Genomic DNA, 69,301 nt, shown 5'->3' with positions numbered 1-69,301 from the left:
GGCTTCTGGAAAAGTACCAGTACCAGTACAAGTTGCGCCGCCGATACGAATCGGAGGAGGACGAGTATGAACACCGCACAGGGAGGACGCTGGGGAGACGCCAGGCTATACGCGACCACTGGCACTGCCCGTTCTTCAGATATTGCTAGAATTCTGGCATGAGCCGATTGCCTACTATAGATGATTGCTTGGAGTGCAGGCCTCGAGGACGCCAGCAGGATGAGACATCGGTGTTCCGGCGCTTGGCCCCCGGAACGCGTCAGGATGACCACGAGAGGCGCCCATCCAGGGGTGATTCCGAGCCAGAGGAAGAAGACAGGTACCATCGCCCACGGTGGTGTCCTGATGGGCTCAATCGCTCGCAGAAGCGCAGGGTGGCAGCGCTTGCGCAATCTGGAAGAGGCAGAAGCAAAGTATCTTGACGTGCTGAGGAAAGCGCGTCCGGATCTCGCGGAGCAAGTCAGACGACCGCGAAGGGAGGAAAGGTGCCCTCCGAGAAAAGAGTGGCGCCCCAAGCAGACAAAAGCCGATGAGAAGCCATTGGCTGATGTGAACATGGTGTTCGTGCTCCCGTCGGAGTTTCGAGCACCCCAACCGGAGGAATTGGCCATCGCGCAGCTGGATCTCGGCCCACGGCCAATCATTTTCGAGAAGCCCAAGGAGAAGAGCTACAAGCACCTGAAGGGGTTATATCTCAAGGGCTTCATCAATGGCAAGCCTGTGAACAGGATGTTGGTCGACACTGGTGCCGGAGTCAACCTGATGCCATACTCTGTGCTACGCCGATTGGGTCGTTCTTCTTCCGATCTGATCAAGACCAATGTGATGCTTAATGACTTTAATGGACAGCCATCAGAGGCGATGGGGGCTCTTAATGTGGAACTGACAGTGGGCCGCAAGACTGTACCAACATCGTTCTTCATCGTTAACAGCAAGAGTACATACACAGTGCTGCTTGGAAGGGACTGGATTCATGCCAACTGTTGTATCCCTTCCATAATGCATTAGTACCTCATCCAATGGGATGGCGATGAAGTAGAAGTGGTCTCTGCAGACGATTCCCAGCGAGGTCTCGGTCGCAGATATGAACGCCTGGGATGCGGAAGGACAAGAGCCGATCTCAGGGATCGCCCTGGAAGACTGTGATCGGATCGAGGCGACAAAAAATGGACTGAGGCTGGTCTTATCCACTGGCCTCACAGAATAGATGCATCCTGGCAAGCCACGGGGTGTAATAGAAATAGAGAGGCCGGTCCCAGCGATCGGCAACCAAAAAATAGAAAAATTCTGTTTGTGGTCGGAATTGTTACATCATGTACACATGATGGCCTGCTCTGGCAGTTGGCCACTCATTAACTATTTGGCTCTGAATGATAATAGAAGTATAGAAGCGGCCAGCCCGTGCGGTTGGCCAAATAATTTTTCTTGTCATCTCCCTGTGTTTGCCGCTGATCTTGTGGATAGTGAAGACTCGCTTGCGTTCGCAGCTGATTTTTCAAACGACAGCAAACTCGGATACGGGTTCACATCAGCTGATGATTTGGAAGAGGTTGACAATCGGTCCTGGGATAAGCCACGACCGACATTTATCAGCAAGAAGTTGGATCCGGCTTTGCGAGAGGAGATGATTGCACTGCTAAAAGAATATTGGGATTGCTTTGCATGGGACTACACCGAGATGCCCGGACTGGATAGAAGCATAGTCGAGCATCGGCTCCCGCTCAAGAAAGGGTTTCGGCCGTTCAGCAACGAGCACGTCAGATGAAGGCCGAAGTCCTAGAAGAAGTTAAGAAAGAGGTGGAGAAGATGCTGGATGTTGGGTTCATCAGGCCATGCCGATATGCAGAATGGATCTCTAGCGTGGTACCGGTACAAAAGAAGGATGGCCGATGGCGTGTTTGCGTCGATTTTAGAGATCTCAATAGAGCAACACCAAAGGACGAATACCCGATGCCTGTTGCAGAAACATTGATCAACGCAGTTGCTGGCCACAAAATGATGATTTTATGGATGGCAATGCTGGTTACAACCAGATCTTCATGGCCCCAGAGGACGTGAACAAGACTGCGTTCAGAGTACCAGGTGCAGTTGGCTTGTTCGAGTACTTGGTTATGACCTTCGGGCTGAAAAATGCCGGTGCAACGTACCAACGTGCTATGAATTATATTTTTCATGATCTCATCGGCAAGCTGGTAGAGATTTATATTGATGATGTCGTGGTCAAGTCCAAATCAGCTGCGGGGCATTTAGAAGATCTGCGTCAAGTTTTGGAGCGGACTCGGAGGTTTGGGCTCAAAATGAACCCAAAGAAGTGCGCTTTCGGTGTGTCGGCCGGTCAGTTTCTGGGATTCCTGGTACATGAACGGGGAATCGAGATCGGCCTAAAGAGTCTAGAAGCTGTAAAGACGATGAAGCCATCTACTACAAAGAAGGAGTTGCAGAAACTCATCGGTAAAATTAATTTTGTCAGGCGATTTATTTCTAATATGTCCGGACGCATTGAGCCGTTTATGGGGTTAGTAAAGATCAAATCCGATGATGAGTTTCGCTGGGGGGGCAGAACAGCAACAAGCTTTCGATGAAATCAAGGAATATTTGTCAAAGCCTCCAGTATTGGTTCCTCCTCAGCACGATAGGCCGTTCTATGTGTACATATCCGTGGGTGACACTTCAATTGCTTCGGTGCTAGTCCAGAAGCATGACGACCAAGAGAGGGTGGTTTTTCTACCTCAGCAGACGCATGTTAGACGCCGAGACCAGGTATCCTGAAATCGAGAAGCTTTGTCTTTGCTTATACTTTACATGTACGAAGCTTCGCCATATTTTTCTCTCGGCGGAAATAATTGTCATATGCAAATCGGATTTCATAAAGCATATGCTGTCGGCCCTTGTCCTTAAAGGCCGACTTGGAAAATGGATGTTTGCATTGTCAGAATTCGATATCCGGTACCAGCCTGCAAAGCAGTCAAAGGACAAGCACTGGTGGATCTTGTTGCGGACAGGATCAGCACTGATATTACCCGCATTATTTATTCGTGCTTGGGCTATGTTCTTTGACGGATCGGCTTGTGATGATGGGTGCGGTGTGGGAATTCTATTGGTGTCGCCTCGTGGGGCGACTTACTCCTTCTCCATCAGAATGACTACCCCGTGCACCAATAATCTGGTGGAATATGAAGTCGTTCGCAAAGGGATGGAATTGCTTCTCGAAGCCGGTGCAGAAGCGGTGGAAATTTTTGGAGATTCGAAGCTGGTGATTTCTCAGCTCACGGAGGAATATAGGTGTGAGAGCGAGGCTCTTTTCCCGATATGGATGCAGTGCCGTGAGTTAATGTCACAATTCAGGTACATCAATTTCCACTGGATACGCAGGACTCTGAACAATGAAGCCAATGATTTGGCACAAATGGCTTCTGGCTACAAGGAGACAGCCGATGGAGTCGAGGTGGAGGTTCAGTTTCTAGAACCCGGAGACTGGAGAGCCGATATCTTCAATTACTTGAAGGATTCGGCTCGGGGGGCACCCAGAAGGATAAGTCTCAAGGCCATGAAGTATGTTCTGATAGGGGATGACATGTTCTACAGGACCTTGGAATGGACTACTACTTAAATGTCTGGGACCTTCAGAGTCAAATCGGCTCTTGCATGAGGTTCATGAAGGAGCCTGCGGTACTTACCAATCGGCTCATAAGATGAAGTGGCTGATTAGGCGATCAGGTTATTACTGGCCCAGTATGCTGGAAGATTGTTCAAATATTATAAAGGATGTCAGAAGTTTGGCAAAATTCAGATAGTGCCGGCATTAGTGATGAATCCGATCATCAAACCGTGGCCATTCAGAGGTTGGGGCATGGACATGATCGGACAAATCAACCCGTCGTCCAGCAAGGGTCACCAATGGGTTTTAGCTGCTACAGATTATTTCACAAAGTGGGGTAGAGGCAGTGTCCATGAGGTCGGTAGCATCGAGAGATGTGATCAGCTTTGTCAAAGAGCACATCATTCACAGATTTGGGATCCCTCAGACCTTTACGACCGATGGAGGATCGGTCTTTATATCAGAGGAATTCAGAAAGTTTGCCGATGACAGGGGGATTAAGCTGATCAGATCATCTCCATATTATGCCCAAGCTAATGGACCAGGCTGAAGCGTCCAACCAGAGCCTCATTAAGCTCATAAAAAGAAAGATCGATGAATATCCTAGGCGCTGGCATGAGGTGTTGTCAGAATCTTTGTGGGCTTATCGTATTTCGATAGTAATAATTTTGACCACTAATTACGGTGTCAATAAAATTAATTTATAAAACTAACTTCAGAACGCCCGCGCTAGTGGCTCTAAAGAATCTAATGAGTTCTTTGGCAGTGCGATTAGAGAATGTGTACTGTAGCATTACTGTAGCTAATCATCGCTTTATTACCGTCATTAGATTCGTCGCGAAAGTTACACATATCTTTAAATTTTTTTTACAAATAGATTTTATTTAATACTTCATGTATGTGAGATTCTCTTCTAAAAACATACACGCTACTTTTGTTGCCAACCAAACAACCCCAGTATGAGATTGAAGCCCGCCGGCCGGGCCGGTGGACATCCCAGAACAGAAGGCCCCGGGCCCCCGGCCCGGATCGGTTGCGTGCGTCTGCCTCCGGTGCTCATTTACGCGCCCGCGATCGTGTCAGGGGCATGGAATACAAAATCGCTCGATAATCGCGATTATCGGTGAAATTTACCGTTACCGATGTTGACCGATAAACGTTATCAATTGATTTTTCGATGGATTTCAATCCAAAATTTCAAAAATTCAAAAAAATTTAAACTAGTGTGGAAAAAATTCTATAAAAAGCTAGAGCCTCTCTATAGTCTAGAATGATGTCACATATTAAAAACAACCACCGTTTGCTTAGACAAAAAATGTTTCCAATACTAAAGCCTGATAATTGATGCAAATCCATCGATAATCAATGCAAATCAGTTGATATTCAACAATTTTGGTTGATTTTCTATTTCCTTTCACCAACTTGACCAAATATGCATGGGGTATTTACTATATTGTTGTATATTATGCTACAAATGGATGGTTATACTGATAATTGCAATGTAGACTAGTGTTAATATTAGTGGTGGGAAGAAAGAATTCAATGTTGACTTGTTGTTAAATCGGTTAGGATACAATAGGCTTCAATGTTGACTATAATATGTATGCTTATACTAAAAAAAACTATGTCTAAATGTCTAATTGGTTTACATAATTATTATATAAAAAAGTGTCATTTATGAAAAATGGATGTTTTAAGTGTCTTCTGTATGAATTATGGATGTGGTCATATGAGTCTGTTACCAATTTGCATAAAACTTGTGTCAATTTATGCTAATATGGACAATGTGGTTGTATGGACTATGTACTTTTTTGTATTTATGTGCAATTTCATTTGGTGTATGTCTATTTGTGTGGTTTGCATAATTATACATAACATGGATATATGTAATATGTATATATAGTTTATTCAATTTATATCCAAAATATGTACATGTTTATTTCTAATGCAATTCTATCGTAAGCTACGTATGTATGTATAATTTACCTTATAAAATACCATACATAACAACCAAATAAAATACTATAAAAATTTCTATTTTCCATCTGCTAAATACATTTCTCAGCCGAATTTTCGATAAATCGACCGATTTGCATCGATTATCAATGATAAATCATTGATTATCGATATTTGAATTGATCTTCCTTATCAGTCGATTTTTAGCGATATTTCACCGATTTCAATCGATTATCGATACCGGAGGGCACTGATAAATCATGTATCAGTGATAATGTAAACCTGGTCAGGGGCACCCGATGCGGGGCGACCAGCCACGCTCGTACGTGCCCGCATTATGCAGTCCTGCCGGGCGCCGCGTCGCGTCTCGCTGCCAAGCTAGCCTGCAGCCTCATGGGTGTGTTTGGCTCAGAACTTTTTTCAAAAGTCCCTATCACATCAAAAAGAATCTTACTATTTTATATTAAATAAAATCTGTTTTAAATGTTTTTTGACAGCTGAGTGTTTTTTCGCGAGACGAATCTAATGAGCCTAACTAATTCATAATCCGCTACAGTGATGCTACAGTAACCATTCGCTAATCATAGATTAAGATACCTCGTTAGATTCGTCTCGCAGTTTAGCCCCAGGGTTCTGCAGTTATGTTTTATAATTAATATTTATTTAATACTTCTAAATACTAAAAAGTTCCAGGGACTTAAAAAAAATCTATGAAACCAAACAACCCCAGCTATACAGGACGCTAGACTGCTAGAGTAGCCTGTGCTGTGCATGACCATGGGATGCTCCTCGCTTTTATGCTGCTGCTAATGATCTTGCTACTAGCGGTCACGGGAATCTCTAGTGCACGACATCAACCGGAAACAGGGGCCAGGGCACGGACTGCCAGAGCTATTTGACGACGACGACGACGACGACCATCGTCTTCGGAAATTCCCACATACCGGTTGCGTTGCCGGCTGCCGTACCGTACGTTTTCCTGTTGCTGGTCAGGTCGCTTCGGGGATGCCATGGCTTTGTGAGCGTGAATGGATGATGCGCCATTGACGCGGGGACATGTTAAGGGATCAGGATCAGGAGCCAGGACATGTCGTAGCTGCTGCACGGGCAGAGCTCAGTTGAGTGGAGCAGTGTGTCCTCTCGGTGACTCGGTCCATAGTTGGGTCTCATCGGATGTTGTTTAAGCATGGAAGTTGATGTAATAACCGAATACTTCTTAGACATAGGTTCTGTTTAGTTTCCATCCCGTTTAAAAAAACATCGCATCGAATGTTTTGATACACGCATGGAGTACTAAATGAAGTCTATTTACAAAATTTTTTGCATGAATGGGCTGTAAATCGCGAGACGAATCTAATGAGCATACTTAATTCATGATTTGCAACAGTGATACTTGTTATCGCCATAAATTAACAGGATTAATTTATGGGCCGAAATCAAAATGAGCTTAAAGCAGAAGACTGAAGAAGACTTGTAAATCGGCTCCTGCGTGAGCATCTGGGCCACATGGGCCATGTATCTTTAGATTAGTTCAAGGTTAGAGATAGAGTCCGATCGGACAAGATTAGTTTAGATTGTTTCCCAAGTCTCCGGACTATAAATATGTATCTTTTGTTATTCATGAAGGAGAGCGTCATCACGTCTCGCAAAGAACAACTCTCGGCGCATCGCCACCCTAATCTTAGGATTTCATCCAAGTAAGTGTCATGCTGCCCTGATCGCTCCTTGCGATCAGGGCAGTATTGTTCTTGCTTTTACCTTGGTATTACTCGTACTGAAGCGTTTTTGATGACGAGTAGTACTAGTTATCTTGATGTTCGTAGCATGGCTTCTAGTAGATCTGTTGTGCTTCGTTGCTTATCATCTACGAATATCATGTTGTCTCCGTGCAGTCACGTTTCAATCTCATGCTAGTTCTTGTCGCATAGAATTAGTTGCACAGAGGCAACACCCTGCTTCTTTTATGTCTAGTAGATTTGATCTATTATGGTTTGCTCTTATCTTAAGAGTTGGCGTAATATCTGCTAGGTTAGGCCTTGCAAACGGATTGGATGATCCGGTGGTGTAATAGATGTTTTATCTTAGCCCAGATAGGGATTGTTCCGGGAATCGGCTCTTGCTAGTTCTTAGGCCTCTGTTTGGGTTGTGGTTTAGTTGTCTGTTATGTTCATTAGGCCTAGTCACGTGTAGGATGTTCCGATCTAGCAGTGAAGCTGTTACCATCGGGGATTAGATCAGTTAGATTTAATTGAAGCAGCTTTATATTTATTTGCTTTATTCATCAATATCTGGATGCGACAGATCCAATCTGACACCGGGACTCGATCGGCTCTTTAAAGCCGATGCAAGAGTCGTCCGGGGAGCCGACCACGGCTCGGACTTACATTTACACGTGTCTTTGTATGCAGGAAACTGTTCGGAGCATGTTTACACCTTCCTGATCGGGTATAGGTCAGGTGGCACGCCCGGCTTTCACACATCCTCCAGGCGCGTGACGGAATTGCGGGCCGTCGACGAGGGAGCAGTGCCTGCCAGCGCCCCAGCAACCTCCCAGCTCTTCGTGTTGCCCGTCGCTGCTCGCCGGTGGGTTTCGACTGACAACACATTCTGGCACGCTCGGTGGGACACTCGTCAACAGCAACGCCCACCGTAGAGATGATTGGAGCTCAAGAGCAAGAACCCGTTCCCAAGCCCGTCACATATGAAGAGCTCTCTTTGGAACACAAGAAGAAGTATGATGAGATCAAAGCTCTGCTGGAAGCCGATCTCATCGGCTCTTTTGAGAGGACCCGCAACCATGGCATCAGGTGGAAGGGGTTCTCGCCTGAAGGCGCTCTCGACAACGTGGACTTGTCTGTACCATCAGAGGAGCGCACCAGGGCCCTGCGTTAGGAGATGAACTACATGGTGGCCCATGCACTTCATCGGCACTCTCAGAGCCTGATGAACGAGCTTGAGCACATGGCGCATCGCGTCATCCAGGAGATAATCAAGAACCAGTACTCTCCATCGGGGCCGACCCTGGGAGTCACAGAGGAAGCTACGTTGCATTCTAGACCGGTGCTGCCGTTCTCGTTTGTGGCCCCAAGACCACAAAACTCGCCGATCTACGTCGTCCATAAGATCGGCGGCGATCCTGGAGAAGGCCAATTCCTCACCGAGCCACCCAAGGAGATCTCGCATGGCTACACATGCGCCTACATCCCTAACAGCGTCAGTCCAACACGCTCGGTGCAGATAGTAAACCCAGGAGCTTCTGGAGCAGACGCGCAGAAACAAGCATGGCTGGCAAAGTACGCTACTGGGCCGAGTGCTGAGCCATCGGCCCCAGGAATTCTTAGTGTGGAGCAGGTCAGTGCAATACTGAGGGACCAGTTCGGCATCCTGCCCAAGAGGAAAGCGATCGGCTTTTCCAAGCCGTATCCAAGCGACTATGACTTGATCCCACTGCCACCCAAGTATCGGCTTCCTGAGTTCACCAAGTTCAACGGGTCAGAGGGAGCCAGCTCCATCGAGCATGTGAGCCGATACTTAACGCAGCTTGGGATGATCTCAGTGTCAGATCCGTTGAGGGTCCGGTTCTTCGGCCAATCCCTTACAGGCCCAGCTTTTGGATAATATGCATTACTGGCTCCGGATTCGATTCGGACTTGGAGGCAGCTTGAAGATCAATTCCATACCCAGTACAATTCGGAGGCTGCTGAAGCCGGAATTGCCGACCTCGCCCAGGTCAGGAAAAAGTGAGGGGAGACTGTGTCGGAGTATATACAGCGCTTCAGAGAAGTCAAGAACCGATGCTACTCGTCGCGCATCACAGAGAAGGAGGCAGTCGATCTGGCTGTCCTCGGGCTTGCTAAGCCTATCAAGGATGCGGCTTTTCAGTTGGAGTTCACATCTCTGGCGCATCTAGTGCAGAAGCTTACGGCATACGAGCATTATCATCCTGAGCTGTACCAGGACAAGTTCAAGTGCCATGTAAACATGGCCCAGGCGGATGAATCTGATGACTCTGGTGAAGAGCAAGAACTGGCCGTGGTAGAGTGGACTCGGGGGGGGGGGCAAACCCTGTCCCGTGCAAGTGGGTCAAACAATAGGGGCTTGTGAAGGGCTTCGACTTTGATGTGACCAAGGTAGAGCAGATATTTGATCTGTTCCTAAAAAAATAGCTGAAGCTCCCAGAAAATCACAAGCTACCAACGCCACAAGAGTTGCAGGGAAGACTGTACTGCAAATGGCACCACTCGTTCACTCATTCCACGGGTGAATGCAAGGAGTTACGTCGTCAGATACAATCGGCTATCGAGCAAGGCCGATTAATTTTGGCTCAACATACGATGAAGGTCGACACGAAGCCTTTCCCACAAGCCAATGTGGTAGAGTTGTCGGACTTCACTCCTACAGGGTCAGAATTTTTCATTCCAGATCAACATGGTGGGACCCACGCGCCGCCATGACAAGCAGAGGAGAGAGGCCGCTTCTGGCAAACGGCCCAGGATGAACGTGAGCTGGAACAGCGACATGTAACTGAAGAGCAAGTGTGTCACATCCGCAACCAGCTTCCAGCTTCTAATCGGCTTCTGGAAAAGTACCAGTACCAGTACAAGTTGCGCCGCCGATACGAATCGGAGGAGGACGAGTATGAACACCGCACAGGGACGCTGGGGAGACGCCAGGCTATACGCGACCACTGGCACTGCCCGTTCTTCAGATATTGCTGGAATTCTGGCATGAGCCGATTGCCTACTATAGATGATTGCTTGGAGTGCAGGCCTCGAGGACGCCAGCAGGATGAGACATCGGTGTTCCGGCGCTTGGCCCCCGGAACGCGTCAGGATGACCACGAGAGGCGCCCATCCAGGGGTGATTCCGAGCCAGAGGAAGAAGACAGGTACCATCGCCCACGGTGGTGTCCTGATGGGCTCAATCGCTCGCAGAAGCGCAGGGTGCAGCGCTTGCGCAATCTGGAAGAGGCAGAAGCAAAGTATCTTGACGTGCTGAGGAAAGCGCGTCCGGATCTCGCGGAGCAAGTCAGACGACCGCGAAGGGAGGAAAGGTGCCCTCCGAGAAAAGAGTGGCGCCCCAAGCAGACAAAAGCCGATGAGAAGCCATGGCTGATGTGAACATGGTGTTCGTGCTCCCGTCGGAGTTTCGAGCACCCCAACCGGAGGAATTGGCCATCGCGCAGCTGGATCTCGGCCCACCCAATCATTTTCGAGAAGCCCAAGGAGAAGAGCTACAAGCACCTGAAGGGGTTATATCTCAAGGGCTTCATCAATGGCAAGCCTGTGAATAGGATGTTGGTCGACACTGGTGCCGGAGTCAACCTGATGCCATACTCTGTGCTGCGCCGATTGGGTCGTTCTTCTTCCGATCTGATCAAGACCAATGTGATGCTTAATGACTTTAATGGACAGCCATCAGAGGCGATGGGGGCTCTTAATGTGGAACTGACAGTGGGCCGCAAGACTGTACCAACATCGTTCTTCATCGTTAACAGCAAGAGTACATACACAGTGCTGCTTGGAAGGGACTGGATTCATGCCAACTGTTGTATCCCTTCCATAATGCATTAGTACCTCATCCAATGGGATGGCGATGAAGTAGAAGTGGTCTCTGCAGACGATTCCAGCGAGGTCTCGGTCGCAGATATGAACGCCTGGGATGCGGAAGGACAAGAGCCGATCTCAGGGATCGCCCTGGAAGACTGTGATCGGATCGAGGCGACAAAAAATGGACTGAGGCTGGTCTTATCCACTGGCCTCACAGAATAGATGCATCCTGGCAAGCCACGGGGTGTAATAGAAATAGAGAGGCCGGTCCCAGCGATCGGCACCAAAAAATAGAAAAATTCTGTTTGTGGTCGGAATTGTTACATCATGTACACATGATGGCCTGCCTGGCAGTTGGCCACTCATTAACTATTTGGCTCTGAATGATAATAGAAGTATAGAAGCGGCCAGCCCGTGCGGTTGGCCAAATAATTTTCTTGTCATCTCCCTGTGTTTGCCGCTGATCTTGTGGATAGTGAAGACTCGCTTGCGTTCGCAGCTGATTTTTCAAACGACAGCAAACTCGGATACGGGTTCACATCAGCTGATGATTTGGAAGAGGTTGACATCGGTCCTGGGGATAAGCCACGACCGACATTTATCAGCAAGAAGTTGGATCCGGCTTTGCGAGAGGAGATGATTGCACTGCTAAAAGAATATTGGGATTGCTTTGCATGGGACTACACCGAGATGCCCGGACTGGATAGAAGCATAGTCGAGCATCGGCTCCCGCTCAAGAAAGGGTTTCGGCCGTTTCAGCAACGAGCACGTCAGATGAAGGCCGAAGTCCTAGAAGAAGTTAAGAAAGAGGTGGAGAAGATGCTGGATGTTGGGTTCATCAGGCCATGCCGATATGCAGAATGGATCTCTAGCGTGGTACCGGTACAAAAGAAGGATGGCCGATGGCGTGTTTGCGTCGATTTTAGAGATCTCAATAGAGCAACACCAAAGGACGAATACCCGATGCCTGTTGCAGAAACATTGATCAACGCAGTTGCTGGCCACAAAATGATGAGTTTTATGGATGGCAATGCTGGTTACAACCAGATCTTCATGGCCCCAGAGGACGTGAACAGACTGCGTTCAGAGTACCAGGTGCAGTTGGCTTGTTCGAGTACTTGGTTATGACCTTCGGCTGAAAAATGCCGGTGCAACGTACCAACGTGCTATGAATTATATTTTTCATGATCTCATCGGCAAGCTGGTAGAGATTTATATTGATGATGTCGTGGTCAAGTCCAAATCAGCTGCGGGGCATTTAGAAGATCTGCGTCAAGTTTTGGAGCGGACTCGGAGGTTTGGGCTCAAAATGAACCCAAAGAAGTGCGCTTTCGGTGTGTCGGCCGGTCAGTTTCTGGGATTCCTGGTACATGAACGGGGAATCGAGATCGGCCTAAAGAGTCTAGAAGCTGTAAAGACGATGAAGCCATCTCTACTACAAAGAAGGAGTTGCAGAAACTCATCGGTAAAATTAATTTTGTCAGGCGATTTATTGTCTAATATGTCCGGACGCATGAGCCGTTTATGGGGTTAGTAAAGATCAAATCCGATGATGAGTTTCGCTGGGGGGCAGAACAGCAACAAGCTTTCGATGAAATCAAGGATATTTGTCAAAGCCTCCAGTATTGGTTCTCCTCAGCACGATAGGCCGTTCTATGTGTACATATCCGTGGGTGACACTTCAATTGCTTCGGTGCTAGTCCAGAAGCATGACGACCAAGAGAGGGTGGTTTTCTACCTCAGCAGGACGCATGTTAGACGCCGAGACCAGGTATCCTGAAATCCAGAAGCTTTGTCTTTGCTTATACTTACATGTACGAAGCTTCGCCATATTTTTCTCTCGGCGGAAATAATTGTCATATGCAAATCGGATTTCATAAAGCATATGCTGTCGGCCCTTGTCCTTAAGGCCGACTTGGAAAATGGATGTTTTGCATTGTCCAGAATTCGATATCCGGTACCAGCCTGCAAAAGCAGTCAAAGGACAAGCACTGGTGGATCTTGTTGCGGACAGGATCAGCACTGATATTACCGCATTATTTATTCGTGCTTGGGCTATGTTCTTTGACGGATCGGCTTGTGATGATGGGTGCGGTGTGGGAATTCTATTGGTGTCGCCTCGTGGGGCGACTTACTCCTTCTCCATCAGAATGACTACCCCGTGCACCAATAATCTGGTGGAATATGAAGTCGTTCGCAAAGGGATGGAATTGCTTCTCGAAGCCGGTGCAGAAGCGTTGGAAATTTTTGGAGATTCGAAGCTGGTGATTTCTCAGCTCACGGAGGAATATAGGTGTGAGAGCGAGGCTCTTTTCCCGATATGGATGCAGTGCCGTGAGTTAATGTCACAATTCAGGTACATCAATTTCCACTGGATACGCAGGACTCTGAACAATGAAGCCAATGATTTGGCACAAATGGCTTCTGGCTACAAGGAGACAGCCGATGGAGTCGAGGTGGAGGTTCAGTTTCTAGAACCCGGAGACTGGAGAGCCGATATCTTCAATTACTTGAAGGATTCGGCTCGGGGGGCACCCAGAAGGATAAGTCTCAAGGCCATGAAGTATGTTCTGATAGGGGATGACATGTTCTACAGGACCTTGGAAGGACTACTACTTAAATGTCTGGGACCTTCAGAGTCAAATCGGCTCTTGCATGAGGTTCATGAAGGAGCCTGCGGTACTCACCAATCGGCTCATAAGATGAAGTGGCTGATTAGGCGATCAGGTTATTACTGGCCCAGTATGCTGGAAGATTGTTTCAAATATTATAAAGGATGTCAGAAGTTTGGCAAAATTCAGATAGTGCCGGCATTAGTGATGAATCCGATCATCAAACCGTGGCCATTCAGAGGTTGGGGCATGGACATGATCGGACAAATCAACCCGTCGTCCAGCAAGGGTCACCAATGGGTTTTAGCTGCTACAGATTATTTCACAAAGTGGGTAGAGGCAGGTGTCCATGAGGTCGGTAGCATCGAGAGATGTGATCAGCTTTGTCAAAGAGCACATCATTCACAGATTTGGGATCCCTCAGACCTTTACGACCGATGGAGGATCGGTCTTTATATCAGAGGAATTCAGAAAGTTTGCCGATGACAGGGGGATTAAGCTGATCAGATCATCTCCATATTATGCCCAAGCTAATGGACAGGCTGAAGCGTCCAACCAGAGCCTCATTAAGCTCATAAAAAGAAAGATCGATGAATATCCTAGGCGCTGGCATGAGGTGTTGTCAGAATCTTTGTGGGCTTATCGTATTTCGTGTCATGGGTCCACCAAGACGTCGCCGTACCATCTAGTCTACGGCCAGGATGTTGTGCTACCGTGGGAGATCACGGCCGGATCAAGGCGTGTTGAGTTTCAGAATGGTCTATCTGCTGAACAGTATGCAGCCTTGATGAATGACAACGTGGAGGACCTAACGGAACTAAGACTTTGGTCGTTGGAAAAGATCAAGAAAATAAGGCTAAAGTCGCCCGTGCATACAACAAGAAGGTCAAGCCTAAGGATTTCCAGGTGGGAGACTTGGTTTGAGAGGCAGTATTGCCGTTGGGAACTAAAGATAAAAAGTTCGGTAAATGGTCTCCAACTTGGCATGGGCCGTACAAGGTTGATCAGGTTTTGCCTGGGAATGCGTACATGCTCGAGGAATTGGATGGCGTCAAGTTTCCTGTTGCTGTCAATGGACAACATCTGAAGAAGTATTTCCTGAGCATGTGGAAAAGCGAGTAACGAAAAGCCGATGAGATCCATCTGGCTGCAGTGTAATAGGCCAACACGTTGAGTTGGCCGATAAAAAAAATAATGATGATAGACCAACACGTTGAGTTGGCCGGTAAAAAAAAAGGGGATGATGATGACAGGCCAACACGTTGAGTTGGCCGGTAAAAAAAAAGGGGGATGATGATGACAGGCCAACACGTTGAGTTGGCTGGTAAAAAAAATTGATGATAGGCCAACACATTGAGTTGGCCGGTAAAGAAAAAATGCATATGAGAAGTAAGATAGCCGATGTGTAACCATCGACTTAAGATGTTTTTAAACAAGTACAAGTTTCAGGTTAATAGGCAGTACTGATTGTCTCTTGAGCCTATCTACTGGTTCAGGAATTCTTCTATGGCGTGGATCGCTTCAGTACGGACGGCATCTGCTCGTGCTACAATCGCTTTGTCATCCTTGTCATTGCCTGAAACTATCTGCCGACTCAAGGTGCTAATCTCTGCAAACTCTGCTTGTATCTGCTCAAATCTTTTTTGGGTTTCTTGTTTGGAGTTTGCAATGGAAGTTTCCTCGGCCTGGATAAGTTCCTTGGTAGTGCGGACCTTTTCTTCGAGTTCCGACAGTTCTTTCTTCAGGAGGTCAAGTCGATTCATGTTGGCAGACACATCAGCTTTGATATCTAGAGTTGCTTTTTTCTGGTTAAGGGCCTTGCACTTTTGGGTAATGTCAGCTTTCAGAGAAGCTTGGGAGCAACGTGCTTTCATTCTTTGTGTGCTTTACTCACTTCTATCCGAAAGAATGAAAGGTTGCTGGCTGACTAGAGATTGATTTGCAATGGCTCCGGGAGTTGGGATTCTATTTGCTCGAAGATGTTCTTTGTCTTGCTGGAGTCATTAACTAGAGCAGTGATCGGAGCAGATAGAAGATCCTTGATAAGTTGAAGCTGATGTGCCAAGTTAGCCAATTGTTGCAGAGAAGATGTTTCTGCTCCAGGGGTAGTCAGGCCCATCGATGCAGGGTCAAAGGAAAGCAAACCTGACATATCGAAACTCTATGGGCATATCTGGAGTTAGTGCAAGATGCATTTATGGAGTTATCGGCTGGTTTAGAATTGGTTTTGTAATGTTACCTGTTCTGAAGAAGAAGTGTTGGGCGGTTCAGGAGCAATCGTCCTATCAGAGCTGGTGTTGACGTCAAGAGCATCTACTGCATCGGCTTGTTCCTCGCTTGCATCCGACAGTGCATCAGGAGTTGCAGCCATCTCATGTTGATCCGGGCTTTCTACATTGGGGATGTCTTCAGCTGCATCCTGAACATAGAACTACAGTCAACCGGAGTATACGTATACGAAATAAAAAGGGGTTTTAGAAAGATGAGTTACCTGGTTGGTGTTGGACTCTGATGGACTTGGGGATGCTGGTGCTGGTTTCTTGACCAGTCGCCTTGTGATCATCTTCCTTTTCTTGGTCAAGACTCGGGGGGCAATGCTTGCAGAAGTTTGTCTTCGCTTGGAAGCCGACTAAAGTAAGTCTGGCTGAACAGTCATTATCACTTTCTTCATTGGTGGTGATCCTTTGCAAAAGAGTACATCAGGAGCAGTTGGAAGAAAGTGGAATGGCTCCCCAGTGCTGGTCATAGGTTCTGGACCATCTTGTCGCTGCAAATAGGGTGGGTTAGAATTAGACAGATGCAAAGGATGGAGGACTTAGAAGGATGAATGCATAAATTTAGTACCTCTTCCTCGGGAATTGCATATTCAAGGTCGATTTGCTGCAGTCGAGGACCTAGAGCTTTTCTGAAGACATGAGTTTTCCACATGTTCCACCAGATATCAAAGCCGATTGATGAAGAAGTGAAGGACAGATCGGCTGGTATTGGAATGTGGAGATTGTCAAATATGTTGTAGCAATCTCGAGCTGGTGAGACCATCAGGCAGATCGGCTCTGCTCTCCACCAAGTGGTGAATATGGAAGTGGGGAGGGACCTGTCCTAGGCCAAATTGCCGAAGCGCTATAACTGGTTGGTAAGATTCATAACCTGGCTTGATAATTCTGTTAGAAGTGCTGATGCCAACAGGAAGGAAACCGGGTCGAATCATCAAAGAATATAGATGCCGAGTGCTGTCGTCATTGGCAAAGTTATCTAATCTGAAGGCAGTTGGGTTCTCAAGGATTCAGATTCAGTAAATGGGAAGTAGAGAGGATGGTCTAGTCCTTTGTAGAAGACTCTAAACCAGTTTGCTGCATCTGTTTGAATTCAGTTTACTGCCAGGGAGACTGAACAAAGCTTGGCCGTAACTAGTACATCTGATTGGTTTTCCACTTTCATCGGGGAAAGAGTTCTTGGTCAGGCCTTGGAAGTTGGGAATATGATGTGGAAGTCAGTAATAGTTCTGGGTTTAGTCCCTTCTTGAACATATCCTACTTCTTCTCGTCGTCGTTCACTTCATCTGGCGCATATCGAGACAGCTCCATAAACTGGTGAGTATATTCTTCCACCGACATACTCCCCTGCTGGAGTGCGCGGAATTCATCCGCCTTGCGCTTCATGGTGGCCGAGGGGATGTGATAACGGCGGAACTCCCTCACGAATTCATTCCAGGTGATGGCGGAGGCATCTTTGGCAGCAGCGCAGTAATTTTCCCACCAGGCTAAGGCGGTCCCGGTGAGTTGATGTGCTGCCAGAAGAACTTTATCCCGATCCTGGCACCCAAATGGCTCAAGCTTCCTCTGGATCACGCGGAGCCAGTCGTCTGCATCCAAGGGATTGCTGGATCCGGCAAAAGTGGGTGGCTTGGCCCTCAGAAAAGCTGTCAGTTTGTCATTAAAGGTCTGCTCTCGTGGCTGCATGTTCACTAGAGCGTTGGCCAGTGTCTCCAGTATGAGAGTCTGGTTATGGATTATTTGTGCCAGATCCGTGAAGGGTGGAGGGGGTGGCAGTGGCACTTCATTATTCTCCCCTCTGCCCTGGCTCACTTCTTGTTCTGCAGGCGGAGGGTTCTGCCCATCCGGCTGCACTCCCATGCGGGAGGCTCTCGTGGCGCTCCGGGAAACCATCTACAGAACGAGTGGATTGAGACTAAGATTAGGTGATGTTTAAGTTGTTTAAGTCGTACTTTTGAAAAGGCAGTATCTAGCTACTGCCGGCAAGCACACAATCAACAAGCATCCAACACAAACAACAAGCACAAGCAACTTTATTACAGCAAGGGTGGTACAACACGGGACAAGGCCAAACGCGTACTACACGACCGGGTACACAACTACAAAAGAAAAGGGGCACAGATCTTCTTCGGACCACACGGCTTCATCCCTTGGCGGTAGCCAGCACTTTTAGGCGAACTCATCGGCTTGAGTGGGTTCCTCCCTCGGAAGAGAACTCACGTCCTCTCGAGGAATGAGTGGTCCTTGCCCGCCGTCCGCTAGATCTCTGTTTTCTCGGGGTTGAGCAGTGGCTTCTCTTGCGGCGGCGGCCGTAGACCTTCCAGGGTTCTCGGGTGGGGCCTGTGGGTTTCTAAAGTGCGATCCTATGACGGGCGTTCCGAGCAGAACATGGTCTTCTCCCATTGCTGGAACTGGGGTTCGACTTCTAGTCCATTCCAACATGCGCTGGTCCCGGGCTTGCCTGAGGCTCTCCTGAGCAACTGCTTCGCTGCTGACCGCTGCTGCGGCTCTTGCTTCGGCTTGGACTGCTCGGATCTGCTGTAGTCTTACCGCGAGCTCTGCTTGCTCGGCTCGATGGGTCTGTTCCCTCAGCAGGTTAGCTTGCTCATCAAAGAGCTGATCCAGGGAGGCTAGGTAGGTAGCCACTTGGTACAGGAGGCCTTCTTCATGGCGGCGCCATTCCAGACTCCTCATTCGGGCTTCCCAAACCGGAGTTCTGATGGCTGGTGGAAAGAACCTCATTGGTGTGGGGGCGAGGTGTCTTTCGAAAATCCGGCACAGGTATCGGAGTGCTTTCCTGACGGCTAAGGGATAGGTGTCCTGGTGCCTAAACCCTATAGCGGTCACTCGCCATGACTGGATGTCGGGGTAGCGGTCACTTCTGGCGATGACTAGGATCACCCTGCAGCGGAGAGTGCCATGATGCTCGTACTCTCTGCTGTAGTACCTTGGGCGTTCCGTGACGCCAAGGCTCTCCAGGGCGTTGATCAAGAGGCTGGGGAAGCCAGGTGCAGCTTGGCAGTCGCCCTGGGTCCATCCTTCCTCAGCCATCTGAAAACAAAGATAGGGTGAAAAATTTGCACAAATAATTGAGGTACACAAAGGGGGTAGGTGACATTTATTATTACAACACGATGGAATACAGACTTCACGGTACACGATTATTAGGACACGGTCCAAGCTGGGGTGCTACTCCTATCACGGGGATTCTTCCTCGATCCTAAGGGGGCGCTTCTTCAGTGGGAGATACTGACTTATCAAGTCATCCTCGGTCTGAGTACCAACATCCCAATGGGTTTCTTCTTCTTCGGTCTGAGTACCAACATCCCAATGGGTTTCCATAGGTTCTTCTTCTTCTTCTTCCTCCTCTATCCATCCACCTATTCCCCAGCGAGCCTCGTACCTTTGCATCCGTGCTTGGAGAGCGGCTAGCGAATTCTCGGCGCGTGTGGCTCTTGCCTTTTGCTCTTCCAGTTCTGCCTCTTTTTCATCCATTTGGACTTGGAGGGCGGCTAGGGAATACTCGGCGTGTACGGTTCTCGCATGTTGTTCATCCAGCTCCTAGGTTGCCTTTTCTGCTCTGTGGATTTGTTGCTTCAGTTGTGCTGCTTGCTCGCGGTAGAGCTCATCCAGGCCGGTGAGATAGATAGATAGGTGAGAGACCGTGTCTTCTAGATCTTCTTCTTCTCTTCCGAGTCCTCTCATCCGGGTGATCCAGGTGCGTCCTCTTCCTTCAGTTGGCGGGAAGAATCCCATAGGAGTCCGCTGAAGGTGATGTTTGTAGATCACACGGAGGCGTCGCAGGGCTTTGCGGGCGGCTTTCCGATAGGTGTCCGGGAAACGGAATCCAGTGGTGGAGACGAACCAAGGGTCCACATCAGGGTAGCGGGTGCTTCTTGCTATGAAGATCATCAGGTCACACCGAAGAGTGCCCTTGGAGTCGTACTCTCGATAAAGAAACTCTGGCGGATCCACAACTCCAATGCGTTCCAGGCTGAGTATCAACAACTTAGGAAGGCCGGGCTCTGCGAAACAGATTCCGTCGATCCATCCATTGTCAGCCATCTGGAACAGGGCAAGAACCAAAGGTAAGTGTTTGTGTGAGGAAAGGATTAGGGATAGAAAAGTCCTAAGGTGAAAGGTCCTGAAAATGGGTTTCGCTCCTAGGGTCACGTCCTACGGCCAACCTACGGCTCTGATACCACCTGAAGCGTCCTCTCATAAGAGAAGACTTAAATGTGTTACAAACATCAGTCCCAGGAGGCTGATGACACATTTATTACATCAGATGGTTCATTACCGTACAACTCTACGCGGTAGTGAGCAGAGGAATGCCACTATCGCGAGGATTACAATCCACACACATGCGACGATATTAAAAACAAAGAGAAAATCATCAAGGTCTTGCGCCATGTGGAAACTCCTGCGGGTGACCCAAGTCCACAAGCAAGGCTGGGTGCAGGACGATAACCCTACTCGGCGTCGTCTGGCACAAAGTCGGGATCTTCTTCTGCGAAAAGGGAGAATGGGGTGAGTACAAACATACTCAGCAAGTTCAACCACACCCACGAAGGGGGTTATATCAGAATTATATGCATAGGTAAAATCAAGGATAAGGTTACGGTTTAATTTGGGGGAAAACGATATTTTATGCAGGGGTTCATTTAACAGAAAACCTTTTTAGAAAACAGGTTTTGTAGTAATGTTGAGTTCAAGTTTTAAACTGCTACCGGATTCCCCGTCCGTCGTAGCACACGGCACCGCGGCCGGACACCATTCCCAAACAACTCACACCAGCCCATCCCGATTAAACACTAGTTATGTGACCACACCATAACTCACCCAATACCGTGGGCACGGACTATTCGAATAGATTCTTAACTCTGCAGAGGTGTGCAACTTTACCCACAAGTAGGATACCACAACTCGAACACCGTCGTGTCGGTGTAGATCCCAACATAGCCCTTACCCACCATAGCTAAGCCTGACTAGCCATCACGGGATGCACCAAGGGGTCATTGACCGTTCACTTAGGTATAACCGGGCATAAGTCACTCGGGGCTTATCCCTTTTCCTTAGTCACCCGTTGCTCTCAGCTCTCCTGATGGCTATCACACCAACTAGTGGGATTTATGCTACGCCGTTGCCCATTCAACGGTCGAGTGGTTTGCACGATAGTGGAGTTAGGTGAGATGACACACCAACTCGGTCCTTAGACACGACAAGATGGATATCTCCCTTCTTTGCCCTGCCACACAGGCATAAGCACACCAATCGGCAATTCACACAGAAATGCCGTCCATCCCGTCCATACTCATCTTTCGAAACTCCACATTTTATCCCTTCCCACACACACACATTTTCTTTATCAAATAAATCATATTATGAGTAAAGTCCTAAGTGTTCTAGTGTCGATTAACGTCCAAGCAAAATCAGAAATAATCTAGGTGGTCAAGGAACGGTTATCACAAATCAAGGGGTGGCTATCCAACCATGTTTTCATGCAAGCAAAACATATGCAATTTTATAAAGCAGGCCATTGGGTTGTATTTATAAAAACTAGGACAGAAAACATGCATCAAAGGATGGGATTGAACTTGCCGTCTTCGTAGCCTTCGGGGAGGTCCTGTCCTTCGGGCTCGGGGTCGCGGAACTGGTCCTCGTTCTCCTGCTCACAGTACAGCTCGTTGATGGGTTCTCCTTCGTTCACTCCGTGGTCTACAGCGTACACAAACAAGCACACAATCAACACACAGAAAAATAAAGATTTGTCGTCGAGCTCGAAACGGGGACACATAAAATATAGGGCATGGAGTGATATTTTTGGGTGTGCCTCTAATGGCATGGTCAAAACTAAATTAAGAGAGGCATGGTAAAGTTTTGGGTAGATCCGAGGTTGTTAGGCGCATAAAATGATAGGTCAAGGGAGCGTTTAGGACTTAAATAGGGGTCCAGGGGCCTAATTGTAATTAAGTTTAAGAAGGTAGGGGCTTTGTTTGAATTTTGGAAATTCCTTGGGTCATTCTAAGAAAAAGTCGGGGGTTTATTTGTAATTAGTTTCATATAGTTGCAGGGTCTTTCTTTAAATAGGGGGATCATGGGGCTTCTTTTGCAAAAGAGTGAAAGGGTCCTAAGGTAAAAGAAGAAAAGGCCAGGGGCCTTTGGGCAAAACTGCCCTGTCCTCCCCTTCCTCCCGACCGAAACAGGGGAGGGGGAACAGGGGCGGCGGCGGCGTCTGGCCGGCGGCCCTGGGCCGCGGTGGCGCATGGGAGGAGGGAAGAGAGGGCCAGGCGGCGCTAGGGGTCGATTCCCCTTTCCAATTTTAGAGGAGGGGCCCTGCATAGGGGGTTCTGGCGGCCATGGCCGTGGCGGCAGGCGGCGGCCGCGGGCAACGCCGGTGGGGGCAGCTCGGAGGGAGAGCTTATGGGGGAGAAGGGAGAGGGAGGAGCGAGGACTCCTTTCCCCCGCTCACCTTGGGCGGATGCGGCTCGAGGAGGTGGCGCGGCTAGGACCAGTGAGGGGGCGGCGGCGGCGAGCGTGGAGGCGGCGGCGCTGGAAGGGCAAGGATGCGGCGGGCGGTGGCTCGGGATATGAAGCTCGAGGGCGACGCGAGGGTCCCCTTTATAGGGAAAGTGAGGCGGTGGAGGTGGGGGCAGGGCAGCAGCGACGTCAACGGCGGCGCTGTGCTAGGGTCGCCGGCGTCGTTCGTGCACAGGGTGACGGCGCGCGCGGTGAGGCGGGATGTGACGCGTCGAGGAGGCGGCGACCGGCGCAGGCGGCGCTGTTCGGGCGTCAACGGCGGGCAGCAGCGGCGTGGGGCACGGGGGTAAAGGGCGTGGCGTGGCCGGTACGCGCGAGCACGGCCAGACGGCCGTGGCGTGTGCGCGTGGTCGGGCCGATGCGCGCGCACAGGGGCTGGGCGGCGTGGTTCGGCGCGCCGCGTGCGCGCGTGCGCGTGTGCGCGCGGAGAGGAGCGCGGAGTGCGGGGCAGGGAGCAAGGCGGTGGCGGGCGGCGCGGCGGAGCGGGCGTGTGCGCCAAGCGAGCTGCGGCCGAGCGTGGGCGTGCGCGCGAGGGGGAGCGGGGCAGGGCAGGCCGGGGTGCGCGTCGCGGCGGGCGCGTGTTCGCGGCACCGCGGCGGGGCGCGGTCGGCGTGCGCAGGCGGGGCACGGCCGGGGCGCGCGCTCGGGAGCGGGCCAGCGCAGAGGGGGGCCGAGCGGGACCGGGCGGCGCTGGAGTGGTCGGGCGAGAGAGAGGAAGGGAGGGGGGCCGAGCGCGCGGGGTAGGAGGAAGGAGAGAGAGGGAGAAAGAAAGAAAAGAAAATGGGAAAAAGAAAAGGAAAAGAAAAAAAAGAAAAAGGAGGGGAGAGGGAAATGGAGAGAGAGGAAGGGCGGGATTCGCGCCGACGCGATGCGGCCCCGGCCGGCCACGCGCGACGGTCGCGTGCATCGAGTGCAGGCGGGATTCGCGGCGTGGTGTACGGCTGGTCGGCCACGCGCGCGTCGCGCGCAGAGGAGGATGGGACAACGGGTGTTCGGAACAGAGAAATGGTTCTCGGGATTTAGGGTTTAGGGTTTTTGAAGGATCTCGAGCTCAACGACGAAACACAACCTTAGCGCATGATTTATTTTAGTCAATTTTCGGGATGTTACAATTAGATCAGTTAGATTTAATTGAAGCAGCTTTATATTTATTTGCTTTATTCATCAATATCTGGATGCGACAGATCCAATCTGACACCGGGACTCGATCGGCTCTTTAAAGCCGATGCAAGAGTCGTCCCGGGGAGCCGACCACGGCTCGGACTTACATTTACACGTGTCTTTGTATGCAGGAAACTGTTCGGAGCACATCTACACCTTCCTGATCGGGTATAAGTCAGGTGGCACGCCCGGCTTTCACACATCCTCCGGGCGCGTGACGGAATTGCGGGCCGTCGACGAGGGAGCAGTGACTGCCAGCGCCCCAGCAACCTCCCGGCTCTTCGTGTTGCCCGTCGCTACTCGCCGGTGGGTTTCGACTGACAACAATGCTACAGTACCATCGCTATTTATTAATTAATCATGGATTAATTAGCATCATTAGATTCGTCTCGCGATTTATAACTCATATGTGCAAAAGTTTTGTAAATAGACTTTATTTAGTACTTCAAATTAGCAAGATTTCATCACAATTTTTTTTGCAAAACATCTAAACACAGCCATAGGCTCAGTTTATTTCAGCTTCTGGCCGATTTTTGAAAGTTTAATTTTGGAAAGTTTAAAAGTTAGATAAACTTCCAGAATTGAGAATCGAGAACTTCCAAAATAAGTCCTGACTCTTGGTTTACTGAGGTCCAAAATACGCGAGTACTCCAGTGTAGACCCAGCTGTAAGCACTAACCCCTGTGTCGTCCGTGGACCGACCTCGACCCGCATCGTTGTCGCCCCCCTCCCCACGGACTCGGATTCAGTGACACTAGAACATTGCGCGGCATTGCCGCGTAGAAATATGCCCTGCAGTTCAGATTTATTTTAAAAAATTGAATTGCAAAAAGTCTGGGGGGATTTTCGTAAAATTGGTAGACTGCGTGGGTTATTTGGTAAATTTGGCGTCGACGGAGTACCGGTCGATTACTGAAAAGTTCAAGGGGTTTTTCATAAAATTGATGGACTTCAGAATCATTTTAACAAAGTCCAGGTTTTTTTTACAAAATTCACGGAGTACTACACGATTACTAAAAGTTCAGGGTTTTTTTGTAAAGTAAGGCTCCACAAAGTCCGAGGGGTTTTCCATTAAATTGATGGACTCCGTGTTCATTTTAATAAAGCTCGGGATTTTTTTTTGCAAAATTTACGTCCCTATCTATTTTTGGCGGTCGGATCGCGATCCGACGGCCGATGTTTTCCGACCTACGTGGCCCATCTCCCTGGCCAGGACCGCGACGCAGTTTCAATGGGCCAATAATTGGGAGCCAACAGTGCGTCAGGTATGACCAGTTGCTTGCATGATTGCATTGTGGGTCGGAGTTGCCTCCACGGACGGGAGCCGATGGACAGGTGGCGCGGTCCCAACCGGCGAGTGCCGCGCTTTCACGTGAGAACTAGAACATTGTGCGGCGTTGCCGTGCAGAAATATGCCCTCCAGTTCAGGTTTATTTTAAAAAATTGAACTGCAAAAAGTCTGGGGGAATTTTCGTAAAATTGGTAGACTGCGTGGGTTATTTGGTAAATTTGGTGTCGACGGAGTACTGGTCGATTACTGAAAAGTTCAAGGGGTTTTTCATAAAATTGATGGACTTCAGAATCATTTTAACAAAGTCTAGGTTTTTTTTACAAAATTCACGGAGTACTACACGATTACTAAAAGTTCAGGGGTTTTTTTAAGTAAGGCTCCACAAAGTGCAAGGAGTTTTCCATTAAATTGATGGACTCCGTGTTCATTTTATTAAAGCTCGAGGTTTTTTTTACAAAATTTACATTTCTATCTATTTTTGACCGTCGGATCGCGATCTGACGGTCGATGTTTTCTGGCCTACGCGGCCCATCTCCCTGGGCAGGACCGCGACGCGGTTTCAGTATTGAAAGATTGGGTAACAATGTGACAATGCAACATTGCGTGGATCTCAGCCCTCCAAATCCAATCCCACGGCTTGCTGTGTTGGGCCCGCATGCAAGTAAAAAATCCCCCACATAGGCTAATAGCGGGAGACGGGAGGGACACGGGAGCCGGAACGGAGCGGACGGCGCCCCAAATCCTTTTCTCGCTCGCGTCGCCGGTGCCGCTGCAGGCGCGCCTGGCCGTCGGGCTGTTGCTGCGCCTGGCCGCCGGGTCGCCGGTGCCGCTGCAGGCGCGCCTGGCCGCCGGGTCGCCGCTGCGACAAGCCACCGCGCCTGCCCGCCGCGGTGCTTGACTGCCGGAGTGCTGGGCCGCCGCCGCTGGAGGGCAGCGGGCCCATCGCCAGCGCGAGTGGGAGGTGGCTGCGGACCCGTGCCCTGCTGCCAAGCATCGATTGGTACCGCCGCATTCTCGCTATTAGCTTTAGCTTTGAATTGTTGGAGATTAAGGATCCGTGATGCGAAAGAAATTTGTGAAGTTGTACTATAGTCTTTTGTGGTCTCTATTTAGCATTTTGGACAGAGCTACTTATAGTCTTTTGCTGTTTTCAAGTTGGTAATCATCGTCCAGACTTCCTTGGCATAGCGGCAACGGAGACACATGTGCATGGCAGTTTCTAATTCTTGATCACAAAGAGTGCAGGTCATGGCACAAGGCCAACTCCTCGCTGCAAGTCAATCTCAATCAATTTTTCAGCACACATGAGTCATACAAATTATTCTTGTAATTCTTCATCACAGCAGCACTGATTCCATTCATTCAAATTACAACATACAAAATATTCTTGTAATTTTTCATTACACAGGTATACAGCATCGACTGCACCCCCCTCCCAGCAGCTTCACAGCGGCGGCGCTGGCCCTCCTCCACCAGCGCGGCGGCCTCCCGCAGCGGTGGCCCAGCGGGCCAGGCGCCACCTCCTGCAGCGGCGGCCCGGCCAGGCGCCCAGGCTCCACGACACGGCGGCGGCCTCCCGCAGCAGGCCTGGCGGCGTCCCGGCCTCCCGCAGCAGAGGCGCGGCGGCGGGATTGGGCGGCGACGCGAGGGGCGCGCCGGCGCCGTCCGCTCCGTTCCGCCTCCCGTGTCCCTCCCGTCTCCCGCTGTTAGCCCATGTGGGGAATTTTTTTCCCTGCATGCGGGCCCAACACAGGGAGCCATGGGATTTGATTTGGAGGGCTGAGATCTACCTAATGTCCCATTGTGACATTGCTACCCAATGTCACTGAATCTGAGTCCCCTCCCCACCGCTCCTCGCCACACTCTTTGCTCCCCAGCTTCCATGGCGCTTCATTCCTCAAAACCCTAGTTCGGAATTCTCCCCTCCTGCTCCCCGCCCACTCGCTACCACCGGCTCCCTCTTCTCCCCGCGGGGGCCGGGCGCGGGCCATGGAGCACCACCACAAGCCCGGCCTGCGCGTGCGCCTCCGCATCACCGCCGCGCGGCGCCGCGCGTGGCTCTCCGCCGGCCTGCGCTCCACGTGCCGCAAGCCGCCGCGCCGAGACCCCTCGGACTCCGTCCACAAGGCCGCGCGCCGCGAGATCGGCGGCGGCCACCGACGGCCGCCGCGGCCCGCGGCGCCCTCCTCCTCCGCGTTCTCGTGCCCCGAGAAGTTCCGCAACTTCCAGCTCCAGGTCTGTGCTCCGCGCACCCAACCTCAGGGACTGTCCTGTTCGATTTGATCATTATATAACATGGTGATACTTGTGGATGCGTTAGTACAATGGTTAGAAACTGAGTAATTGATGGTTGGGTGAACTGAAGTTGCTTCTGACAAGGTTTGGGTATGGTTAGATCTGAGACTCCCAGCTGCAATAGGAATATGGTTCCTAACATCCTATCCAGGTTCAGCGTGCAAATAACTTGATATACTAGTTCAATACATAACCTGCCATGACATGTTGTCAGTTTGCTACACAATATGTGCTGGAAGTGAATATAGCTTAGGATTTTTAAAACTTCGTTTCTCCTTTTTTTTTCCTGTTTTTCTCAGCTGTTAAATATTCAAATGCTCCTAACTTTGTGTACAGTTATCCATGGGATTTATGAAAACTGTTATTTCTGAGGAATCTAGAAGGCTAATAAATGTCAGTTAAATTGCAACTTGTGGGCTTTCATCCTCATGATTAAGTGGATACCAAGACTTTTATATTGTTCAGCGAATTTTGGAATAACCACATCACCGCTATAGCACATCTGAGAGCACGAGCTTACCAACATCAACATGTGAGCAAATAGTAACTCTGGCATGTTGCATTTCTGTTTTTGCATATTATGTGTTAACATACTAGTGTGTGACAATCTTTTACAATATGTATTTTGTCCGGTTGATTGAGTTGGAGGTGTGAGAAGAGAAACTAAGTGTATTATGGTGACTTAGAAGTGTTGTTTTCTTTTTCCTGTCTCTAATTTGACTTAGTACTGTTTGTAACATGAATACAAGGAGCTAAAAAAATACACAATTTTCAGTTTGATATCTTTGGAGATATGGATGTTCTTATATTGATCATCCAAAATAGCTAAACTATAGTACGGAAATTTTCAAGTGGGTAGCACATGTGCACAAGATCAAAGTTAAATACAAATGACACATACACAATATATAAATGGAAAGGACTCTCTGTATACTATCTGTTGTGTTTCCACGTATGGTTTAGTTATTGCACTGTAATTTATGCCTTGAAATTGTCTGTGCAGGAAGAATATGACACATATGATGATGAAGTCCATTTTCTTGTCCACTTGCCATTTTTGTGGACCAGAACCAAAATTATTGAAATTGTTGCTGCAAAGGATGTTATATTTGCACTTGCCCAGTCAGGTTTATGTGCTGCATTTAATCGAAGTAAGTCTCATGCCTTACGGTATTTGGTTTATGACTTCTCTCTGTTTATGTTCCTGATAACCTTCTTACCGTGCTGACAGCAACAAACAAGCGCATATGCTACTTGAATATAAGTCCTGATGAAGTTATTAGGAGCTTATTTTATAATAAGAACAACGAATCCCTCATCACTGTTTCAGTTTATGAATCAGATCGTTTCAGCTCGTTGAAGTGCAGAACAACTCCAATAGAGTAAGATACCTCACTCATTTCTTCTTGACCTAGTTAATGTATTTTGATTTTTTATTGCTAAGCTGTTGATCGTCTTTGTTTCTGCAAATCATGTGTGCTATTATTTCTGTGCTTTTCTTCATAATTGCTGTACCTTTTTTAAAAAATTATCAGTAGGGATACCATGGCTTTTGATGCTGGTACATTTGTTAAGATGATTGGTGCTTCTTTGCATGAGATGATCAGTTTGGTAGCAATTTTTAAAGCATTTTTCAATTCACTTGGACTTATTTGTCTTCTCTGCTTGCAATTGCTTTTTAGGTACATCAGAAGAGGCCAATTGAATGATGGATTTCCTTTATTTGAAACTGAATCATTAAAATATCCTGGCTTTGTTGAGTTTGATGATGTTAATGGCAAAGTATTGACCTTTTCGGCACAGGATAGGTAAGTGACATTTTTGCTGAACAGTATGACAGCAAGCCTATGGATTGTTTAACGCTTCTTCTTTGCAGTACGTACAAGGTTTTTGATCTAAAGAACTACAACTTTCTGTATTCCATATGTGATAAGAACATCCAGGAGATAAAAATAAGGTTTGCTGTCAATGATCACTGATAAATTCATATTTGATTTAGGTAGTTCATCTCACATTCTTACCATTATTCTCTTTCATCAGTCCTGGAATCATGCTCGTGATATACCAGAAGACAAATTGCCATGTTCCACTGACGATATTGTCAATCGAGGATGGAACTCCGCTGAAAACCTTCAGTCAGTTGCTGCATCGAAATAGAAAGGTTGACTTCATCGAGCAGTTTAATGAGAAGTTGCTCGTGAAGCAAGACAAGGAAAATCTCCAGATTATTGATGTAAGCCACCATATCTTTTCCTGTTAATTCTTTCTTTCATTGTTGGGGGTGGGATGGGGTTGCGGGGTGGCTGCAATTTGCATTTTCATTTTTTGAACTGACTTTAGTTCTTGACCAGGTTAGAAATTCTGATCTGATTGAAGTCAACAAAACCGAGTTCATGACCCCCTCAGCATTCATCTTTCTCTATGAAAACAATCTATTCTTGACATTCTGCAATAGGACAGTTGCAGCCTGGAATTTCCGTGGAGAGCTAGTTACATCATTTGAGGATCATGAGTTATGGCACCCTAACTGCAATACAAATAATATATACATCACTGCTGACCAGGACTTGATAATCTCATATTGCAAAGTTCCGAAGCAGGCCACAGATTGTGTTGACAGCGAGTCTGGAGAAGGTATAGCTAAATTCCACTCAAACTTGTACTCTCTTGATACTACCCCCTTACTAAATGGATTAAACTTTTCTTTTCAAAAAAAACTAAATGGATTAAACTTGCTATTTTTTTCAGTTTCACCCATGGGATCAATTAACATGAGCAATATCTTTACGGGAAAGTGTGTTGCGAAGATCTCCCCCAGTGATCCTACTCTCACAATTGCTTCTCGAAAGAGAGGTGATAAGAGCAGATCTACTATCCATAGCACTGTTTCGGAAGCTCTGGATGACATCACTGCTCTCTTCTATGATGAGGACCGCAATGAAATTTACACTGGGAACAGCAAAGGGCTGGTGCATGTCTGGTCAAATTAACCTTGATACCCACCCCATCCTTGTACATACCTCTTGTACCTTGTTTTTCCGTATAGAACAAAAATGTAATGCTCATCTGATTATAGCGGGACTGTAACTTAGACATGATATCACTGGTAGAATAATCTGAATGTAGAGTATGTTTTTGGGTAATTTATTTTTGGCGAAAAGTTTTTTCACATATGGCGATTTATTCAAAATCTGACCCAAGTTTCTTAAGTATCGTTGGGAATACAGAGTTTTGCTCCGATCGATGTATTGTTCTTTTTCCTGGATAGCTGTATCCGGTTGCTGCATGAGAGGGGGCACTGGGCAGTGACTTTAAGCACGTAATGACGTAACTAATGTTTTTTTAAGAAGGTGCGGGAGGCCGCTTTGTCCTCAAGAATATGATTAGTACATTCGACATTTAAGCAATTTACTGTCTGAAAATGACAAAATTCACAAATTACTAGTACCTCTTGTTTAGCAGGGGTAGTCTGCACGAATCTTCGTGCATCGCCTGCTCCTCACCAATGATTGCTACCATTAATGTCTCTCTTACAGCTGATTAATTAGTCAGTAGTAACGATTTTGCTCCTTGTTTTATCTACGACATCTCCACAAACTCGCAGCCCTAACGAGTCACTGACATGTGGGACTCCTGCTCCTTATCCCCACCTCTCAGTAGCACGCACCTTCAAGCAAACGTCAGCGGTCAGCGCGGCGTGAGGGCAACACCGCCGTGTTGCTTCGTAACGACACTACCGGCCACCAAAGAACACGCGCGGGCGCAGTAACAAGTCCGCCACGGATACAGCACGCGCACGTCTCCCCCTCTTCTTCGCCGTCCGGGTCGGCCGTTGCGAGGCGAGACAAGCCACCGGCCCCCGCCCCGTCGCCGCGCGCCTAGGGTTTCGATGGAGCCCCCTTCCCCCTCGGCCGCGTCTCCTCCGGCGGAGGAGGAGGAGGCGGCGAGGCGGAGGTTGCCCGAGGAGCTGAAGCTGCGGCGGAGGACGCTGGAGACGGTGCTGGAGCAGTGCCAGCGCGCGCTCGAGATGATACGCGAGGTCGATCTGGGGGAGGTTGAGGAGGGGGCGAATTCTAAGGAGGGAGTGCAGGAGGACGGGGGCGGCGAGGCGGACGACCACGGCGGCGGTGACGAGGGGGCGCAGCCGCCGCCGCCCTCGGACGCCGACTACGAGACGGACGAGGTAAGGGGAGATCTCGCTGCGCACCTCTTAATTTTGTGATCTGAAAGTTTGTTGGAGTTTAGGAATTGGTTTGATTGGTAGGCAGCGGCGTTTAGGCGTTTCGTAATTTAGCTGGATTGGAGGTTGCTGCCTGCTGGAATTATATCAGATTTATTCGAAATTGCGACAATTTAAATGATCGCACCTCAGTATTGCCTTACTGTTTTTGTGGTGTCGTGCTGAGTCAGTAAACGAGTTAATTGTGTGGTTTGCCTGATATAGTTGCATTCTGGTTTCTGGATAATGGATGGTGATATGTGGGAAGGAGTGTGCGTGCAGCAGCAGATTGTTGAGGTCAAATCTGGATGTAATGCAGAGAGTTCACTTACTGTCTCATAGAGGTGGGAATTAACAAGGAAATTGCCTAGCAGATGAGGCCATGGATTTAATTTTGGAGTTCCAATTAGTGATTATTTAATTTCACAGTTCTCAACTTATGGATTTAGCAAATTCAATCACCAGATGATGCCATGGATTTTGAAATAGTTGATATTACAGCTAGATACTTGTGAACCACTTTGGGCCGTGTTTCTGGCACTTCCTGTGGTCTAAACTGTTTTATGACACAAGTTACGTGTTGCTTCTTAGGGGTGGCATGGATTAAATTGTGCTTCCTCTGTACTCTTACTCCTTGCTGGTCTAGAGCTGTGCTAAGGTCTCCACATGTTCATTCACTTTGCAGCTGTGCGATCTTCTCCAATCAAGGGTTCAATCACCTGAATTTCTCGAGAAGCTAGATAGCATTCAGAAGTCAGTGTATCAACATGGTGCAGGTGTGCATTTGCCAAGTGAATCATTACTCTTTTCTTGATTCAGAATTTATTGTTTTCACAACTAATGCACAATGAACTTCACAAATATAAATTCCTGCTTATTTACTCAATTATTCCTTTCAATTGAACCTGGTACTGAGCAGTTCTACAATTATTCATGTAACAGTAGATGAAACAGTATCATGGGATATTGTAAGTGCGGCAGATATATGGGATGATAAGAGTATGAACGTTAGTGATGATTCAGAGGATGGATATGTTCTCGTTAAGCAAGAGGACATAGTCGATGGCATTGCATGCTTCATGGCTGCATACTTGCTGTCACTGAAGCAAACTAAGGTATACAAGTTCACTTTCCGTTTTGTGGTCTGTATTCTGTAGTGTTAGAAGTTGGATCATGTGGCCATCAATAGTTATCAATCGAAAATAGTCTGCAACCCTTATTCTAGGCTTTGTGCGATTTCTCCATGCTGCTGTTTGTATAATCCTAGTAGGCTGTATCTGTTTTATGTTTTCATTCGTTGACTGCTAGATTATAATCATGAAGAGGATATCATATTTCTTGTTAATTTTGGAATCGTCATGATCATTGTAATGATGGCCAATACGTGTTGTGCAGGACTTGACGCCTGATCAACTTCAACAGGGTTAGCACTTTGTTCCCTTATTCGAGATGAATTTGGTTACTAAGGGGGGAAAACCTATATGAACACTCCAACTTTTCATTTTTGTCAGCTCTTAGCAAGACATTTTCAGCTAAAAAGAGGAAAGGCAAGCTTCAGAAGGCATGGGATGGAACAAAAGTTATTTACAATGTAGCATCATGGAGTGCGACAGCTGTTGGGTGAGTTACCTTTACTAAGTTGTTATGAATTCAACCCCCATGACATTCTAAATTGATCCCGAGATCGAGTCGAATGTTTGAACCCCTTTAGTCATTGGCAAAGCTTTGAAGTAGTTAGGTCCATTGACTAAACTTTGATTATGTGGAATAGCACAAGCTAGGATCATCAGCTAAATTTGGTTTCTGTAAAAGCATCACAAGTTAGCTAGCGGCTCAGTGCTAAGTTTTTTTGAGAGGACTGCATGAGATTTTCAATATAACTACACAAAAAAGAGTCGTCAAACCCCATTTAAAGCTATATTAAACTCAATTCCTTCCACTAGACTACTGGCAAGCGTTACTAAGCTCCTTGTGACTATATGCCTAAAGAAGCAATATGCTTGGACCTTCAGCTGGAATAGCCTTGCCTTTCCATTGAAAAATGATAGGTGAAGGTCAGTCAAACTATATTGTCTTTAAACTTGTGCATAGACTAGGACAGCTAGTCGTTAAGCTGCCCCTCACTCCCTCTGCTAATTGTAGAGGTAGATTTAGATTGTTTTTCTGATTATTATAGAGTTTGATTTGTTTCCTGAGGTTATTTAGCATGTTGTGTTTTCTGCAAGTATTTAGATTGCAAATATTTTCTGCACATATCATTTTGCAAGCACTTACACAAAATTCCAGTGTCTTGGTTCTATGGACATGTAGTGGCGTTATGTAGTGATAAGTTTCAAATGAACTTGCAGGTTTTAAATATTCCTGTAGGCTGTAGCTGTCTAGCACGCATACTGATTCTGTATTGTTTGTGTGTAGTATCTACCAGAATCCAGCAATTGTACAAGCAGCAACAACAGCCTTTTGGACATCCTGCCGTGTAATATCCAAATTTCTGTGAATGATCCATATGGATGGACGGTGCAAACCTGCAAACACTGTTTCAAAAGATATAAGGGAAACATTGTTCCAACCTTTGTGGTACACTTACATTCATGTAAATATTCCTGACCTGCAAGTTCGTTGATTGCTTATAACAGTGAGATCATATGTCAAAAGATAGCTGCTCGAAGCTTCAAACCACATCAGGGATGACGTGGGGCTAGTCTGTGGCACCTCACGTGGTATAATGGTCAAACACCTCCCTGCCTTTGCGAGTACATTTGTATCAAAACCCCAACCATTAATGTACATAAGCCCATGGGTTTCATGTCAGCCATGAGCCATCCTACTCAGAATTGCTGCATCAGTGTAATTATCTCAATTCATTTGAATAAATTCATTTGTGCCTGTTTCACCGCCTCAGTGGAAATGTCAGTACTTCGTGGAAATATGAAACGTTCACCATCTGAAATTCGTAATCGTGTTCTTGTCAGATGATACAGATGCTGCCACACCTAGATTCCATCTGTTGGCAACATTCAGCTGAGTTAATAACTTGCATGGTTGTAGATTCTGGAGGGGTATTGAGAGCTTGAGACGCATAAGAAGATGAAATGGGCAACATACAGCTCCAAGTGCTAGTTCGTACTGTACAGTATAAAACCTATATTAACTATGGAAGTTACAAGTTACAATGCAGCCTTGCTGGTACCGTACAGCACAAGCCTCCAGAGCAAATCTACTGCCAATACAAAATTACAATTGGCCCTCGCAGGGGCCGCGTGATCTAGAAACATGGAGGTTACAGAATACAAACAAGCTGTAGACTCTAGTCATAGCAATGATGAAACAAGCTGCTGCTCCTTTCTGATAAAATGTCTATTAAATCAAAACAACTAATCAACAATCCGTAATCCGATCAATGGGACTCATCCCTGTACCTTCTTGCCCGGAATGAAAAAACAGCGCAAGTGTAGACTGCAGTCATAGCAATGACGAATACTCCAACATATGTGCACACTGTTGCTGCACAGACGTACAGGTACCTGTTGGCGTTTAGGAACGAGTGGTCACATAACAGTTAACAGCTTGTGCATTATGTATGTGATTCGTTTATTTGTAAGACTTTTATTGAACACTTACTTTGGTGAAAATACACTCCAAACAAACAAGTGATTCTTCATGAGTAGCAAAACAATAGTGTACGAAGTCAATGTAACAGAATTAATGAGCAAAGGAAGCAAACATGGCATCGTGATCATTTTGTCCAGAATATTGCTCCATAAATGCTGAGTAGAGATATCTTTCATCGATATATAAACCACCATCCCAAGATATAACATCAAAGGTGATCCATATGTAATAATGAACATCAGTATACCAGAAAGAACTGTGGAGTAGCTTGAAATGCCCTGTTAAATTTGATTAGTCAAATAAGAAAGAAATGGGGAGAGACACTTGAGGAGGTATCGGTAAACTCACAATGAAAGCTCCAGCAACATCAATACTGGCAAGGCTATTTTTATTCCCAAGACCAAAATGACCAGTCATTCCCAAGAATTGCATTGCAATAACCTATACGGTTTATTATTAATCAATAAAAAGAAACCATGAGTTGTACTGTGTAAACTCAAAAAAAAAAAACATTCCCATGATGCCATGAGTCTGAAAAACAAAAGCATCATGTTCATTCAGCAAATCTACTCAAAAAAAAAAAGTTCATTCAGCAAAGATTACAGAAAAGGTTTGGAGAAACTAACCTGTACCCATTGCTTATGCAATGTTTTATCCAGAGAAAAATGAGCTATGCTCGAGACTGTTTGCAAGAAAATGAGCAAAAGAGGAATAGCATTGATGGGTTGTTGCAGAAGCAGCTGCAGAAGACACCAGAACACTGTGTATGTTATTCCAGTGAGGAAAACCGAATCACTGATGCCATGAGAATCTATATCCTTGATCCTTCACAGGATTAGAATCAGAGGAGGATGCTGGTTTTGCTTCTGTATAATATGTCGGAAATATCCAAGGTGAAGCTAGAACAGTGGCAGATATTGAAACACTAGCAATGCCATAAAACAGTCTAGCTATCGACATTGTACTATGGTTGATTGGTAATGAAGTATTGATCTGATTTTCCCAGATATGCAGCAAAACCAAAAGTCCGCAATAAATGTGGCTCAACCATACTCCTATAACAACCTTTGACCTTGCTCTGAGTAACATGAGTGAAACTGAATACAATGCCACAACTGCAAGAACTGAGAAAGTCTGAAGAGACTTTACAATAGAAGAGTCAGCTTGGGCCAGTAACTTCGAAATGTCAGGAAAATGAACCCAGTTGATCCCACCTTGGTGCCAAGCTTTTATAACTCTCCCAGCAACAAGAACAATAAGGATGGTACATAACTTGTAACCATCTCTCTTGCCTGGGGTTAGTTCATAACTGGTAGCATACGAAAAGTAATTTCCGTCAAAGCTCTTTTCTTCCGCTCTATGAACTAGTATTGAATTTGATCCTATAAGCATTGCCTGAACTGTCTTGATGAGGAATATTAAATACAGAGTGGAAGTGAGGAAGTTCCATGTATATTGCTCTTCTTCCACAAAAGAACTTGAGCCAAGGCTGATGACATAGAGAAAAATTCCAGTAAGAATGAAAACCTCATCAAGGTGCCAGCATTGATCCAAATATGACTCTGTGTGTAGATCGGTTTGACTCAGAGACAGTTCCTTAAATAGGCGAGACACAGCACCAATGAGAAAAAGGCATGATATTGTCATCAACAAGATTGCAGAGATGAGTAAATAGAATGGTTTCTGCAAGTAATAAAAGGAAACAAGTCATTCAGAAGAAAGGCAAATCTAGGAGAAAGCTAAGGTACAAATCTGCAAAGAAGTAAAATTACATCAGTTGCTCTGTGAGACAACCACTCACTTGCATATCTTAAGAAGCCATAGTAGTTCTCCACAGAAGTTCCAACGTACTGAGCTTCAGCAGATCTGGAACAACAAATTCTTTTAAGCAGTGAAGAATGATGATACTCAGTACAGTTTAAGGATCTCGTTGGCAGAAGCTCACTTGAAATTAGAACCTTGATGAAGACGTAAGGATTGATGAGAAACAAAAGCTTTAGAAAGCAAATGGCAGAACTTTTCCTCAGTAGATTCAGGATGGACAACAATTCCTAAACCGCCCTCCGAATTAATACAGTCTTCAAGGCAGAAAGCAGGCATTTGTGCTTGCAGCAATCTTATAATTTGCCATGAGTTTAGCTCTAAAGTCCGTAGTTTCTGGGCATCTGAAACAAGATGCATTCATCATCTCCAAACAGAAAGTTAAGAATGTTTAATCATATAATTTGTAAATAATTGAATGTTTTGGTGTGATCAAGAATATGATGAAAGGACACAGGTGACGTACAATTAACAATTTGAAGCTCACAAACATAAGTTATCTATTTCTTCTGATTCATGATGAACCTTAATGCACCTAAAAACGGAAGGCAAACATAAAATCACCTGTCAAAGAATTTAAAACTTTTGGAAGCAAGACACCTATATTATTCTTCGGAATTGGTATGCCAAATAGAAGAGCGAGAGTTGGGGCAAGATCCACCTGAAAAGGAGGTCAGAGTTGTTTGTTGATCTCTTGGAACTATCCTTATAGTGCTATAATTCTATATTTTAGCTTATCATGGAGAACATAAAGCTACTGGGCATAAAATGTATCACATAAAGCAACAATTGTTTCTATACCAGAATAATATGCAAAACTTAAGTAGAGCAGCACAAACATCCAAAGATAAAATAGAAGGTACACAGAACCTCTATAATTAACAGAAATATAGGTCACTGCAAAGGTGTAGACTTTACTTGAAGTGCTTCATTCTGGTCATAGGGTGAGCAATGTGGTCTCTCAACACTGTGTCCTATAAAAAGGGCAACTGAATCGGTTTCTTCATATGAAGATCCTCCATGATTACCACCTTCAGTCATGCCATGATCACTAACCACAACCTGAAAGAAAGGAGCACAAAAACCAGAAATTTGTTGGATGGGGTAGTGGAATATGTTTGGTGCTGGAGAAATATTTAATGAAGTATGCATACAGACTGGGGAACGTTTCCTTGCAACTCTAAAATAAGAAATTTGTTGGATGCACTATTTTGGGAAGAAGCCAAGTGTAAATAATGAAAACCAGAATGTAGAACATATGCAAAATTTTGGCTTGTTAAACTCCACATGCGGCAATTCAATAAAATCACTACAAGTTAGACAAAGAGATAGACTTTATCAAGCATACTGCAAACACATGTATTCTCAACGTAATCTCCCTAATATACTGGAACAATTTTTTTTTGTCACATACATGTATGTGACTAGAGAAAGAAGATTATTGTAGAAAAAAGAAAGAATCACAGACCAAAAGTGTTCTCTTCAGATTATCCTGAAGGCTCGCAGCATGCACCCATCTAATGACATCATCCATCTCCTTCATCTTTTGGGTCATCAAAACACTATCATTCGAAGTTTTAACTCAAATTTATCATTAATCAAACAGTCAAACCCACATGAAAGATGTTGCAATGTTTACCTCCGGCGGCCACCTATATGGCCAACATGATCTAACCCTAAATAGTGGAGAACCTGGAATTATGAACAGAAAAGGAATTACTCACTAGTGTTCAGAAAGACAATGCAAAACAGCCTTATCAAAATCACTAGAAAACAAGTGATATGTAAAGAGGTTTAGGCTTTATCACAACAAATATTAGTGGTACACTAGAACTGCATGGTTGAAATTCAAAGAATAAGATATAACATTATCAGTCTACAAGGAATAAGACACGTGACAAGCACCAAAGTAAAAGCAAAAGCTCACCAAGACACTCCAGTCTTTTGCAGCAAGCTCAAATTCTAGATGACGTGAAACATTGAAATCAACCTCAACTGTATCTCTGACCTGACAGATAGGTACAAATCATTGAAAAAAAATTTGTTGATGAAAAATACTAGGCTGCAGAAAACAAGTAAAGAACTGTTAGCGGCACAAGCATCAAGGCATAAGCTTAAGTGCCTAATATGCAAATATCTGCAAGCCTAGCCCAAAGTAAAAGACACTCTCCTAGAAGAATGCTGTATGGTGATGAGGAGAGTTTTGAAGTCTAATAGAGAAAAGTACGCCTAATAGATGGTATGGAGAGGCCAGTTACAAGCAAATTCTATAATGAACACCCATGTTTAGCGATTTCAGTAATTTTACCAGATTTCTTTAAAACAACACTAATGTTTTTTTTAAAAGTAACTGGTAGGTTAGACTTTTAGGTGACATACATTATTATATTATCCTTCAGTCACATTCCTTGTAAGAAAAGCATGTGACTCATATACATTATTATCTTATCCTTCAGTCACATTCCTTGTAAGAAAAGCACATGACTCATACAAAAGACTTACATAAAAACTGCTCACTCCATCTTGTCTAGCGAATAGTGTTGGGAACAGTTTGATCCATGTCTCATCTCCCAGCATCACTAATTTATGACCAATCATATGAAGCTGATCTGCATAGGTGTGCATTAGTGCAATATGATAAATATATATTATAAGCAACTTTGAGTCTAGCAAGAATGTGATATAGATATTGGTGGGAGATGCAGACGGGTAGGAAGGTACAGTGTGGTTCTAACCAAGAAGATTGTCCTCTAAGAAGGCTTGAGTATTGAAATTAAATGCTACATCTAGAAAACCTCCAATTGCCCCTGACACCATAGCCTGAAAAAAGAGTACAGTTAGTATTATGGAACACTTAAACAAAAGGGTATCTCTAGATAAAAACAATCATACCTTTAGTCGGGGCATTGTGACGGTTGGAGGTGCAGCTTTAGCATGGTAACCTGCTGCTTGGCAACCAGCTAACAAGGACTGAGTGTATGGCATAGACTCCATGAGTTCTTTACTTGGTGGTTTTCCGCCTTTCCCAAGTACAAATTCAGCAGGTAGCCCATCTATAACCTAAATAGACATCCATAAACTAAAAAGGTCAAAAAAATTAAAATAAAGGCAAGCCAAAACATCATTGAAACACATGGGACTATTCCGTTGATTGTTGAACCAAACAAACAGGCATACCAATTCAGGACATACCATTAATACTAAGCGATCGTACACAGGAGGCATCTCAGCGAGTTCCTGGCGTACACAAATTAACAAGGGTAAACATCGTAATTGATAATGCGCGGAAATTTCATTTTCAGGGGAAGATGCATAGTATCCAGAGTCCACATCGCATTTATCAACTAGCTCAACATTCCAAAGCTTCGTCCTCGAAGCATAACAATGGAACACATAGCTGAACGAGGACAATCTAGACGAGCAATGGAAGCAGTAGCAACGCCTTACCCTGTAAAGAGATCTGAGCTGATCCGGAGGAAGCGCCGGCTTCTGCCCCCCAGCACTGACTGGACCGCACGAAGGCATTCGGTAGCTATCCGGTCCACTGCACAAAACCAAACACAGCGCAACCAAAGCAAGCACCGTAAATTCCACAGCCGCTGAGGAACCATAGCAGAGCAGAGGCAAAGGGAGACGCCGACCTAAAGCCGCGCAGCATGGGCTTCACGGGGAAAAACCCGTAGAGGAAGAGTGAGAGGCCGGCGACCTGAAGCAGCACCGTCGCCACGGTCCACCCTGCGACGGCGGCGCCCATGGCCTCCCTACGCGGCGGCAATCGCCGCGGGACGGCGGAAGCCGGCACGGCTGGACGGACGGCGAGTAAACTAGGGACGACTGGGCTGAAGCTGGCCACCTCAGCCCAGATGTTAATGGGCCAACAAAGCACCGAAGCCCTATAAAAAAAGGATACAGGGCCACCCGGCTGGCCCACCAGAAGCGCGGCTCCCTTCGGGTTCCGATAAAGCGCTCGTCGGGCTTGCTGGCTGCGCCTTCGCCCGTTCGCCGCTCTCTCGTCCGCTGCTCTTGCTGTTCTCTGTGCTATCCGCTAGGGTTTACCTACTCGAGCAATGACGACGATGCAGCTCTCCAGCGCGAGGGTCGGGGCGGCGGCGTTCGCTGCGAAGGGGAAGGCCTCCCTCGAACCGCTCCGGCTTCCGGCGACGGTGACCGTCGGCGAGGCCCGCCCCGCGCGGCGGGCGTTTCGCGGCCTCGTCGTCAGGGCCGCCACCGTCGTCGCCCCCAAGGTGCGTGCCCGGGCAATGTAGCTTGGTGGTGTCGTGGCGCCGTTGTTGTCACGGGGAATGGCCGAATGGGGTAGTGGGATTGGCTATTGCGTGCTGTTTCATGTTCATGTGCTTGCCAAGGCAGAAGAGCGATGGGGTGAAGTCGATGATGGGAGTACTGGTGAACGTTGAGGTGCTGACTAGGTTCCCTAGAGTTTTATTGTGATGAGGTATATACAGAAATGTTGGAATTTGGAAATGCTGGTCTGTTAGGTGATTTGGAAACCTGATGTTGTGAATCAAATTACACTAATGCCTGGTTGTAGTTTGCTAAATGCTTAAATGCAGTGAATTGCACCTGATTCAATGGTCTGTGTTGCTGTGAGTTGCGTTATGAAGAAAATTCTAGATGTTTATGTTTCTTCTATCTACAATAAAAGAATCAGCATGTTCAAAAAAGCTTTAAAGAAATTTAGTTTAGTCTGTGTTTGGTTACCATTGAGTTCAATATTTAGTACGAATCCTCATTTAGTACTTAACAGTTAACATTTTGTTGGTTGAGCTATATCTTGCAGCCTGATCACTTGGACGGATCATCTCATTTCTTTTCCAGAAAGTATTCTTTTATGCTTTGCAGGAATGAAACACTATGTCTTGTTATTCCATTTCAGTATACAGCACTTAAGCCCTTGGCTGATAGAGTGCTTGTAAAGATCAAGTCTTCTGAGGAGAAGACAACCGGTGGAATTTTGCTCCCCACGACTGCTCAGTCCAGACCTCAGTGTGGTGAGGTAGTTGCTGTTGGAGAAGGAAGGGCCATTGGGGATAAGAAAGTTGATATCGGCATTCAGGTGTATTGTTCAATGCAAACATTTAGGCTCTAACGTATCTCTTGTTTGTAATAGAGTTTTATATATATAGATATTCCCATGTGAGGAGGTCTGGCTATCCACCTATTCCATTAGTTGTTGGTGGAAAGAGAATTAGAGAAATGATGCCTCTCTTTGTACTTTGCATCCACCTAAGATTTGCCCTTGTGCTGGTTTGCTAAATTACATGGCACCATTTTCAATTGACTGCAATAGAAAAGAAATGTTTTTTTCTTGAAACTCATGTGCTGTCACTTATCTCAGTTTGGGTAATGAAAATCACATCTTAAACAATCATGGAAGTCTTGACTTACCAATCTTGAATATAACCAAATTCACTTGAAGGCATGCTGCAAGATGAAGTTGTTGAAGCACTTGCTGTGCCTGTTTAACTTACAGTTTTACATGTTTCATGCTATTTCGGTTTCCATCACAGTTATTACTACATCGTTTTCTGATGTCATAGTTCTTAATACAAGCAAGCTTTGCACTATTTCTGGCAAGAAACGAGTACATGCTAACATGTACATTTGTTACTGCTTTAGGTTGGAGCTCAAATTATATATTCAAAGTATGCTGGAACTGAAGTTGAGCTGAATGATTACAACCATCTAGTTCTAAAAGAGGATGACATTATAGGTATCGTAGAAACTGATGATGTGAAAGACATGAAGCCTCTGAATGACCGTGTACTAATCAAGGTAGTGATCTTTTATTTATGTTCTCGTGACATCTTGGTTACCCAGTTGCTGTATTGGTGCTTATACTAGTTCAGTATGCATAGCCATTCAGGTTGAGGTTCAAGTGTCTCACCCTTCCATTTAACCATCATCTGGTTTGCTTCCTATTTGTCCTGATAGGTTGCTGAAGCTGAAGATAAAACTCCAGGTGGTCTACTGCTTACCGAAACTACCAAGGAGAAGCCATCTATTGGAACGGTCAGTTACTCAATTCTTTAGCTCCTGTTGGGCAATTTTTCTCTCTCCCTGTACTGACTCTATCATCATTAATGCAATAATGCCCCATGGTCGCAAACAGTACTGTTTGGGCCCATAAGTCGTGTTAGAACTTAACTATGACTTTGCATCCAGTACAAATCATAATCATGTGAATTAAACAATGTTTATTGGTCGAAGACAGGTCGTATCTGTTGGCCCAGGTCCCCTGGATGAGGAAGGCAGCAGGATCCCGTTGTCCGTCTCTGCAGGCAGCACCGTCCTCTACTCCAAGTACGCCGGCAGCGAGTTCAAGGGCGCCGATGGCACCAACTACATCGTGCTGAGGGTGTCGGATCTGATGGCCGTCCTCTCCTGAGCAGTGGGTTTTCAACAGTTACCTCCAAAGCTTCGACCATTCTGTTGTAGCATCGCCATTTTGTGGGAACAACCACGGTTCCCTGGCAATCCTCTAGACTTTCTCCCGGCTTCCCGTTCTCTCTTTGGTCAATACTAGTATTCTTACTGTGTCTGAGGAATAAACATAAAAAATTCGGTCGCATGAAAGGATTTTCTTGTACTGGCATGCGTATGATCGCTGCGATACCGTTCAGACCCTACCCGTTCTGTTGGGGTCGCTTCTCCGTTTACACTCGAACAACACAGCAGCTTGATCCTTGTAAAAAAAACCCAAAAAGAATAAAGAAAACAGAGCTCGCCGGCTTGGTCAATCGGATAAGACGATGACAGGCGGACGACGACGCATCAGGCTTTCGAGCAACACAAGCTTGTCGTGGCGCCACACGCAACGCGAGAGCAGCACAGCCGGCCACGCGCGTCACCATCCGGCGTCAGTCCATCGTTGGACCGGTTCCGCATTGACCATGGAGCTGCATCCTTTCCATTCCATATCGCTTCTCTTCTAGCGAATACGGCTGGCTCGCCCCCTCCCAGCCGACCTGCCACAAAAGCAGAAGCCAGCCGACTTGCCACAAAAGCAGAAGCGAAGTGTTTACCGGGCTGGGCTGGTGATCCTCACGTTGATCACTTTCGCCGGTTTGACTCGCTCGAGATCGTCGCCCAACGGGCAACCGTCGCGCAGAGCAGTGTGGGAAAGTGTAGGCAACAGCGGCTCCGACCTGCCGAGCTTTTCCTCCATGGTTGCTTTCCATCGGATTGCATGAGGAACTCCGGCGGTCGTTTCTGCGACCGAGACGGCGCTGAAGAATACCGACCGCGCCGTTACTCCCCGGCGGCGCCGGTCATCTCTCCGGCCAGGACATCCTCGCCACGGATGAGGTTGTGACCAGCCGGACGGCTGGACATGCATAGCAGCGGCAAGGCTGATCATTTTGTTCAGCTGTTCGTGTGCCACCGATATACGTAAACGTTCTTGCTCAGTACTACTTATTACTCCGTCCAGATTTATTCTTTAAACATGCACTCAAGCTTTGCAAGAAATGCACAAATAAAGCATATAGTGGTAACAACTATTTCGAAAGCAAGTAATGTTTCTTTGGTCCGTCAATCGGAATCCTAATAGGAGTACAAACAAATCAATCTGAATCCAAATCGGAACCCGGACAAATCCATCAGAATCCCAATCCGAACACGGACAATTAATATATCGTACAATCAAGGCACGACTTGTGTATGAAATGAATGAACACAAAGCTGATGGTATTATGTAGGTTTTCTATTATATTACCCGTAGCAACGCACGGACACTGTGCTAGTAGTGGCAACAAAAAAAATTGAGAGAGTGAGTGCTGCTCTCTCCTATCACAATATAAAGACTCTAAAATCATGCACATCATCAAAATGGTATATGAGTTGCATTTGATGAGCAATTTTATATGCAAAATGTAGTGCTTTTTTGAAGAAGTTACTTTTTTAAGCGGACAAAATACATATGTTGTAAATAGAAGAGAGTTACATGTTTCAAAAGTACTTATATCTACTACATCAGCTTTACGTTGCCGATCTAACTTTTATTGTCCTGGTGTCAACTTACTTTTATTGTCCTTGTGTCAACTTCTATCGTAACAAAAAGACTCAGACTAATATCTATCGTATAAGGGAGTCCGTCTATAGAAGAATGCAATTATAGGATCCGTGCCGGTCAAATTAATTTAAATTTAACTAAATTTATAGTAAATATTATTAACACTTATGTCTCCAAATAAATTTATTATAAAAATATATTCTATAACTAATTGAATGGTACTTATTCTGTATCATGAATGTTATTATTATTATTATATAATTTTAGTTAAAGTTTAAACTATTTAACTTGTCGAAAAGCAAGAATTACATTTTTTAGACGGATGGAGTAGCAGATACATGTAATTGTCTGAAACCACTTGACAAATAAGGACGGAGCACAGAAGGCACTAAAATTCTAGCTAATTAATGAAAGAAAGCAACATAACCAATCATGCATATAGTTAAGAGCGTAAAACTAAAAAAAAAGTTTCCCAAATAGGACAAGATAGCATCCTCCTTCTCCAAGACCACAGCCTGACCCGGCCCCTCACAGCGGACGCGCAGCGGACGGCCTGCCAAGTGGCTGGCACCACACACGTCGCCGTCCGACGCGCCATTCGCGAGTTGAATCTCGGGTCAACGCGCCGCGCGCGACCTCCCGCGGTGACGTATAAGTAGCCGCGCCACGGAGCCCACCAAGATCCACCATGCCTTTGATCGACGTCGTAGGCGGCAGCGGCAGCAGCAGCAGCTTTAGCTCGCACCATTGCATCGCGGCGGCATGTCATCGTCATCGCCGGAGATGGAGGGGAGCAGCAAGAAGTTCAAGGGAGTGCGGAAGCGCAAGTGGGGCAAGTGGGTGTCGGAGATCCGGCTGCCCAACAGCCGCGAGCGCATCTGGCTGGGCTCCTACGACGCCCCCGAGAAGGCCGCGCGCGCCTTCGACGCCGCTTTCGTCTGCCTCCGCGGCCCCGGGGCCGCCGGCGCGGACCTCAACTTCCCGGACACGCCGCCGCCCTGCCGCGCCGGCGGATGCAGTAGCGACTCGCAGGAGGTGCAGGCGGCCGCGCTCTCCCACGCCAACCGCGCCGCCGTCACGGCCCAGCAGGCGGCCGCGGCGCTCATGGACGTCGACGACGGCTCGATGCTGCCGTGGGGCTCCGTGGCGCACGACATGGCGGGTGCTCTTGGCACTGGCAGCGCTGATGAGGTGGTGGCGCCCGTGCACGCCGACGGGAGCATCGACTGGCGGCCCGTCATGGCGCACCTGCCGCCGCTCTTCTCCCCTACCGGGTGGGGCAGCAATGCATACGACTTCCTGCAGGTGCTGCCGCCGCCGGGTGCGGCGGACGAGGACATGGAAGACAGTATCCATGGCGCAACCGCTTCTCTCTGGAGCTTCGACTTGAGAGACTCCTACTTCAGATACTAGCAAGCTAGCTACATTTCTATATGTTATTTGTGCACCGCTCGGAGGCCAGTTAGGCTATCCACGATAGCAAAAAAAAATTACAGCGTCCGATAGTGAATCTGCGGCTGACATTCACCCCACCCGCACAGTACTATAGCGGTAAAAATCTTCACATCTGGATTCTTCTTCCCACCCCCGCCCCGTGCTCGCCTGCTCTCCTCCCCGTTGCCGATCCACCTCTCCTCCTCCGAGCCATCCCCGTCCCCGGCTGCTCCTCCTCCTCCCCCTCCCCGCTGCCGATGCGACAACCGAGCTCGGCGCCGGCGCCGCTCGCGCCGTGCGGGCCGTCCTCCTCTTTTCCCCCTCCTCCTTCCCCCGCCGACACAGGGCAAGCGAGCTCGGCGCTCCCGCACAGTGCGCCGCTCGCGCGCCGCCATCCCCGTCTCCGGCTCCTCCTCCTTCTCACCGCCTCCTCCCCACCGCCGACAAGGGCAACCGAGGTCGACGCAAGCGCCGCTCACGCCGCGCGGGCCCTCGTCCTCCTTTCCCTCCTCCTCGGCGCTCCTGCGCAGCGTGGCGCTCGCGCGGCCTCCTCTCCCCACCGGCTCTCTTCTTCCCGCCGCTGCCCCATCCCCGTGCCGCCGCCTCACCGCGCGAGACGGTGGTGGGCAGTGACGGCGCCACCGGGTTGCGGTGTGGCGCCAACTGTTTTTCCCGGCGGTGTTCGGCAATGGCCGTTGCGCCGCGCGAGTGGGCCCCGCTGGTGGCCGCTGGCGCTGCTGCCCCCCCCCCCCCCCGGCTCTCCATGCTCCCGTAGTTTCACGCCTGATGCTGTGCGTCGGCGTGATGACTACCCGATGTCCCGCTGCCCCCGCACGGCCTGCTGTACACCGTCCGTGCGGGTCCATTTTTTTCTCGATCCGTCCGCTCACTGGTTTGCTCTTCCTCTCTCCCTCTCACGCTCCCCCCCTCCCCGAGTACTCGATACAGTGAATCTGCTATCTGTAGTCTCATTGCTTTGCGATTTGGAGGCAATTCAACAAGCCAGAGTCAATTTGACCCTGGATCTATTTTTCTCCCACTTTTCTCTTATCAATCTACATGGTTACTACCTTGCTGCATTTTTTTTCAACGCGTCTTGCTGCATTTTTTTTCTTGCCTGCCATACCACCTGCTCCGTTCGGCTGGATCTTGAGACTGCTACAGTGTCCATGATTTTGGTCATATGCAATGATGAATACACCATTCACTTGCTGTTAGATTAATTTGAGAGAATGTGGTAGTGCTGTGATGAATACACAATAAATGTGCTTAATTTTTGATGCAGTGATCATGAGCTATCATTCCACAATTTATACCTCTTTCTTTTTCTACATAATTGTGGCAATACTCATGAAGTACAATGATTCTTTCTTTCAAACCTATCTACTGTGTTCATAACTGAGGCAATGTCCATGAGCAGTGTTCATTTTATTTTTCCCGTCTCTTTCTACCTGTTCATTGACAACTGAGGCAACGGTCAATTGATTGGTTCTTTTTTCTTTTCATGGTTCCTTCTGCATCTCTCTACTATATAACTGTTCATAGTTGACGTAGTGACCATCAGCAGTGCTAATTCTATTTTTGGCAACTCTTTCTGCCTCTTTCATGATAACTGAGGCAATGGTCAGTTGGTTGCTTCCATTTCTTCCATCTCTTTGTACCTATTCTATTTTATGTACTTTGGAGACTTTCTGTTTCTTCCATGATAACTGAAACAATGGCCAATTGATTGGTTTCATTTTTTCGCTCTGTTTGTACCTATTCTATTTTGTGTACTCTGGAGCCAGCAATGGGACCTATTATTTATTGGGGTCGTCTCTTAATTATGAAATTTCAGTTCGCAGGAGCCATGGCCAATTGATTGGTTTCATTTTTTTACTCTGTTTGTACCTATTCTATTTTGTGTACTCTGGAGCCAGCAATGGGACCTACTATTTATTGGGGTCGTCTCTTAATTATGAAATTTCAGTTCGCAGGAGCCCGAACTGAAATTTACAGCTTCTGATGTCATTGCTTTTTATGGTTTCTCCCTTTGCCTAATATAATCATTGCTTTTGCTTTTGCACTCATACTTGCTTATGATAGTTGCTTGTGATGTCAATTGCACAATTAATATTATGCAATCTGAGCTTCTGCTTATTGCCTGTGAAGTGATAGATATATTCTTCTTGATCCTAAGCTTCTGACCATTTTCTATGATCATTGCTTATGACGACAGCTCATACACTATTGAGTCTGAGCACACGCCCTATTCCCAGAGATAGCATTGTCAAACACTTTGCTTGTCTATGATGACTTTTCCTTTTCCTTTTTCTTTGAGTTCTCGCTACAACCATGTCCACATCTAATATAGTTTCAGTTTAACAAAATGAGTCTTTTCTAATTTCCTGCTAATGTCATTAACTTTCTAATACCAATATTAACTATAGATAACCTATCTCTACAAAGTATCTCATTTATTGGCTTTGTGGAGTTTAATTCTAATGTGTTTTGGGGGCTCTTTTTGCAGTGATAACATTTCGAACAAAAAAAATGCTGACTATACCAGTTCAAGGTTGTGCATTATTGCCTTTGCTGCTTCCCACTATATAGATTCATCAACTGTGAGGCTTGCCGCTTTACCTATTTGTCTGTTTCAGACCAAATACATTGCGCTGTCATTGCTATGCTACAAATAGGAATTTTAATTACAGATTATATTTGTCAAGTAAATAATAGTACGTTGCCTAAGTCAAATCTATATTGTACAAGCTGCCGCATGATCTCTTTTACTAATCTATGAACTTTACCCATAAAGGGCAGTATCCAAGTGCTTTTTAATCTAAAATGAAAGCCTTTTTCCTAAACTAAGCTTGCTTAGTTGGATAGTTAGGATACAGTGCCATATCTAGACTTCTTAGGGCGAGTGCTCTCCTTTCTTTCATATAGCCATATCTAAATTCTTTATTCTTCATGATGCATACAGTTTAGCTACATGTACTGCTATGGTTGCCTAGAAATCACATGTTATATTTTTTTATCCTATTAATTCATCTCTAGCATTGTGTTGGCTTTGCAAAGAACTATCCCTCCTATGCTCTGGATGAATTGTAAAGGTAACAACACTATTCTTAATCAGGAATGCTTTACATTTCCCTTCCTTAATCAGGGATGCTTTACAATTTTTTCCCTCCACATATCGTAAGCTTTGATAAATCTGTTACTTGACATACCCAATTATTGCCTACAAATCTATAGAAAGTCTATTCAAAATGTTGATCCCTTATAAAGCAACTAGCACCTATTTAGTAAGTTGATAAAAAATGAAACCAAATTGAGTATGCTTCTGATTTCTGTAACTATACTTTTCCATTTACAAAGATTCTGCTTTGTCCATACCTACTGTACATGCAGTTCAACAATAATGAAAATGAAAAGGTACATTTAATTATCTCATTTGCTATCTTCATCCACAATAACGAAAATGAAAATGTACATTTGATTATCTCATCTGCTATCTTCATCATTTATGTAGGCTGTTCAGAAGAGGAGGGTGGTAAAGGAGATTCGAGTGGTGTTCAAGTTCAGCTGCTACTTGGGTGCTATAGAGTGACAATGAACTGAACCGGTAATGTATTTTTTCTTTCTCCTTTTGATGTACAATTAAAAAAATTAACTACAGACCATGCAGTCCTGATGTGCACTCCCTTCTGGGATAATTATTTCTTTCCCCATTAGACCATGAACAGCTACAGGCTCTCTTAGTTTACTACATTATAAAATATATATGCCTGTCCATGCTAAACTACCACCTATCACTATCGGTTTTAGGGTATCCAGAATAATAAACTGCATAATAGATGGCGTGATGTGTGTTACCATCACTAGACATTGATCTACAAGATTCTTTACCTATTCAAGATCTAGGTAAATTAAATAAATACCTCCAGAATTGATGCTCACTGTTTATCGAATCTTACCAAATGCTAATTAACCATAGTAAATAAATAAATGCCTCCAGTATTAGGGAGACTACATTTGTTTGAAATCTCTAATTGCCTTCCTTGAGATGAGACATAAGGAGAATCTCAAAAATATTGTTCAATTTAATTTCTCGTGAGCCCTCTGTCCTTTTTAATGCCTTTAGTAGTCTAGTTTCTCGCAGGTAGAAATTTAACGCCTATTGTGTCCCTCTGCAGAAAATGGCAAGATATTGATCCAACATTTGGTCATAGAATGCCTGATTACGACTCCCTAGCTACCCAATCAACTATCAATAGTCATCAAGAAGTGTATGGAATGAGTGAAGGAAGCTTTAACGATCATAATGATCAATCAGGTTTGGCTCATACCCATTGTGCTGTATTAGTTCTCGCAAAAAAAGGTTAGTTCTTACGCATAAATGAGTTGCAGTTTGTGAAAGTTTCTGCTGATCATGTCAATATCATACTATGACCTTTTTTCTGTCATTAGTATAATGCAATTTATCGACTGCTTTGTGACAGAATGCAGTGTTATCCTTCCCAAAAGATCAGATAATCATATAGCTATTGAAAATACTAACAATTGCACATTTTTGTTCCATTACCGAATATAATCGATCTTTATCAATGCTGCTACTCCAACAAAGTTCTATAGTAATAGTGTAGAATAATAATGGACTTAATACTAGTTAAAAAGCACATCAATGTTGATTCAGATTATGAATTTTCATGAACATTACCTCTTCATCGATTATAGTATCCTACAAATATTATAGTATAATGTGAATTTGCAAGACTTAGTTGCTTTAATAGGTCAATTTATATGACATAATATGATACTAAACCTCAGTTTAAGGTGACAAAGTGTCCTAATAAACATCCAAAATGTTGAATTGAAATTTCTTTAGTGGATACAGTTTGATCCCTTTTGTAGTTTTGTTTGTAATATTAACCTGAACCTTCATCAGATGGTCGTGACAATGGAACGACAAGGGACTCATTCTTACATGCCCCAATTTGAGGTAAATAAAAAGCAATTGTTACATATATACTTTGTTGCTAAGAATATATAGTTCCACATTGAAAATATTAAGCACAGGTCAGATTAGGTAATATCCTTGTATGCTTCTGCTAGGTTTTTGCATCTGTTGCCACTGAAGAGAAGGCTTGATAATGGCATCCATTTGTATTACATTTTAGGCATGACAAGCTTTTCTGTTTTATTTGTTTGCGACATTAATTGTGATTAGTAACAGATCTCAATGATGTTTTAGACTACAGAATTTAGGTGTTCATTTGCTCTCTTTAGCTTTTTGCCGTTGATTTTATCCGCTTCTCCCTAATCTATCTTACATATTTAAGGAGATGCTAATAATGGATTATTATTTACTACCTATATTTTTTAAGAAATTGTTTCACCTCTCATGTCTAGAGATATGACTTAGTAGAGCTAATGATATTATCGTAAAATTATTAAAGTGACCAAGGGCGCGCCAAGGCGCGCGCAAAGTACTCGTGCTGTACAAGGCTACGCTGCAAGATGGCGCCATGGCAGTGGCGGCGCATCTCTGCAGCTAGCTGCATCCTGCATTGCTACGAGGCATTAAATTACATGCTCATGACTGCGGCTATGAGTGTCTGATCAGCAACCTTTCTCAACATAATTTTGGTGATAATGATGCCTGGTAGAATTCAAATGGGCTATATCGTTGAGATCGTGATCACACAATAATATTTGATTGGGTGTAATAATTTGTAGCTCCCCTTTCCTTAAAACTTTGCTTTAGAGGCGCTAGAAAATGTTGTAATTTTATGGCTATCTACCTACTGACGAGGATTTGCATGTCCAACTCATGTGCATGCTTTCAGTTAAAGCCTATACTGGTATTGGCTATGCATATTTATCATATACAACTATCTAGATGAGGGAATACTTTTCATGCATATTCATATGGGCAACTTGCAACACAGATCAGAAAGCACCCATCATTTTCAAGCATGTGCCTTATAGTTCACCGAATAATATTATTATCCATCATGTCATGATCCCGCAGTAGTGTCTATTTCTTTCTGTGGTTGATTCTATGCTGTAATACAATCTTGGCAACAAGTCGCTACAAAGTGTAGTTCTGAATATTGACGCAGTCCCTAAACATAACCTTGACAAAATAATATTATTGCTGTGATAGCTTAAAATATATATAGCTGGTTCAAAAATCAAATATTATTCATAAAAAATCCTTTAAGTAATTTTTCATTTCAAATTAAAAACGAGGCAAGAGCTCTCTGCTAAAGCAGGGAAAAGACTTTATAGAGCAATTAATTGCATTCTTATTTGAATATTGCTAAAGCAGGGAAAAGACTTTCAAAACAATTAATTGCATTCTTATTTGAATATTGCAATGGAGCATATGGGAATAATATGAATTTTTTCTAATCAACACAATGCTATGACTATGATTTCCTATTTTTATAAGTACATTACAATAGTGGTCAAAGTTACATTTGTCGATCCTACATGTTGATATATCCAAAATGCAACAAAAAAAAGTAACCTTTTACCCGGAGGGAGTAATGGCATCATCATATCATGATCGACTTAGATTCATTACGACCCACCACAAAGGGTACTCAATTAAGCTACTCTTAATAAACAACACCTACTCAATCTTAAACAACAGAGAGGTGGACAAAAAAAATTAAGCTCACGAGCTCTTGCTCTCTCTCTCTCTCTCTGTGTGTGTGTGTGTGTGTGTGAGAGAGAGAGAGAGAGAGAGAGAGAGAGAGAGAGAGAGAGAGTTGCCTTTACATACCTTTGTCCGGAATTAAGCACGCGAGCTGACGTTATTGCTACTGTTGATGATGATCTAGAAGCTGCTGTGGCCAAACGACATGGACAATAACATATATCGTCATGCATATTGATAGTGATAGACCTAATACTACGAGTCTACGACGAGTAACGTAGCTAGCTGGCACTTATTTTCTGCGCCTCCTCGCTGTCATCTTCATCAATTCCTCAACCAAATGCACTTTGGCTTTGGCTTTGCGCGGCTTGACGACACCGCTGCTGTTCCTCTCAGCCACGTGTGTTGCGTGCGATTAATTTGCTTGATTGGGTGGACTTCTCCACCGATCGAGCGAGTCACGCGCGCGCCAGGCCACCTGAGATAAGTATTTCTAGCAGTATATATATACTCTGCAGCTACTCACCAGCTTGTATACCGGATTCCGGCCATTTGCCGTGTGCCCAAGGCACACGGCGAAGGGCGCAAAGCACACGGCATATAGGTTCGCCGTGCGCGGCCCACGGCAAATGCTCGACGGCGACTAGTCGCAACGGCAAAGTACCGCGCCTTTTATCGGGTGCTAGAGGGGGCACACGGCAAATTAAAGTCACTGACGGCGGGGCCGGAGTGGGAACGGTGACGGCACGGGGATGACGGCGCCGGCTCCCTACTTCGTCGTGTGCCAGAATCTAAGGCACACACAGCGAAGTACCAATCTTTGCCGTGTGCCAGAATCCAGGCACACGGCGAAGTTTAAATCTTTGCCGTGTGCCAGAGCCCGAGGCACACGGCGAAGTCAGGTAACTTTGCCGTGTGTCACTCTGGCACACGGCAAAATTTTGCACAGGAAAGGTCAATATAGTCACTTTGCCGTGTGCCAGAATTCAGGCACACGGCAAAGTGACCATACAGATTTTTTTTTTGTATTTCAACGTATAAATGACCCGCACACACAAATATCACATTTAATACTTATTTATCACAACAAATGTCACAAGCATCATATATATATAGCACATTAAAGTTCACATACAGTCGATATATAGGAATTCACGTCGTCTGAGCTTGAGTTCTCAATCCAAAGTAACAAATACACAAGTTCACACACCGAAAGACTAGAAGTAGCTCGATTTCACAGATACAAATTTATCTTCTACGACGGAGGTTGGTCGAACGGTGGAGGGCCTGACGGAGGAGGGCCGAACTGAGGAGGGGCAAACGGCGGAGGCCCGAACGGCGGTGCGAACGGCTGCTGTCTGGGGAACGTCGGTGACATTCCCGGCGAAAACTCAGGCGTATTCGACGCCGCCGATTGATTCTGCAAAACAAAGTATATATTGCATTTAGGACAATAATCAAGTTTGAAAAAGTTATAATCTAAAACATTTCGAATTTCTTAGAATTGTATAAGTGACTCTAAATCATGACGTTTAGTAAACTACAATCTCTAGGTCCAAAGTGAGTCTAAGTCTGTACGATCTCTAGGTCTCTAATATTTGAAATAAAAGAACCAAGGTTGTCAAGTTGCTCACAGGAGGAGTTGCCGGAGCCGGAATCAGCGGGAATGCCATCGGAGGTAGTTGTTGACACATCTAAACCGAAAGACCTTGAATGAAGGAGTACATCTGGGCCATCTACTGCTGAACCTCGGCCTGTGCCCTCCTCGCCTCCTCCTCGCGTAACCTCCTCTGCTCAGCTATCGCCGCTTCGTGTGCCGCCGCTTGTGCCGCCATCTGGGCCTACATAATATTTTTTTTATTGCAATGTTGCAACGGAAATCAAATTTATATACATATTGAATGAACGATAAATAAACCAAGATTTACCTCAAGTTCCTGTACTCGGAGCTCTGCCACTGATAGCCTTGGGCGTATGGGCAGGCCACTGTCATCGAATCTGGGCGAGAGTGGGGGTAGAGGCCGTGTCCAGAGTGCCCTCGCCTATAAAGTACCGGTCATGCTTCTTCCCTCCTCCCACCTTCATGATGAGCTCTCCGTCAAGGTCATGGGCACTCGGATCCCAGTCGGGCCCATGGACCTGCCTTCCCGCCTCTGTGTACATATTGATGCGGGTGTGGACGGAGGGATTGGAGTACGCCGAGGGTGGATTGTCCGGATTGTAGGTGACCTCGGACGCCTTGCCCTTGTGAGCCAAAGCCCATCCCATGAACTGGGAGCACTCAGCGTCAGAATGTGGCGAGGACTGCAAAACAAAAAGTTGTTTACAAATTATGCATAATTGGGGGTTAGATGAATGAAATGAAAATGCATACTCATCTAGCTCTGTATTCCTCGTTGCTAAGGCTTCCTTGATGATGTGCTAGCTCTGTATTCCTCGTTGCTAAGGCTTCCAGATCCACGGCACACGGCGAATATAAGTTTTTCTATTATTCCATGTGCTTAAGTTAGATTATGTAATTTAAAATAATAACTAAACCTAAACACTCAAATTTTTTATTTGGCCTCAGTAAAATGTAAAAAAATGTTTGCCTAATTTTGTCCTATTGTTTCATGTCATTATTGATCACATTTAACTTATTTCAACTAAAACAATTTAATTGCATTTAATACATTAAAAATACCAAATGACTCCGGAAAAATTTAAAAATTTACCATGAAGCAATCATTATCGCATATTGCCTATACAAAAAGTTTAAAGGTCAAACTCAAAGTTTACTATCATCACATATACAAATCTAACTTCATCCTTCTCTATTCTCCAAAACTTCCTCGGGAAAGTCTCAATTTGTAAACATCATCGTGACAAAATGTGCTTAACATACTCAAATTTTTACCATACATTCCATTTATGATAGCATGAAGCCACGGCAAATGTCATGATTTTCTGACGTTGTTATAATTTTATATAATTTAAACACTATTTGCCACCATGATCATCGTAATGTTACAGTACTAGAATCTTTGAAATTTCGTTTGAACTACTAGTTAAGGTTTTACACTACAGTCAATATCACTAATATCATTTTTCATTTTTTTTTCATATTATTTCATGCACTTTGCATTTAAATTTGACTTATACAAAAAAATTCATCTAAATAAAACAAATTAGTTAAATATAACTAACATTTCTAACAAATTATCATATTTAATCATAGAGTACAAAACATTATATGGAGAATTAAAAAAAATTTGGAAGGAAAAATAAAAACATTTTAATTTTGTTTGCCGTGTGCTTAAGGGAGGCACACGACAAAGGCACATCTTTACCGTGTGTCTCCCTGGGCACACGGCGAAGGCTGCCGTCCCGGGCCTCACTGCGGCAGCAGCTACGCCGTGTGCCTGGCAACTGGCGCACGGCGAAAAAAGGGCTTTGCCGTGTGCCCTGCCTAGGCACACGGCAAAGACGGACCTCCGTCACGGCAGCAGACGGCACCGGACGGTATGCGCACGTGCTATGCACGTGCTGAGACTTCGCCGTGTGTCTGATGGTTGGCACACGGCAAAGGTAGTGGTTTGCCGTGTGTCTGGCTTTGGCACACGGCAAAGGGTGGGGTTAGCCGTGTGCTTTTTGTTTGTCGTATGTTTTTTGTGAGACAACATGGTAAATAGGTTATTTGCCGTGTGCCTGGAAAAAAAGCACACGACAAAGTTTTAGGCACACGGCAAATTAGTGTTTTCCGGTAGTTATAGATAATAATAACAGCAGCGATCAGCCACACTACTGGCAATAAAGCAATCTTTACATCATCCCTTCGTGCGTGATTGATTTTTGTACTAGTATTTGTGTGTGATGTTTGCAAAAAGAAGGCACGCTGTGTGCAGTACGTACAACAGCCCCACTCCTTTCAATTCTCGATCAGCTACCGTTGCAATCACATCGATCATCATCTATCTGAAAAAACAAAATCGTATCATGATGCTGCTGCTGCTGCTGATGACGATGACGATGACGATGACGATGATGTACATCTTAGACATTTTTCAAAGTGACAGAAAGAAACACATCCCGTGTTGAATAAAGTCGTTGCCTATTGAGTCTACGGCCTAGTTCGACTAGCAGCTTGGGCCATGGGGCGCGTTGACATCCAATCTGAAGAATATACGGCGCGTTGACTAGCTAGCTTAGGCCTATTCTTTTGGCAACGGAGGGAGTATGTTAATTTTTCAGATAGAGCGCGCAGTGCGGTAGTTACCTGACATGCATATGAGAGCAAAGAGAATGATTAGCGTTGAAATCAATCTGTTTGCGTTTGGATCAAAACAAAGGGAAAAAGAGACATCTCATGTGATGCGAAGAACACTCGGGGCTGATAGCTAGGCACGCAATATTTAAGCAAAGCTGATATTGAGCTAGAAAAGATGGTTTACAAATTAGTATCGCCTCATTAAAAACTGAGGCTTAGCTAAAAACTTTTTTTTGAACGAAAGGCTTAGCTGAAAACTTGAAGGACAAAGTTGTCTATGCCGCCAAAATTATTATGTGGTCGCATGCTAGTTGGAGCATGCATCATGCACTCATGACTATATATCAATGTCTCCGCGTGTGAGTGGTTCAGTTATTAGAGAAGCAAAAGCAGAGACCAGGGTCTAAAATAAACTTCTCGCTTCTATGCCCTTAAGCAGAATAGGACGATGATGCTTGTGTTACTTGTTAAGAATGTGATTGTCCTGCTTGATCAGTATGACGAGCATACCGTACATACTTCTAGATAGTCAACAGAAAGCAGGCCGTGTGTTTTTACCTCACCATCCCTCAGTCCTCCGATCCCTGTGGGAAAAACTTCTCGTCCTAGCAAAAGCATCTTTTGCTTCTTGTATTTGTTCGTAAGACAGTCGTCATGGCTGATCTACTTTAACGTGGGAAAATTTATCAAAATGTCTCCCCTGTGCTGTGCACTCGGAAGCTAACTAGAAGCCAGTTAGCGAGCTCGCTGCACGGGCCACTCTGATCGAGGGCCCGGACTGGGCTAAGGTCTTGTTTGCTTTTTTTTAGTTTAAGTTATAAGTCTCATCACATCGTATGTTTAAACACTAATTAAGAGTACTAAATATAGATTTATTATAAAACTAATTTCATAAGTCGTCACTTAATCACGAGATGAATCTATTAAGTCTAATTAGTTCATATTTTGACTACTAATTGCTACAGTAACTATTCACTAATTGTGTATTAATTATACTTAATAGATACATCTAGAGTCCTAATTGCAACTTATGCAATTAGTTTTATATTAGTTTAGCACCCAAATATTCGAATTGACATCCAAACATTCGATGCGACAGCTACTTAAAAAAAATCAAACGAGACCTAAACACTGAAGACTGAACTACTCAAAAAGGAGCTGAGCATCTGAAAGTTTTGAATGAACCTCTCTGGCTAGCTAGGGCTGTTTGAGGAAGCTGGAGGAACCCAGAGGCAAGACTTTTCTCCAAGTGCAGTAGCAGTGTTGAACAGGACTAGTCAACAGCGAAACTGCCACGAGCATGATAGGCGCCTATATATGGAATAATAAGGCCATGTTTCAGCAGCTGCATGCACTGCACCTCTCAAGACTTCCCCCGCTCAATATTATTCTTTAAAAAGTTAAGTAGCCGTCATCATCGAATTATTCCAAGCACGGATTAAACTACGACTGTAGTATAACTAGTTGACTAGTAATTTTTCTAACGGTAAACTAGTAATTATATTGCTACTAGTACCTATCAGCAGACTAGCTCTACACTTCTTGTATATTTGTAGAACAGGTCAATCTGCTGCATGAACAAGCAATATTGGAGCAGTACTAGTGCAGCTGTCAACATGACAACCGCAGCGAGCGATTGACACAACAGTAAGAAATAGAGCACGTGGGGGATTAAAAGCGTGGCTGATATGGTTGCTCATGCGTGGCATCCAACAAAAGCGATGGGCGTGCAGGATCTTATCTGTTCTAGGGGAAAAAGATTCGCTATCTGAATCGAGTTGTTGGCACGGGCTACACCTACACACTGCAGAAGCATGTGCGTCCTCAAAAAAGAGGCCGGGAGTGAGTGAGATCAAAAAAAGAAAGAAATTTGTGAGATGAGATGATGCGGACGATTCAGCCGGTCGTGATCGATCTCTGTCTAATTATACTCACGGCTTTTGCTTACCGCCTAGTATTCCTCTCTGGTGCAATCGTTCTTGCAGCAGTTTGTTGCGCTTCACTGTCAACAGAGTCGGCAGATAAAATCTATGAAATGATCATTCAGTCCAGCAGAGAGCTGAAATTAAAAATATATGCGTGAGATCGCACGGTTCTTCTTTCCTTGTTGACATGATTTAAGATTTGCTACATATACTATAGAGTCTTCATGCGTAAACTACAATGACAGCATAGGTTTGTCTCCAGGAGAGGTTCTACCAATGCAAAATGTTGGTGGCTAAATTCACTGGTGAGATACAATCAGCCACTCCAAGCAGCAAATCTATGACGAGGAGAATCTCCTCTGTATTTGCTATTTCCAATTCTAGAGAAAAAACGTGGAAAAATAGAAAGCAGGGGAGATTTGATTTCAGTGGGTACACACCACCCATTTCCACTACTCCCTATCAATCTATCATCGCTGTAGACCTGTAGTATGTGCCTCAGATATCATAGTCAAGCTCTGTGCTGTTCAGGGATACTGCCCGCTTGACAAGCTGCCCTTGCTCATTATAGACGTCCAGGTTCTCACATGGTTTCGGGAACACGGACCCAATGACACGCCCTTGGACATAGGAGCACTGGAAGATGTGCTTCTTCTTGTAGCTGATGCCTACAGACATGTCCTGGAAGCTGATATCCTTTATGGGGATAACGTCGCTGCCATGAGCACGAACAGGCACCCGAACACCTAGCCCATGGATTTCCTTGAATGATATGCTCGTGATGTCAGGGAAGGCATTCCGATCGTATCCATCATCAGCATGCTCATTGTAGTCAACCTTTATCACAATCCCCGCACGGACATTGTCGAAGGTTATGTTTCGGTAGGAGATGTTACGGATGTAGCCGCCTCTTCCTGTAGCAGTCTTTATCCTCACACCTCTCCTTGATTCCCAGATGCGGACATTCTCCACAGTAACATTTGCAACACCACCAGACATCTCACTACCAATTGAAATTCCAGCACTGCACACAAAACGGTTAAACAGTGTGAGTTTCACCTGGAATGCCCCATGTTCTGTGAATCCTAAAGAAGAAAAATGCCAGTATTGAGGTTTGACATCAAAGTTCAGATGACAATGCACAGAAACAAAGTGTGAGCAAATCAATGCAGCGAAGGTCGCAATTCTCACCTCACAAGAGAACGGGCAGTTACATTGCGGATTGAAATGTTTGAAGATGGCCGTCCGTATGCAATTCCATATTGATCCCAACCACTCTTTACAGCTATTGCATCATCCCCAACAGATATATAGCAATTCTCAATTAGCACATCCTGACAAGAATCTGCATAAACATATATGTCAGCATCATGGGTTTGTAGTCCAAGTCCTTTGCTACAATGCTTAAATGTTACAGAAATGCAGTATATACTGAAGCCGTTCAAGACAGATAACAGGATGAATACCTGGATCTATGCCATCTGTGTTTGGAGCACCAGAAACAGGAGATAAGATAGTAACATTTGAAACGGTTATGTTTGTGCAATCATATGGATGAAAGTGCCAGAAAGGTGAATTCCGCAGTGTTATGTTTGCAACAATAATGTCCTTGGACCACATCAGCTGCACAAGAGGAGGTCTCGTGTTATTCAGCATTCTTCTGCGATGCTTCATCCACCAAACTTCACCTTGGCCATTTATGCTACCATTGTGTCCTATTTAACAGACAGAATAAGGAAACATGCGAAGGTCACATAACTACCAATGAGGAAGTGAAATATAAAGAACCTCATTATTCTGTATTTCTGTTAGTGTAAGATTGGGGAGCAAACAAACTTGATCAGTTACAACTACAGCAGGAGATTTGCAAATAGAAGCCGGTAGAACATCATTGAAGAATACAAGTCAAGATGTAAATGTTGGATTCCATTTTAACAGAAGTGCAGAAAGTTAAAATATCCATACAGGATGCGCCAAGTACATTTAAACTAGAGGGTCAACAGGGGTGCAGTAGTTGGTTTATGTAACTAATACATGATGCTACATGGTTGCAACCACTATATACCACTTAATATGCACATGATGCACTTCTTCACTCATGTTGCTTAATTAGGAATCATGTAGGGTGATCTATATTGGATAGCTTAAATAATAGCTTATTCAGAGAAATAAAGAACCTGTAATTACAACATCTCTCAAATTCTGTCCATGGATTAGACTTCCAAAGCGAGGCCCTTTGCGCTCCCGCCCATACCCATAGGATGGCAATGCTGGCATCAACGGCCAGTACTTCTCGTCCTGTCCAGGAAACAACTGAAACTCAGTAAAATAAAGAGTTAAATACACCAGCGGCCCTCGAACTTGTCCTGAAGTGTCACTTAGGTCCACGAACTCGTAAAATCGAAACCTGGCACCCTGAACTTGTTAAGTTGTGCCACTTAGTTCCATACCCCTTGAGATGGCGCCATGTGGCATGAATATATGCAAAAATACCCTCCAAAACTGCTATCTTCTACCTTCACACCCTCCCTCCCATTCTCTCTCTCTCTCTCTCCCCACGCCTCCCCTGCTTCCTCCGCAGTGCGTGGAGCCGCCGCCGCCCCCTGCCTCCTCGCCTTCCACTGGAGCTCGCGGCCACCGCGGACGCCGCCGCCCCCTGGAGAGTGAACCCCGCCGCGTTGAAGACCTCGAGCTGAGTGAGGTTCTGCAGCCCGTCGACTTGGAAGCGCGGATTCGGGCGGCTGGCGGAGCTGCGCGCGGCGGCGGTGCTGGATGGCCGTGGCTGGGTGGACCTGCGAGCGGCCGCAGCTTGCGGGGTTGCGCGCGCGGCGGGGCGCGCCGCGGCCGGTGGAGCTGCGGGCGGCAGCGGGGCCGGACCGCGGGCGGCGCAGCGCAACAAGGCCGGCGGAGCTACGCGCGGCGCCGAGGCACGACCGCAGGCCGGTGGGGCTGAGTCAAGGAGGTCGGAGACGAGTGCCGTGGAGCAGATCCTCCGTGTCAAGGACACCGTGCGGCCCCGCATTGCCGCCGCCGCCTAGCCAACGGCCGCCCAGATCTAGCCTTGGTGCTGCCGCCGTCCGGAGATGGGAGCCGCCGCGGCAGCCCACACCCGCTCACGCCGCGCAGGGGGCCAGGCTGCCGCGTGGAGGGTGGCCGCGTCCAGGGGCCCACCGTAGCGGCCTGGCCCCGTGCGCCGGCGGTGGTGCCCGCGGCAGCTCTGGCGGCGAGCTGCTCCAGGGTCGACGAGCCGGGACGACTGGTGGGGTGGCTCGGCGAGGTCGCAGTGGAGCCCGATGCCAGAGGAATCGACCGGAGTCGCGGTGGTGGTGGCGGATTTGCCCGGCGGCCAGCTCCTCTGTTTCGCGGGCTCGCGGGCGGCGATGCTGTCGGGCAGTAGGGAGGTGACTCCGGCGCGGGACAGCCTGGGCGACGGCCGAGGAAGCTTGGCGGGGTCTCGACAAGGCCTCACGCGTGAGGAATCGGCGCGGCAAGCCGTGCCTGCGGCGGATTTGTCTGCGGGGGCGGCTTGGTTCCAGAGCAGAGCATGGCGGGTGACGGCGCTCCGCGGCTGGGCCGTGCGGCGCGCGGCGGCGATGGCATCTGGATGGATGGTGCGTGGCAGCCCCTGCTCTGCCGTGCTGCCGTCTCGAGACCGAGCGGAGGGAGCGGCGAGCCAGGGTGTCGAGACCGCCGTGAGAGGAGGAGCCGGCCGAGGCAGAGCATGATGGCGGACGCGAGCGAGAGCTTGGCGAAGGCCCAGAGCCCCCGGGGCACCTGCAACAGTGCGTGACGTAGAGCGGCTGCGCGACGACGATGGCCCAGGACGTGACGTCGTACGCCGCGGCGGCCCCGCACAGCCCCCAGCCGAGGACACCGACCAAGAGCGCGAGCATGGCGACATGCGCGGCACCCCGGGCGCCGCCGCCGCCAGCGCAATGAGCGGCAGCGCCCAGAGCCCCCGCGCGCTCCTCCTCCCGATGCCGGCGGTGAGAGAGAGAAGTGAAAGAGATGAGGAGGACGTAGATACAGAAGACGATAAAATTTAAGGGGTTTTTTTGCATATATTCATGCCCCTTGAAGGTTTATGAACCTAAGTGGCACAACTTGACAAGTTCAGGGTGCCAGATTTCGATTTTGCGAGTTCGTGGACCTAAGTGACACCTCAGGACAAGTTTGAGGGCCGCTGGTGTATTTAACTCTAAAATAAACTTGCCATTTGAAATGTGAAACTACCACAGGCCTCCAGCAAACTCGAAGTAAGAATGCGCACCTTTCTAAATCTTTAAGCACTATACCATTGCCATTTTTGTACCAACATAACATTACTAGTGGAGAACACATCAGAGGTCAGATGACAAACATTCTTCTATGTCATAGCTGGCACTATATTTTATCCATCTAGTCAACTAGGCAAGCCAACGTTATTGTACTAAATGTTAACCAATGACCATTCAAGATTCGCACGACATGAAAGTAGTAGTACTGCTAAATACTAATTAACTATTGGGGCTTACAATGCTACACTTGAAGTTTTATACAATTACTTCTCGAATTCCGCAGCTAAGCACACAGAAACGCAACCTTTCCTTACCGGAATGCCAAGGATCTCAGCGCCCTCGGAGAGAAACAGCGTCATGTGGCTGGTCAGGTTGAACGGAGCCGTGAGCCACCGGCCTGGGGGCACATTGAGCTGCCCGCCGCCGCGCTCCGCGAGCGCCGCGATGGCCTCGACGGCGCGCTCGAACGCCCCGGTGTTGAGCGCCCGCCCGTCCCCGACGCCGCCGAAGTCCGTGAGGTTGTAGGCCGCGGGGCGCAGCCGCGGCGCGGGGCGCGGCGGCGGGAGAGGCCCCGACAGGAGCCCGAGGAACACGCCCCCGCTGCCGCGGCCCCCGCGGGCGCCGCCGCTCCTCAGGGATATCGCGGCGCTCTGCCACAGGAACACCAGCGCGAACCCGACGACCCACGCGGCAGCGAGCAGCGTCTTGTTGGCCGCGACGAAGGCGGCCGCGCCCCGGCGCTGGTGGAGCCTCCCGCCGCCCGTCTCCACCATCGCGCCGCGGTCCCTGTTTCCCGGATGCCGCGGGGCTCCGCTCCCCGAGATCTCGCAACCTAGGGCACGGCGGTTGGGCTCAATCGGCGGGGCAGGACGCGGGGGGCTCGGGTTCCGCGGAGGCGGGACGAGGAGGATGGGGAAGGTGAGGGAGGGCGAGAATTTCCGCCATGGGAGTTGGTGCGGAGGTTTATAAGGCGGAAGAGCCGTTTGAGTGAAGCCGCCCGACGCGAGCCGATCCCGGTGTGGTGGCTATGCAGTAGAAGAAGATGGCAAGAATTACTATGCTGCCACTGTGAGTCCTGGCCTCTCTGGGTCTGTACGGGCCCTTGGATCGAGATCGGACGGTGAAAACGCATACTTGGTTGATGATCTGCTTGGTGCAGCTTTGCTTTGGCAATGGCTCGTTTGAAACACGGGAATTTTAGAGGAGAGAATTGCACGAAAAATAGTGCGATTCTTCGCAAACATTGTGTGAAGTCGCCACGTCTGGTAGGTTTGCAATTGGTCCAGAGAGCTCAAAAAAGAATTGGAGACCAAAGGACACATCATGTTAGTCCAGTAGTCAGTATTCAGTCGATGGTGGAACAACGAAAAGGTACAACTAACAGGTCTCGTAGTTGGACGAGACATGCAGATTTTCAGAAAGTGTTTGATCTATCACTCCTGCTTTTGTTCAGAATTCAGATGTGAGATGGCAGCTGTTAGCTAGGCTACTCGATGCGCTTGCTTGCTACCACTGCAGTCTGCAGAGGAGGTAGGACTATGGAGCTAGGCAGGGCAATAACGCAATGGTTTGGTGTCGGCTGATGGGCACTTCACCGTCTCTTCCCGGATTTGGGTTTGACGCAGCAGGTACTCTGTCTTCGCAGCAGCAGCAGAATTTGGTGGCCGGCGGGTGAGGCATGCCTGTCGTTAGGCGAATAAAGCTCGTCATCAGTCTGAATCAGCAGATCGCAGAAAATACAATTTACAATGTCCGTCCGTCCTTTGGGTTATCTGAAGCACCTACCTGATGCGATCTATCGTTGCCCGCCGTGCAAGAGGGACAATGTTCCAGTGTGGCAGTGTGCACAAGGGCACCGTGAGATGATGAGGACTTGGGTCGCGACTCGTGAGCTTCAGGCCTTCTTCATGTTTCTAGAAGACAAGACGTGAGCTGTGGAGATGCATATCCTTGACGATGACGATAAGAACTACTTGAAGAATAAAACATTTTCGCTCGGCTGCAGAAGTGTTACCACTTAAATGGTTGTGACAGTGGGATAAAAAGGCCAGAAGTCCTTGTTGTCGGCACCGTATTCATGTTTTATTTCTTTACTAGCCAATTATACCTATGCGTTATGCGTTGCTACGAACAGAGTTGGTACAAATACTAGATAATATAGCTATCTGTTCGTTAATTTATACTCTCCCATCCCAAAAAATAAGTCATTCTAGATTCAAAATTTGTCCAAAAAAATAAGTCATCTTGCTATTTAGAAAATGCATGGACATGCAAGAATCACTTAGTGCCAAATATGGAAAATGAATAGGGGCAAACATGATTATTTTACCTTCTTATTAATTTGTCCTAAAATTTCTAAGATAATTTGTTTTTTTTGGGATGGAGGGAGTAGGGATTTACGTGATCAAATCGTGGATGGATAGCTGGTTCGATTCGCATACCAGGTGGACTAAGGTCGACCTATCAATGATACAAGATGAACCCAAACTAAAAATTTAGGTAGAAACTTTACTCGCTTTAGAAATAAAATAATATATATAAATATAGATATAACAAAAATATGGAAATGTAGCTTTGTATTTAGGGAAAATATAAATACTTCGGGATTTTTGGATTTTGGGCTTAACTACTCCCTCCTTCCCCGTTTATAAGGCATGGTAGAACATGACACGGTCTTCTAAACAACACTTTGACCATTTATTTATCATATATTATATCACTTTTGATTATAAACTTATAATCATTGTAAACTATGTTTGATTATGAATCCAATCATATGAAATTTGCATTATAAAAATAAAAATTTAATAGTCAAATTATTGGTCAAAGATGAGAAGGTTTGAATCTTGATATACGTGTATGCCTTATAAACGGGGAAGGAGGGAGTATGTCGGATCAGATCTAGCTGGCTCAAGCTTATAGCTCATCGAGGTCGCGTAAAAGGCCCAACCAAACTTAGGCCCGGCCCGGGGCCTCCCAGATGCTGACACCGTCTCGTCGTCGTCGTCCTCCCCGCGCCGCCGGCCCGGCTCCCGCCCCACGGCCGCACCTCCTAGTCGCCGCCCTCCGCCCCCCATCCCTTCCATTGTTATTGGGTTGTCGAGGATTGGAGATACATCTATCAGGGCGTCGCATTGATTCCTTCTGTGGTGAGAAACCCATATAACCTTCCCCGATTCCAGGAGTGTGTTCTGTTCTCGGCGATCGTTCCACTTTTGTGAGCAATTAAATCGAAGTCTTTCTCCCTCTTCTCGATTTACGAGCCGTTTCATTTTCTGTGTGGTGGCGTGCCAATCTGAAACATCCATATATGGTTCAGTCCGGTTAATTTCTTCTACTTTTTTTTCTTTGATTTTAATGTTCTTCCTCAGCGCGCGACCTCAGTTGATGCCGTAGGAATTGGGACACAAGGTGGGGGCGGGCACTTTATTTCCCAAGAGATTTGGATTCAACTGAACCACCACGCCGGCGGCCGGCCTGCGGTAAGTCTGTGGCTGTTGTGTTACAATCTTTGCAATGCTCTCAGTGTTTGTGGCGACGTGGCGTTCTCTCATTCCTCACATTGTGTTCAGCTCAAAATGAAGGGAGTACTTCCCATTAAGGGTGCATCGGCTGCCTCAGGACGTGAAAAGAAAGCTCGTAAAGAGCTTGAGAATGTCTTGAACCAATATTTTGGATATTCAGGATTTCGAGGAAAACAACTGGAAGCTATAGAAGCTGTCTTATCAGGTCTAGTACCTTGCTTGCTTGTGTGTTCTTATCTTCATATTTACCAATACAGGTATGCAGCGATGTTTTCAATGTTATGGGCTTTGTTTAATATGTTAAGCAATTTATCTGCAGGACGAGATTGCTTTTGTTTGATGCCAACTGGAGGTGGAAAGTCAATGTGTTATCAGATTCCAGCTCTAGTTAGGACAGGCATTGTTCTTGTTATTTCACCCTTGATAGGTGAATGGACCCGTCAATTTTCCGTAATGCGATAACATTTTTCCTTGAAAACATACTGACAGTTCCTTAATTCGATTGAAAAAAACTGCTAACCAGCACTGATGATAAGATTTATTAGCCTTAGATCTCCTTTTCCTGTTATTACTCATATGCCATGGAACATCATGTGCTCTGCATGTGAAATTTACAGGAGAACCAGGTTGCCAGCCTAAAAAATAAAGGAATTCCAGCTGAATTTCTCTCTTCAACTCAGACTTCTCACACAAAACAAACAGTAAGGTCACAACATGGTGTGAAGTAATTCTCTACCAGGATATGCTCAATTAATGTGCTAATTTTGGACTTTCCTGTAATCATTTCAACCGACATCATAGCCTCAACTTGTATACTGAACTAGATACCCCATAATGCAATTATTCCATGTAGTACGATAGCTTACTCCCTGAGAATTGGAACTTAAACCTTTTTTTTTATGTTGAACTAGGCTACTGTATCTAGTAACGAAGTAATTACCATCTCTTACCTAGCTTCTCTGGGTTTTTGGAATTTACAATTTTATTGTATGTATGCTCCTCTCCTCAGATACATGAAGACCTTGATTCTGGTAAGCCTTCCTTAAAGTTGCTATATGTCACTCCTGAGCTTGTTGCGACACCTGGTTTCATGGCAAAGCTTAAGAAGCTCTACCATAGAGGTCTTCTTGGTCTTATTGCTATTGATGAGGTCTGAATTAAATAATGAATTTATTAACATTTTGTTTTTCTTTGATCTGTTATAAATGGCATCTAAATCTGCCATTCGTTTTCTACAGGCTCACTGTATTTCAACTTGGGGCCATGATTTCAGGTATGTAATGATTGTTTGTTTTTTTGTTGAATACTTATCATTGATCTTCAAATTAGCAAATTTTCACCGAGAAAATGCTCTTTCAATTAAATGCAGACCTAGTTACCGGAAGCTTTCATCATTGAGGAAGCAGTTCCCAGATATCCCTTTGTTAGCTTTGACAGCAACCGCTGTCCCGAAGTAATGCAATCTGCCAACCTCTATTTTTTACTATCTCTACTTTTCTCTCATCGTATTTGTATGGTCTACTCTGATCTCATTCTTTTCCTCTGCCAGAGTCCAGAAAGATGTCATATCATCATTGTGCCTGCAAAATCCAGTAATTCTTCGGGCATCATTTAATCGTCCTAATATATTCTATGAAGGTAATTTTTTGACACTGTTGTTCATTCAGTGACATCATGGTTCAAAGGCTTGTCAACATGTCTTTAGTTCCTTTGCTCGAATTAACTGTTTTTTCCCAAATAGATTGGTTACTTATTGTTCTAAATTTCTCCTCTGTTATATTCTGATCTATCTATCAAATTTGCAGTTCGTTACAAGGATCTTCTTGACGATGTTTATTCTGATATATCAAATTTACTGAAGTCAAGCGGAAACGTTTGCTCAATTATATATTGTCTTGAACGGGCAGCTTGTGATGATCTAAGCATGCATTTGTCACAGCAGGGTGTCTCTTCTGCTGGTATGCTGATTAAAGTCGTAATTAACACTTAACAGCTTTAAACTGGACTAGGATTGCTGCACTGGGAATTGTTCTGATGTTTCTATGTGCTTCTCCTCACTAGCTTATCATGCTGGCCTAAATAGCAAAGTGCGAAGTTCTGTTCTTGATGACTGGCTTTCATCGAGAACTCAAGTTGTAGTGGCAACTGTAGCTTTTGGGTATTGCTTCTCTAGTTCTCTTCATTTCCTTCTGTCATTTCAGTCATTTGATATGCTATTCCTTTTCACAAGTTTCAGAGTATACAGGCAATATTTGACAAAAAAATAACTACATACATTTGACCTGTA

General features: G+C 46.1%; 6 protein-coding genes, 1 long non-coding RNA gene and 2 pseudogenes across 10 annotated transcripts; 7 read left to right on the top strand and 2 right to left on the bottom strand.

Annotated features, from left to right (window-relative positions):
* Window positions 1-22,554: 22,554 nt before the first annotated feature.
* On the top strand, window positions 22,555-26,847 carry LOC120653763. The gene is made up of 4 exons (XM_039931438.1): window positions 22,555-22,719; window positions 25,670-25,980; window positions 26,226-26,306; window positions 26,389-26,847. Exons 1-4 carry the CDS (start codon window positions 22,555-22,557, stop codon window positions 26,807-26,809), a joined length of 978 nt encoding a protein of 325 aa, XP_039787372.1. The 3' UTR covers window positions 26,810-26,847.
* On the top strand, window positions 26,705-30,446 carry LOC120657388. 2 transcript variants are annotated; one of them, XR_005668148.1, is made up of 8 exons: window positions 26,705-27,215; window positions 28,279-28,426; window positions 28,507-28,657; window positions 28,958-29,083; window positions 29,152-29,232; window positions 29,316-29,508; window positions 29,632-29,909; window positions 30,024-30,446. XR_005668148.1 is itself a non-coding variant. In XM_039935691.1 (8 exons), exons 1-8 carry the CDS (start codon window positions 26,970-26,972, stop codon window positions 30,263-30,265), a joined length of 1,470 nt encoding a protein of 489 aa, XP_039791625.1. In that variant the 5' UTR covers window positions 26,705-26,969; the 3' UTR covers window positions 30,266-30,446. The 2 variants fall into 2 exon arrangements, 1 of the variants encoding a protein (XP_039791625.1); XM_039935691.1 differs by having other exon boundaries at window positions 29,627-29,909.
* A 571-nt stretch (window positions 30,447-31,017) lies between these two features.
* On the top strand, window positions 31,018-34,395 carry LOC120657385. 2 transcript variants are annotated; one of them, XM_039935688.1, is made up of 6 exons: window positions 31,018-31,458; window positions 32,180-32,270; window positions 32,437-32,609; window positions 32,890-32,917; window positions 33,006-33,114; window positions 33,910-34,395. In XM_039935688.1, the coding sequence occupies exons 1-6, from the start codon at window positions 31,165-31,167 to the stop codon at window positions 33,989-33,991; spliced, it is 777 nt and encodes a 258-aa protein (XP_039791622.1). In that variant the 5' UTR covers window positions 31,018-31,164; the 3' UTR covers window positions 33,992-34,395. The 2 variants fall into 2 exon arrangements, with proteins under 2 accessions (XP_039791622.1, XP_039791623.1); XM_039935689.1 differs by having other exon boundaries at window positions 31,020-31,458; window positions 32,440-32,609.
* A 201-nt stretch (window positions 34,396-34,596) lies between these two features.
* Window positions 34,597-40,768, bottom strand: LOC120657384 (annotated as a pseudogene). Its single transcript, XR_005668147.1, has 17 exons — window positions 40,569-40,768; window positions 40,375-40,471; window positions 40,120-40,164; window positions 39,820-39,987; window positions 39,663-39,747; window positions 39,430-39,536; window positions 38,855-38,935; window positions 38,567-38,619; window positions 38,396-38,489; window positions 37,846-37,989; window positions 37,492-37,588; window positions 37,052-37,271; window positions 36,879-36,972; window positions 35,733-36,789; window positions 35,455-35,547; window positions 35,116-35,384; window positions 34,597-35,018 (listed from the first exon to the last, which is right to left on the bottom strand). The product of XR_005668147.1 is annotated as a GPI ethanolamine phosphate transferase 2-like (transcript).
* A 136-nt stretch (window positions 40,769-40,904) lies between these two features.
* On the top strand, window positions 40,905-43,540 carry LOC120657387 (20 kDa chaperonin, chloroplastic-like). Its single transcript, XM_039935690.1, has 5 exons — window positions 40,905-41,171; window positions 41,822-42,001; window positions 42,565-42,720; window positions 42,880-42,957; window positions 43,160-43,540. The coding sequence occupies exons 1-5, from the start codon at window positions 40,995-40,997 to the stop codon at window positions 43,331-43,333; spliced, it is 765 nt and encodes a 254-aa protein (XP_039791624.1). The 5' UTR covers window positions 40,905-40,994; the 3' UTR covers window positions 43,334-43,540.
* A 2,117-nt stretch (window positions 43,541-45,657) lies between these two features.
* On the top strand, window positions 45,658-46,543 carry LOC120654252 (ethylene-responsive transcription factor ERF017-like). Its single transcript, XM_039931768.1, has one exon. The coding sequence runs from the start codon at window positions 45,722-45,724 to the stop codon at window positions 46,370-46,372; it is 651 nt and encodes a 216-aa protein (XP_039787702.1). The 5' UTR covers window positions 45,658-45,721; the 3' UTR covers window positions 46,373-46,543.
* A 4,780-nt stretch (window positions 46,544-51,323) lies between these two features.
* Window positions 51,324-51,767, top strand: LOC120657383. The gene is made up of 2 exons (XR_005668146.1): window positions 51,324-51,377; window positions 51,491-51,767. It is a non-coding gene; the product is annotated as an uncharacterized LOC120657383 (long non-coding RNA).
* Window positions 51,768-59,364: 7,597 nt separating this feature from the next.
* LOC120657382 (probable polygalacturonase) lies at window positions 59,365-64,493 on the bottom strand. The gene is made up of 5 exons (XM_039935687.1): window positions 63,805-64,493; window positions 61,391-61,511; window positions 60,680-60,928; window positions 60,405-60,558; window positions 59,365-60,237 (listed from the first exon to the last, which is right to left on the bottom strand). The coding sequence occupies exons 1-5, from the start codon at window positions 64,261-64,263 to the stop codon at window positions 59,712-59,714; spliced, it is 1,509 nt and encodes a 502-aa protein (XP_039791621.1). The 5' UTR covers window positions 64,264-64,493; the 3' UTR covers window positions 59,365-59,711.
* Window positions 64,494-66,445: 1,952 nt separating this feature from the next.
* Window positions 66,446-69,301, top strand: part of LOC120657380 — a 5,291-nt pseudogene continuing 2,435 nt past the window's right edge.

This window comes from Panicum virgatum, chromosome 1N, assembly GCF_016808335.1.
Source record: "Panicum virgatum strain AP13 chromosome 1N, P.virgatum_v5, whole genome shotgun sequence".
In the NCBI taxonomy this organism is placed as follows: domain Eukaryota; kingdom Viridiplantae; phylum Streptophyta; class Magnoliopsida; order Poales; family Poaceae; genus Panicum; species Panicum virgatum.
The sequence above is the reverse complement of the archived record's forward strand: the minus strand, read 5'-3'. Positions and strand labels throughout refer to the sequence as shown.

Bases quoted from the DNA above. Each gene is read 5' to 3' on its own strand.
- LOC120657387 (XM_039935690.1), top strand. From the start codon at position 40,995: ATGACGACGATGCAGCTCTCCAGCGCGAGGGTCGGGGCGGCGGCGTTC. The intron at 41,172-41,821 runs GTGCGTGCCCGG...ATTCCATTTCAG, and splicing joins CCACCGTCGTCGCCCCCAAG to TATACAGCACTTAAGCCCTT. The intron at 42,721-42,879 runs GTAGTGATCTTT...TTGTCCTGATAG, and splicing joins ATGACCGTGTACTAATCAAG to GTTGCTGAAGCTGAAGATAA.
- LOC120653763 (XM_039931438.1), top strand. From the start codon at position 22,555: ATGCGGCGGGCGGTGGCTCGGGATATGAAGCTCGAGGGCGACGCGAGG. The intron at 22,720-25,669 runs GTGAGGCGGGAT...ATAGGCTAATAG, and splicing joins ACAGGGTGACGGCGCGCGCG to CGGGAGACGGGAGGGACACG. The intron at 26,307-26,388 runs GTAATTCTTCAT...TTCATTACACAG, and splicing joins GAGTCATACAAATTATTCTT to GTATACAGCATCGACTGCAC.
- LOC120654252 (XM_039931768.1), top strand. From the start codon at position 45,722: ATGTCATCGTCATCGCCGGAGATGGAGGGGAGCAGCAAGAAGTTCAAG.
- LOC120657382 (XM_039935687.1), bottom strand. From the start codon at position 64,263: ATGGTGGAGACGGGCGGCGGGAGGCTCCACCAGCGCCGGGGCGCGGCC. The intron at 60,929-61,390 runs GTTCTTTATTTC...TCTGTTAAATAG, and splicing joins GAGAGATGTTGTAATTACAG to GACACAATGGTAGCATAAAT. The intron at 60,559-60,679 runs GTATTCATCCTG...ATGTTTATGCAG, and splicing joins CACAGATGGCATAGATCCAG to ATTCTTGTCAGGATGTGCTA.
- LOC120657385 (XM_039935688.1), top strand. From the start codon at position 31,165: ATGGAGCCCCCTTCCCCCTCGGCCGCGTCTCCTCCGGCGGAGGAGGAG. The intron at 32,271-32,436 runs GTGTGCATTTGC...TTCATGTAACAG, and splicing joins AGTGTATCAACATGGTGCAG to TAGATGAAACAGTATCATGG. The intron at 32,610-32,889 runs GTATACAAGTTC...CGTGTTGTGCAG, and splicing joins TGTCACTGAAGCAAACTAAG to GACTTGACGCCTGATCAACT.
- LOC120657388 (XM_039935691.1), top strand. From the start codon at position 26,970: ATGGAGCACCACCACAAGCCCGGCCTGCGCGTGCGCCTCCGCATCACC. The intron at 27,216-28,278 runs GTCTGTGCTCCG...TTGTCTGTGCAG, and splicing joins TCCGCAACTTCCAGCTCCAG to GAAGAATATGACACATATGA. The intron at 28,427-28,506 runs GTAAGTCTCATG...CCGTGCTGACAG, and splicing joins ATGTGCTGCATTTAATCGAA to CAACAAACAAGCGCATATGC.